Source organism: Platalea leucorodia (genome assembly GCF_965183815.1).
Source record: "Platalea leucorodia genome assembly, contig: HAP1_HAP1_SCAFFOLD_295, whole genome shotgun sequence".
NCBI classification, from domain to species: domain Eukaryota; kingdom Metazoa; phylum Chordata; class Aves; order Pelecaniformes; family Threskiornithidae; genus Platalea; species Platalea leucorodia.
The window spans coordinates 12,240-82,877 of NW_028121279.1; the positions used below are offsets into that span (position 1 = coordinate 12,240).

At 52.2% G+C, this 70,638-nt stretch overlaps 4 protein-coding genes across 4 annotated transcripts; 2 read left to right on the forward strand and 2 right to left on the reverse strand.

Annotated features, from left to right (window-relative positions):
- Window positions 1-8,773: 8,773 nt before the first annotated feature.
- Window positions 8,774-13,184, reverse strand: LOC309604001 (olfactory receptor 11L1-like; the record flags this gene model as incomplete). The annotated part of the gene is made up of 3 exons (XM_082338866.1): window positions 8,774-8,839; window positions 12,573-12,710; window positions 13,122-13,184. The coding sequence occupies 3 exons, from the start codon at window positions 13,182-13,184 to the stop codon at window positions 8,774-8,776; spliced, it is 267 nt and encodes an 88-aa protein (XP_082194992.1).
- Window positions 13,185-34,610: 21,426 nt separating this feature from the next.
- On the forward strand, window positions 34,611-35,576 carry LOC309604002 (olfactory receptor 14A16-like; the record flags this gene model as incomplete). The annotated part of the gene is made up of 1 exon (XM_082338867.1): window positions 34,611-35,576. The coding sequence occupies one exon, from the start codon at window positions 34,611-34,613 to the stop codon at window positions 35,574-35,576; it is 966 nt and encodes a 321-aa protein (XP_082194993.1).
- A 17,914-nt stretch (window positions 35,577-53,490) lies between these two features.
- On the reverse strand, window positions 53,491-54,437 carry LOC309604000 (olfactory receptor 6E1-like; the record flags this gene model as incomplete). The annotated part of the gene is given in 2 exon segments (XM_082338865.1): window positions 53,491-54,395; window positions 54,398-54,437. Coding segments are annotated over 2 exon segments (945 nt in total).
- A 2,577-nt stretch (window positions 54,438-57,014) lies between these two features.
- LOC309604003 (olfactory receptor 11L1-like) lies at window positions 57,015-58,103 on the forward strand (the record flags this gene model as incomplete). The annotated part of the gene is made up of 3 exons (XM_082338868.1): window positions 57,015-57,095; window positions 57,507-57,644; window positions 58,095-58,103. 3 exons carry the CDS (start codon window positions 57,015-57,017, stop codon window positions 58,101-58,103), a joined length of 228 nt encoding a protein of 75 aa, XP_082194994.1.
- Window positions 58,104-70,638: the final 12,535 nt, after the last annotated feature.

Below are 70,638 nucleotides of genomic sequence, written 5' to 3' on the forward strand. Positions count from 1 at the left end.
GCTAGATGGGGTGGGACCCTGGTGACAGAGAACACAGAGAGGGCCAAGGTATTCCATGCCTTCTTCCTCTCTGCGTTTACTGGTAAGACCAACCTTCAGGAATCCCAGGCCCCCAAGACCAGAGGCAAGGAGCAAGGAAGACTTCCCCTTGGTGCAGGAGTCTCAGCTTAGGTAACATTGAAACAAACGGCACATGCATAAGTCCTTGGGACCTGAGGGGATGCACTCATGAGTGCTGAGGAAGATGGCGATGTCCTTGTAAGGCCACCTGAAATCATGTTTGAAAGGTCAAGGGGATTTGGTGAGGTTCCTGATGATGTGAAGACAGCAAATGTCTTGTCTTGAAGCGCGGCAAGAAGGAGGATGCAGGGACTTAGCAACAATTTAGCAACACCACTTGGCAACAACTAAAACATCAGTGTGTTATCAACATTACTCTCATACTAAATCCAAAACAGAGCACTATAGCAGCTACTAGGAAAAAATTTAACTCTTTCCTAGCTGAAACCAGGACAGCTGGTATTTTTGTCTCTGAGGCAATTTCCAGCCCAGGTCATCTCTGCTCTGAGCTCTCCCTAACCCTCCTCTCATCTACCTGGCCGTTCCTCGCCCCCTCCCCACCACCCCCGCAGGGCCCCGAGCTGGCGATGCTGCTCTGCAGGGTGATTTGGCTGTGGTGCCTGCGGTCACAGGGTGACTCCGCACTGGCCTTGCTGCTCAGGGTGTGGGGCAGCTCCAGCTGGATGGGGATGGCTGCTGCTCATCTCCCCACTGCACAGGGGAGATCCCGTTTTATTACAGAGAGGCTATGGGGCAGTCAGCTCCGCCCCGGTGTTAGACACACTCTTACCCAGGCTCCAGGTGAGACAGAGCAGGTTCATGCCTCTGGAGAAGCGAGACAAATCCAAACATTTCTCTAGGAACATCATAACCACGAGTAACAATATTGGGAAAGTTAAATGATAATGACAAAAATAATGATAATACACCAAAGCACCAGGTTTGGATGGGATATGCTGGGAGTCGTTTCTTCTTCTATGCAAGCCCTTTCCTAATTCCACCCTTGAGCTCGTGGTTCCTCATGCTGTAGATGAGGGGGTCACTGCTGGAGGCACCACTGAGTACAGAGCTGCCATCACCAGACCCAGGGGTGGGGAGGAGATGGAGGGGGCCTTCAGGTGCTGATAAAGAGGGAGACCACGGCCAGGGGAGGAGGCACGCGGAAAAGGCTTTGTGCTGTCCCTGCTCCCAGGGGATCCTCAGTACAGTCGTGCACATTTTCCCATGAGACCCAGGAGGTTCCCGCAGCGTTTTTTTGGGAAGGGTTGTGCAGCCTGGAAGCACAGGGAGGCGGGAAAGTTCTCACGTCAGGCACAGACACTGAAGCTCTGACACCGCAGTGACCCGTTCTCTGACAGCGGTTCAAAGGAGCATTTTTACCTCACCACGGGCCTTCCTTGTGCTCGTTTGGGTCATGGCCCTGGAACACGCCAGGAGCACAGGCACCACCGCCACCGGAGGGCAGACACGTGCCATGCCCCGCCCACCAGCTGCCAGCAGAAGTCCCGCCCCTTCCCAGCTGCCTCAGGGGCCATTTGCCCCGGAAGGCACTCCCCTCTACTGGTCACGTGCTTGGTTGTGATTGGCTGGAAGGAGCAGTCACCCCTTCTGGTTGACCTGGAAGTACATCTGACCTAGAAGTCTCTTCCCCTGCATACACCAGGGCTGCCATTTTGTTTTGGCCACCATTTTGTTTAGGCTGCCATTTGGGGCGTGGTGGTGCCATTTTATGACGTGGTGCCACCATTTGACGACAGTGAGCTGCCATGATCTTAAACATCACACTGCTCTGTGATTGGCTGACAGCAATTGCTTGAGAGCATCAAACCCACGTCTTCTCAGGAAATCCTGTGATTGGCTGGCAAGAGGAGCCTCCCCTCCCGCTGCGCCCAGAAGCAGTCGGCAAGGGAAGCCCCCTGTCATTACGTACAGGGAGGCCACCACTTGTGACAGCCTCATTCCCCACAGGTTCTCATACTGCACTGTGGTTGGCTGGCAGCCATTTCTTTGACACTGTCAGACCCATGTGTTCCCATGCATCCCTTTGATTGGCTGCCTGCCTCCTTTGGACAAGGATGTGCTCAGATAGAAATATATGTGCATTTTTATACAATATAAACATTTTTAGAAAGATATCTAAAAGTGAGTGTACAAATAAGTATAACTATATTTTTATTTATTTATGACTAGATACAATATTTTAAATACATATACCTCTATAAACATATACATGTGTATGCATTTATATAGATATATGTAAACATTTATAAAGGCAGAGAAATTGAGTCTATATAGCCATTGCAACATAGGTATAAAATGGATAAAACCTTCTTTGATAAGAGCTACCGGAAGGAACAATCAGAGTTTAGATGTGAATAGAAAGCAAAGTACAAGGGTGGGTCGAGGTCCCCCACTTTACCAGGCTGCAGAAGCAGCCCAGACATGGGCTGGGGTGGGGGGAACTTCAGGAGCATGGTGAGGACACAGCCAAGCTGGAACATTCCTGAGGGCTATGGCCCCCTCCCAGGAGGCCACCAAGGGGCCCTTGGCACAAATCCTGTCAGCACACAAAGAAGAGCCCAGTCCTGTGAACCAGCCTAGGAGGCTCCCGCATTCCAGCCCAGCCCAGCAGGATGGCCACACAGGGTGAACTGGGGAAGACTCTCAGCTTTTCTCTCTGCTGCAAGACACAGGCAACGCTGTCTGCGAACATAATAAAAAAAAAGGACAAAATGCCAACTTCAGAAGAATATGTGCATGGGGACCATATGGAAAAGACCCACAGAGGATCTGAGCAAAGACCATGTGAACGAGAGGAACTAGCCAATGAGCCCATGAACAGCAAACTGGATTTTGAGGTGCCAAAGAGAGGGGAAGGGTGCTGGTGGGGAACTCCCTTTCCCCAGGGTTGTGGGGGATCTGACAGCTACCTGTAAGACCAGTGTGGGGTGTGGGCTCGTGATACATGTGATTCCTTGTCCTGAGGTTGATAATCTGACTGAATGCTTCAAAAAGCCTTGGCTGACTGAGTGAGGGGAGAAGTCAGGAGTGTGCTGGGACTTGTCCAGGTCCACCTGAGCCAGACCAGGCAAACCCAGTATGCTGTGTCTATGTCCTGTCAAAGGATGGGGAAGGGAGTGGTGCTGGTGGATGGAAATGTATTGAATACTGTAGGAGCTGAGCGGGATGCACACGGTATGGAATAAGGGGTAGAGATTTTACTGGGTCTGGCTGGGATGAAGTTAATTTTCTTCTTAGCAGCCCCTGTGGTGCTGTGCTTTGCCTTGGTGGCCAAAACAGCTTTGACAGCACACCGACATTGTAGCTATTGCTGAGCAGTGCGTGCACAGCATCAAGGCCTTCTCTGTTTCTCGCTCTGCCCTGACAATGAGGACGAAAGCCAGGATAGCTGACCCCAGCTGACCAAATCAATATTCCATGCCATATGATGTCATGGTCAGCAATAAAACTGGGGAGGAGGGTGTGTTCTCCAAAATATCCTTTGCTCAGAGACAGGCCGGGCATCGATCTCCTGCTGTGAGATCCACTCCTCCACATATTAAACTGTCTTGCCCTGAACGAGGCTGCATTTGGGATGGGGCAAGGCCCCATCTGGCTGGAGCAGGTGGAGTGCCGGGGGACGGAGCTGTCCCTGCAGGACTGCTGGGCCCGGCCCGGGGATGGCGGTGCTTGCCGGCATAAGGAAGACGCTGCTGTGCGCTGCTCAGGTGAGTGGCAGGGCTGGGACCTCATGTTCAGGTGTTGGCAGGGAGCTAGAGAAGGCCGTTCACCCACTTGGTCCTGGCATGGGCCCTGACCTCCCAAGAGCGAGACCATTCCTGCAGAGTGCAGGAGCCTGGCGCCAGGTGGGGAGCAGCCTCAGTGGAGCTGGGTGTCCTCAGGCCACTGCCTGGGGGGCCCTGCAGCCCCAGGGCTGTCCCCTGGGCTGCCTGTGCCATCCTGCCTGCCGCCCAGAGCAGAGGCCGCGGGCCCTGTCCCGGCCTCCCTTTCTAGCACTACTGGAGGGGCAGTTTGGGTGGGGTGTGTCAAGGAAATCTCCAGACACACCCAGGGCGTGTTGGGAAGGAGGCTCCCCAGTACCCGCACACCCGTCCTCTCAGCCCAGCTCTCCTTTTCCTCCTCTGCAGCTCCAGCCAGGACAGCAGCATCCCCACCCCGAGCAGGTAACTCCTCCTCCCGCCTGAGGCTGGGTATCCCCAGCACCAGGCTGTGACCCACAGCTGGATGGAAGGGGCTCCTTGCTGGGGTGTGAAACTGCCAGGAGGAGGCACTGGGGTGGTGGTGGGAGAGTTGGGGAGGTCTGTAATTTCCTCAGCAGGGTGGAAGCTTCCCCATTACTCAGCCCTGGGGTCTTCCACCCTCTGCGGCCTTGAGTGATGGGAGTCAGGACTGGTGCTGCCCCCACCTCTCCCAGGCCTGGTGTTGCCCCTTCCGTGTTCTTGCCCATGCAGATCCTACCCGAGGTCGTTTGACCAGCAGCGGGAGAGTCTCAGTGCCCGTCATCATCTGCATCATCCTGGGGGCCCTTCTCTGCCTGCTCCTGGCCCTCCTGCCTGGGCAAGTGCTAAGCGCCAGGGCTGGGCGCAGAGGTGGGTCCTTCCGTAGCTGTCCCAGGGACCATGCCTCCTGGAAGGGCTGTGGGGTGCTGCGGGGTGTCACTGAGGGGCACAGGCAGAGCTGGGGGGATGAGACTGTGTGCTACCACCTGTCCCATGCACCACCCCATTGACTGCCTGGCCATGGGGCACCAGCAGCAAGGGGTGGAGAGAGCCCAGAGGAGGGGGGAGGTAGTGATGGGGCAAGGAGAGAAATGGCAGAATGGAGATGGCCAAGGCTGGCAGTGCTCTGGGTAGTGCTGGAGGGGGCTCTGGGGCAAGGGAGTTGGCAGAAGGAGCATGGGGCAGTAGAGTCCATCTCCATGGTGTCAGGCCCCCAAGCTGTCCCTCTGCCCAGCCCTGCCCATCCTTGTCCATCCCCCGGCAGGGCAGGGGCCCTGCTATAGGCCCATGGGGCAGATAAGGGGCAGCTCCAGGTGGCGAGGAAACATGGGAGCTGCTCCAAGGTCAGACAAGGGGGGAATGACGCAGGGGCCAGAGGGGCATGAGTGCTGTCTCCAAAAGGATGATGTGAGGGTGGCGCTGCCCCAGATAATCTCCACAGCAATGTTGCCCTCACTGGGGATGTGGCAGCCGTGCCTGGACAGAGCAGTGGGGCTGTGCTGTCGGACCAGTCCTGGGCTGGCCAAAGGAACAGGTTTGGGGGAGCACAGTGGGGTCCCATCGCCCCTCTGCCTGTCCTTCTGCCAGCCCTGCCTCTGTCCCCAGGCTCCAGGAGGGCTCAGGAGCTCTTCCCCGAGGCCGTGTATGAGGAGATTGGTTACAGCCCAGTGTGGGAGAAGCAGGCAAGGTTTGGTCGCTCAGGTGGGTGTGGGTCCTCCCTGCAGGCCCATCTGCAGGACCCTTTCCCCTGGCCCCAACACAGGGCTGATCCCCTGAAGCCTCCCAGCCCATGGTCCCTGCAGCGCTGGGGCTGTGTGGTCTGTGGGGAGAGCATCCAGGTCCTGGGCCCGGGAGAGGAGCTTCCTCCCAACCAGCTTTGCCCATCTCAGCTGGACAGCCCCTCTCTTCCTGCCCCTGCACCTCATGTGACACCCGAGGAGTGAGGGAAGGGGCTACGATAGGGCAGCTCTGGGAGCACCTTTGAGACGGTGTTTGTCCCGGGGGAGCAGGGTGATTCCCAGCCCTCCTCCCCATGCAGCCCCGCCTCTGTGGGTCCCCATTCCCCAGCAGCGCTGACCATGAGACAGGTCCGTGGAGCTCGCTCCCTAACACCCGCTGTGCATCTCGCCAGGCTCCTATTCAGAGGAGTCCCTGACCCAGCTGCAGCCCTCCCCTGGGGACAGCGAGGAGGAGGACGGTGTGGAATCAGCACCAGGTAACGGAGGCAGGAAGGGGCTGAGGTCCCTGCAGCCATGTGATGGACAGAGGTGTCACTGAGTGTCACCATCACAGATGGGGAGGACATGGGGGTCTCCTGTGGTGCTGCCAATACCAGTGTGTCAGCCCTGTGTCCCTGCGCATCCTCCCATCCTCTGCTCTGCAGGACGTATCTCCTCGCTGTCACCAGCACCCCTCTCCTTTCAGATGTTCTTGTCCTGCCCGGAGGTGACCCAGGGGATGGCTATGATGATGCCAGGGAGGTTTCTGCCCCTGGGGATGATGCTGCCCCTGGGCAGGGAGCTTGGGAAATGCCCAGGGCACCAGCGGAGGGAGCGGGGCCCAGGGATGCACTCGGAGGTGAGAGGGAAAGATAGCGCTGCCGGTTCCTGGGGGACCATCCCTGGTGCCACCCAAGTTGCTACCGTATTGACACCCAGACCTCCTGGGAAGGGGGAACCTGACCCAGGAGTTTTCCTTGGAGGGACTGGGGGTGGGAGAAGGAGCTGAATGTGGTGAGGAGTGGGGAGGAAGGTGATGCACAGACCCCATGCGGCAAACTGCAATGTCCCGCCTTGCTGCTTGCAGGGAGCAGCCTGCGCTCCCGGAGAAGTGCTGGGGTCCCTGGAGCTGAAGGAGACACCTCGTCCGTGTCCCTGGGGAGCATGGGCTATGATGATGCTGAAGAGGTGTCTCTGGCACATCCCCGTGAGGACTCAAAGGCTGTGACAGCGGAGCTTGGTGCCCAACAGTCCCTGAGCCCCAGGCCAGGAGAGCCCATCCCTGCTGCGCAGCTGGGTGCAGGCAGGAGGGAGGAGAGGCCTGTGCAGCTGGGAGAGCCGTGAGCACCAGGGAACCGTCTCCCTTTACCATGGGCTGCAGAAATGGCTGGGAGTTTCCTCTATTTTTATTCCCATTTTCACACTGTGCATCCATATTGGTTCCTATTAAAAGTCTCTGGGGGCTTTGACCCAGAGCTGCTGCTTGCCTGCCCAGGTGTCGGGTCATCTCCCTGAGGCTGATCAGGGGAGCAGAGAACAAAGGCACAGTGGTAGGGAAGGGGCGCATCTCAGGGACAGCAGGCTCGTGGTCAGGCTGTGGGGCTGCGAGAGGCCCTGGTGCCTGGGGAATAATCCTGCTGACAGAGCCATTTCCATCCTGGTGGCCACAGGCAGTTTCTAGTCAAAACAGCTCTCTGAAAGGTGCCGTGATGCACCCCAGTGGGAGCACCCATTTCCTCACCCTGGGGTTTCCAGCTGCTCTTTCCCCCATGCCCTGCCTGGGCCACACTGGCCCCACAGTGCAGAGGCCATGACAGAGCTGCCATGTCAGGGTAAGCCCTGGGTTGTTGCCCCACAGAAGTGAGCCCTAAGGTGGCCGCAGTGCCCTGAACACCCCAGCCAGCCCCAGCGGGGATCATGGCCCGTGGATTACCTCCCATAAAGGTTAGGAGGCAGCTGTGCTCCACACTGCCCCAGCACAGGGTGCAGAGCCACTTTCTGGGACACACAGGGCTGGAATTCCCTCTCCTCATGCTCTGCCAGGACCCCAGTCTCCATGGGCTGTTCCTGCTGCCTTGGGCCCTCACAGACCCCCGAGCACTCTTGTCACAGGCACAGAGCTGCCTTCTTCCTGAGCAGGGGCTGTAAGGCCCTATGGCAGCCCTGGGACCCCCTCCTCCTGCTCCCCTCCAACCCCCACCCCTGCCCTCCTGCTGCCTTACCAGGGGTGTCAGTTTGGATTTGTGTTGGGGCAGTACTTGTGTGCAGGTACAGGAGGGATGGGAGCAGGGGGGATGGGGGCATCTTTCCCTCAGCGCTGTTGGAGGGCCAGGGGATGGAGAAAGGATCCCCATGAGATGTGTGCTGCAGCCAAAAGCCGTGGTCTAGGCCCTGGCCTGGAGAAGGGCCCATGCAGGAGGATGCTCATGTGGGCACATTCCCATGGCAGAGGAGATTTTGTGTCCCTCCCCTAAAACAGGTGGTGCCGGGAGCTGAGCCCGGGTCCCTCTCCCTTGGCTGGGGCTTTCACCAGCCCCTGCGCCCATGGACAGAAAAAGCACAGAAGCCAGGAGGGGAGAAGAGTTTAATACTTGAGCAGGACCTGGAGCCTAGACTGCCCTCCCTGCTCCCACTGGTGGGTGTGCACACCCCTCCAGCGCTTCCCTGAAAGGCTCCTCTGCTGCAGGCTGGAAGGTGGGTTGGCTCCCTGTGGGGAGTTGCTGCAGCTCAGTACTGCTGCCAACAGCAGGATCTGGCCCTAGAGGAGAAGAGGACAGGAGGCGGTTGTCACCAACATCCTCTCCCACTTCCACATTGCCCCATTCCCTGCTGGGAGCTCCTCCACCCCTGGGGGGACCCTGGGGGATCTGGAGGAATCCCAGGCTCACACATCCCTCTGCTCCATACCCTGGAGCCTTCCTGCTGGCAGCCCCCCACGGGAGAGCAGTGTTCCCAGGGCAAGACTCCAATGGTGATGGGTGACATAACATGGGCACTGCAAGCACAGCCTCTATCCCCTGGAAAACTCCCACTGGGATAAGCTCCAGCCTTGCATCTCAGAGAAATAAGGTATACAAGTGAAGTAAAGAGGGAAGTGTTATCTTCTGAACACAGGATGGTGGGTCCTATGAGCCGTATGGAGACCGACCTGCAGACTCAAGGTGCCCCAAGTGGGGATCAGGGAGATGAGCCCAGTGCCTGTCCCATAGCACCTCCCCACCACCTCTGCCCTCCCACAGGTATCATATTTCTCCCTTACTCTGGCACCTGGTACAGGTTTGCCTCCTCTTCCTCAGGGAGGTAAGCTACAGGCCTGGTGTGCTTGAGGGAGCAGCAGAGCTGAGCAGAAAGGTCTCATTTCATGGCATTTTGGGACCTGAACAGTCTGGCCCTGTGGGCGGGGTCCGTTCTCTACTGCAAAGCAGGATTGTCACTGTGCCCCAGATCTGTGCTTGCTCCTGCAGCTCCTGAGGACCTACCTGAGGGGGGTCACAGTGAGACCCCCAACTCTCAGCACTGCTGCCCCACACTGGGCAGAGCACGGCTGTGAAAAGCCAACAGGAGAGCAGCCTTATTTCTCTTAGTTTGGGCTCACTGTTCCCAGGGGCTGAGCACCCTGCAGGGAAAGGCCATGTCTCACACACCAGTTTGGTTGCAGGTGCTTTAGCTGGCGGAGCAGCCAAGGCACCATCTGGCCCTTCCCGCCTGTGCATGGCTGTGGACAGGCCTGTGCCTCCCTGATCCCACCAGCACAGCATCGACAGAGACACCAAACACCCCAGGAACAAGAGGTGGGCACTGGCCCCACCAACCCCAGCTCTGCAGGGCTGTGCCTGACCTCAGCAGTTGCAGGTGCCCTGAGCTGAGGCTCTGCTTAAGCCAGTGGTGATGGTGGAAGGAGAAGGACTTGGAGACAGGGTCAGGATAAGAAATGTCATTCCTCCAGCTGGGAGTCCCACAGCCCTGCCCAGGCTCGTCCAACTCAGACAGCCCTACCTGCAGGCACAGAGGAGTGCTTCCCATGTGGTATGGGATCTCCAGCTGGAGACAGGACAATGTCAGACCCTTATCCCTGGAGAGCCACCAGGGCAGTGCGGCCCTGATCCCAAAGGACGCCTGGGCTGGACCAGCACCCTCACACCACATCTCTCAGTGCAGCCAGAAATGATTCCTAGTGTGCTGCTGACACCTCTCCCCTCCCTGAGGTCTCCCCACACTCTGCTGCCAAGCATTGTCCCTGGGCGGTGGGGTGGGTCTGTGGTGCAGGGCAGTGACCTGAGCTCAGGTCCAGCACAGCTGCCTGCTTCTCCTCCAAGAGGGGGCTCAGCAGAGCCAGCACCCACAGCCCTCCTCACTTCACAGGCAAGCCCTGGGTGGGCAGGGCAGGTCCACAGGGCCTGGAGAGGACCAGTGCCCGAGCTCCAGCCCGCACCTGCCTGAGGCTGGGGAGTCAGGGCAAAAGTACCCCTGGAGATGCTGGGGATTGAACCCAGGACCTCCCACATGCAAAGCAGGTGCTCTGCCACTGAGCTACATCCCCTTGACACCTGCCAGCAGGAGAGGCACTCTCCTCCTGTGATGTGCCCGTGATAAGTCCTGTATTCCCCTGGGTGCCCAGGGACCCTCTGCAGCAAACAGCACTTGAATCCCTGTGATGTGGGGCAAGTTGGGACTGCCTCTCTGCTGGGGCCTGATCCTGGCACAGGGCTGCACTGCAGAGCACTGCCCCTTCAAAGTCTCTGCAGGGCAATGGGGCAGAAGGAGGCTCTGGCTGCAGGTGCTGCTCCCACACTCTGGCCCACTCCAGGATGGGTCAATGGAGAGGAGCCTCCTCTGCCACCCAGAGCAATAGCTGTCTGTGCCACATCTGTCCCCTGCTCCACAGCAGCAGCAGTGCAACAGGGTGAGGGAAATGCCCTCCCTGGACTGATGTGCCCCCAGGCTCCAATGGCATCCCAGGGCATGCTGTGGAGGGCACATGGAGGCAGAAATCTTATACCCCCTCCTCCAGACACCGGGCCTCCCCCTGCACCCCTCTGTTCCCCAGCAGCCCTGCAGGTGAGGTGAACATCAGGCTTCCATCTCCATGGGGCTGGGGATGGGCGTTGGGCTCAGGAACCTTCCCATTCCTTCAGCACTGATGTCTGTCCTGACAGCAAAGCAGTGCCCGGGGACAGCCCTGGCTGGGGTCCCTGTGGCAGGGTGGGTGAGCGTGCTCGGCTGTTAACCCAAAGGCTTGACCACATGCAGGGATGGTGTCCTCACGCTGGTACAGCTGGGGCAATTGTGTTGCCCAGTGCCATAGATTTTTCCCTGCTGAGCCCCTGCCTAGCAGAGAGGGTTAAACGGGGAATCAAAACCAGAGCACAGTCACTGTGACCTTCTGGAGTGGTTGAGTGGAGTTAAGGGGATGGGCTGCTCATCCATTGTGCTTTGCACACATGGCCCCAAAACCCATCCTCAGCAATGACTCTCCCGTTCTTGCTCAAGAAAGACCTGGAAGGACTGCTCTTTTGGAGCACTGATAATCCCACAGGCACTACCCCTGCAGCCAAGCATTTTCAAGCTCGCGCTCAAAGCTGACAAGACAGTAACTGTGCTTGGACAGACAGTCTCTGCCAGGTGGCATGGACACTGCTGATTCCCCACTCCAGAGTGGCAGAGGCTGGATCCCCTTCTCAGGACAGACTTCTTGCCAGGAAGCCACAGCCGGGGGGGTGCCTCACCTGGTTCTTACTGGCACTTCACTCAGCATCCGTTTTGGTGGCTATTTCTTTCTTTTCTGTGTCTACTCTTTCCACACACAGGAATGACGGAAAAACAAACATTTCATAAAAGCTTGTCAGAAAGCCCTTGTTATAGACAGGAAGTCCATCAAATCTGGAGGGAGCCAGGAACATTGCCATAAGCACCAAGAAGATTCAAGAAGCTCAAGGCCTCCTCTGAAGTGCATCAAATTCTTGCAACCATGATTTGAGCCTGGAAGTGGGAAGGGATTTATGTCTGTGGGTGGAGGAGGAATAAGTGTGTTGTGGGAGTATGTCAGGGCTGAAGGCCCTTGCGCAAATCAGGGGTGATGGAGACATTTCCATCCTGTGTGCATGCCTCAGGCTAGGAAATGGGGAAAGCCCGCTGCTGGGGGTGGATGTTCTCAGTCAGGGCCCATGAGCATGACCTCACTCTCTTTTGCAAGAAAGAAGAAAACAGGAGGACTCAGGTTGCAATATTGAAGTCAGCCAGTGGGAAACAAATACGTAATTACATTGGGGGAGGGGTGCTGGAGGGGGGTCAGATTAAGAGAAGGAAAGAAATGGAAAGTAATGATTACTGTGTTAAAAAATTTGGGAAGGTGAGACCCAGCTCAGGTACCCTTCTTCTGGAGAACAATCTACTTTTTCTTTTTTTTCCGGAGGGGCTGGCCCTATCAGACTAGCTTTCACAGTTCTCTGCTAGACAGCCCAGAGAACAGGAAGGATGGGATTCATCTACTCAGATTTAGACATGTCCTGTGGAAGGGCTTGATTCAACTCCCCCCCTTCTCACTGTCAATATGAAGATGTCCTGAGAAATCCCAGACACGCAGGAACCCCACCCCTCAGCTTGGCTGGGTAACGGAAGAGAAAACAGCATGTTTAGAGTAAGCTTTCTGCCAGTCCTGGGCAGGTGTGGCATTTCAACAGCTCCCACTTGCAGGATCACAACTGTGGTTACTTTAAAGACAGAGGAAAGCCAGGGAAGTTTTTTACACTCTTCAACACCAGACCTGTATGTCTTTAAGACACAAATTTTCCCACTTCTCATTCCCCAAACAGTCCCCAGATTCTGCACTTCTAAAGATATACCTGGTACACAAAATATGCACTTCTGAGTTGTCCACACTTGACACAACCACAACCTGTTTATTCCTGGTGGGTCACAACTAGTAGGAGCTCTCGATGCAGGCCACAGTCTTTCTGAGGGCATTTCCAAGAGCCCCCTTGACTTGCCTGTTCTGCAGGCTGTAGAGGAGTGGATTGGCCATGGGCGTGAGGGTGGTGTAGAAAAAGGATGGCACTGTATTGAGCTGCCTCAGTGAGGCTGTTCTGGGTATCATATAGACAACGATGAGGGTACCATAGAAAGCAGTGACCACGCTGAGGTGAGAGGAGCAGGTGGAGAAGGCCTTCTGCCTCCCCGTGGTGGCTGGGATCCTCAGGATCGCAGCTATGGTACAGATATAGGATACCAAGGTGAACACAAAGGGGAAGACCACATCCAGAAAGCAGGTGATGAAAGTAACCAGTCTAAGCACCGTGGTGTCACTGCAGGTGAGCTCCAGCAGTGGGGCAAAATCACAGAAGAAGTGATCAATTGCATTGGGACCACAGAAGTGTAACTTGGAAAGTAGCCCAGTGACTCTGGTAGACATTAGTAATCCTGCTAGCCAAGACCCAGCCACCAGCTGGAGACAGAGCTTCTGCTTCATGGGGCTGGCATAGAGCAGGGGGTGGCATATGGCCAAGTACTGATCCTAGGACATGGTGGCCAGCAGATGACACTCGCTACCTGCACAACAGGCAAAGAAAAAGAATTGTGTCATGCAGCCTTGAGCAGAAACGGTTCTGTCCCTGGTTAGGAAGCTGGCCAGCAGCCTGGGCAGGATAGTGGAAGTATAGCAGATTGCCATGCTGGAGAAATTAGGCATCTGATCTGAGGCCCACGAAAGAAGGAGGAGGAAACCTAAGAAAAGGGAAGGGAATGTTGACAAAGGTAACAAGATGAATTTCACCAAGCACAATATTAGTTACCCTTGCCATACCTTCAACTGACTGGGTACCAAAATGGATCCTCACAACCATACCAGAGCAAGAATATTTTTCTTGAAGGCCTTTTCAGTCCTTCACAAGTTAAAAACCCTCCTTTTCACAATGCTGCTGGTGATTTCTCTGCTCGCTGTCATGGGGAATGCAGTCACCATTGCCATCCTTTGGCTGCACCACTAGTGCCACACCCCCAGGCATCCCTTCCACAGAACCTTGTCCTTCTTGGATATTTGGTTCACTCTGGTCATTCCCCCTGACATGTTTGTCAGTCTCATGCTGGAGATTAAGATATCTCTGTGGCTGGAAGGTGTGGAAGGAAGCAGGGGATTACAAAAGAGATACTGGATTTTGCTTATTTTGAAAACAAGAGACTCTCAGGGATTCCTAGTGCAAAAAGGCGAGTACCTCTGAAAAGTAGAAAGAATAGCTTTCAACATACACATTTGATTTGATTTGATGGTTTAGCATTTGTGCAATAGAAGAGATGAGTTTGGCACATAGGTGTGACAGATGTTTGCAATAGGTCTGAGTGAACGTGGAATTTGCCAGGAATGGGGTGAAATAGCTCGCAGCCTCTTTAAAATCTTCTGCTCTGGAGAAAGAATCCTTTAGGAGTGTTTGAGAAAGGTAGAAAGACGACAACAAATTCTCTGAGGACTCAAACTGAAACGTAAACCAGAAAAATCAGGGGGTGAGAAAGGCTTGAAGGGCTCTCTCTCTCTCTGTGCTCTATAGGAGGAAGACTGCAAGAAAGGAAAGAAGCAGAGAAGGAAGGATTCCTTTCATCCAGATGGTGAAATAATCACACTTGGGTTTTGCCATCTTCCTGTCTCGGCAGGATGAACTGAAATTCAGCATGGGAGCAGAAAATGAAACTGCAGTTACTGAGTTCATCCTAGAGGGTTTCTCAGGACTTGATCAAAGCCTACAGCTATTTCTCTCTCTGCTCCTTCTGGCTCATATACCTGACAACAGTGATGGGGATCGCAACCATCATTTTCCTCGTGTGTGTGGATCACCGCCTGCAAACCCCCATGTACTTTTTCATCAGCAATCTGGCCTTCCTGGAAATCTGGTTTACAACCTCCACAAGCATCAAATTGTTTGTGATCCTGAGTTCTGGTAGGAGAACGATCTCACTAAGCAGCTGCTTTGCCCAGTCCTGTTTCTATTTTGCCCTGGGCTGTACAGAGATGGTTCTACTTGCTGTCATGTCCTTTGACCGCTACGTTGCCATCTGCCAGCCTTTGCGTTATGCTGCCATCGTGAAGCCTCAGCTCTGCATCCACCTGGTTGCTGCTGCTTGGGTCATAGGCATCACAGTCTTGAGTTACCGTCTGGTCCTCCTCTACAAGCTGACTTTCTGTGGCTCGAACAAGATCCACCATTTTTTTTGTGACAACTCCCCCTTGTTCAAATTGTCCTGCTCTGACCCCAGCCTGCTTTGGAAAACAGACTCTGTTTTGTTATCGTTTATCCTACTGGGTTCCTTATGTTTAACTCTGGCATTTTACATGGGCATCCTTTTCTGTATTCTGCACCTGCCAGCAGCCGCTGGGAGGAAAAAAGCTTTTACTACATGTTCTTCCCACCTCACCACCTTGGCCATTGCATATGGGAGCTGCATTGCTTCTATGTGCGTCCTTCCAGAGATGCTTCCTTGGAGACAAACAGAATTGTGGCTTTGCTGAACACTGTCCTGTACCCACTCTTAAATCCATTCATCTCCAGTCTTAGAAACAAGACTGTGCTACTGGCCCTGAATGAAGCCATTGCCCGTGCAACAGCACAGCTTTTCCCCCAATCCTGATGCATTTCTGGACAGCAATTCCAATGAGCTGCTATGTTAAATATGCTAAATAATACCAGTGCATAGGTATGTAACCTGCAAATACAGCTGCCTCAGGAGATGCATGTTCTTGTTGGGTTGTGTTAGGTTAAGTGAGAAGAAGCTCATGTGCACACACAAAGAAGGCACTACCGATGGCAGGAGGAGTAACTCAGTTAACACCCTGCCCCAGCTGCTCCCAGACCTGTCACAGGAGAGCCACCAGCTCATCAAGAGCCCATCTCCACAAAGCGAGAAGAGCACAGAGGCACAGTGGCAGGTGGGAACCCAAATGACGGGCTCCTGAGGAAGGAACATCTTGTCCCAGCTCCTTCCAGGGCTGCCCTGGGAGAGCCATCAGCCCCGTTGTCCAGGTGTGAAACCCACCAAGAGGAGTCACTGCGAGCAGCTCTCTGGATCACCATTTGGACTAAGGGAGTTGTTGCCTAGTGGCGTAGGACACATTATGGGATGCAGGGGAAGAGAATTTTTGGGTTGCACAGGACTTATTATGGGAAGTGTAGGGGAGGACCCCGACCAGTGCAGTCTGTCCTGTCTCCTCATTAAACTTAATTTCTAGCTCATTCCTGTGAGGGGGAATCTCTCTTCTGCGTGAACACGAGAGCACGGGGGGATGAGTGCAGCAACTGGAGAAGGACCATGGGGTCAGACAGCCCGTATGTCATTAGTGCCAGCAACTGAGAGACCAGAGTGACTGGACTTAAGAGTTTGTGCGTGTGCGTGCGTGCATGCGTGCGTGCGTGTGTGTGTGAGCGGGGTGGTCTGTAGCAGCATCTGGAATGGGGTTGCAGCCTCAGGGGGCTCATATGTCCAGGTGCGTGCACCTGGGGAGGCTGGTATCCAGGGCAGCTACTGAGGAGACTGAGCGTCTGAGTCCAGCTGCTGGAGGGATCCACCCTGTACGGGTATGCATAGAGAATAGAATCAAACAGAACAGAACAGAATAGAATAGAATAGAACAGAATAGCATAGAATAGAATAGAATAGTTCAGTTGGAAGGGACCTACAAGGATCATCTTGTCCAAATACCTGGCCACTTCAGGTCTGACCAAAAGATAAATCATGTTATTAAGGGCATTGTCCAAATGCCTCTTAAACACTGACACGCATGGGGCATCGACCACCTCTCTAGGAAGCCTGTTCCAGTGTTTGACCACCCTCTTGGTAAAGAAATGCTTCCTAATGTCCAGTCTAAACCTCCCCTGGTGCAGCTTTGAACCATTTCCCCACGTCCTGTCGCTGGATTTAAGAGAGAAGAGATCAACACCTCCCTCTCCACTTCCCCTCCTCAGGAAGCTGTAGAGAGCAATGAGGTCACCCCTCCGCCTCCTTTTCTCCAAACTAGACAAGCCCAGTGTCCTCAGCCGCTCCTCAGAGGACATTTCTTCCAGCCCTTTCACCAGCTTTTTTGCCCTCCTCTGGATGCATTCAAGTACCTTACATCCTTCTTCAGTTGTGGGGCCCAGAACTGCACACAGTACTCCAAGTGAGTCTGCACCACTGCTAAATACAGCGGGATAATCCCCTGTCCTGGTTTCAGCTGGGATAGAATTAATTTTCTTCCTAGTACTTGGTATAGTGCTGTGGTTTGGATTTAGGATGAGAATAATGTTGATAACACACTGATGGTTTACTTGTTGCTAAGCAGTCAAGTCCTAGTCAAGGATTTTACAGCTTCCCATGCTCTGCCAGGTGCACAAGAATCCGGGAGGGAGCACAGCCAGGACAGCTGATCCAGACTGGCCAAAGGGATATTCCATACCGTATGACATTATGCTCAGTATATGTACTGGAGAGTTTGCTATTACTACTATTACTACTATTACTACTATTACTACTATTACTACTATTACTCTCATTACTCTCATTACTCTCATTACTCTCATTACTATTATTATTATTTCCCCTTCCTCTGCGGTCATATTAAACTGTCTTTATCTCAACCCACGGGTTTTACTTTCTTTTTCTGATTCTCTCCCCCATCCCACTGTGGGAGGGAGGGTGAGCAAGCGGCTGGGTGGTGCTTAGTTGCCGACTGGGGTTAAACCACAACATCCCCTCTTTTGAGCCCCTCGTTATACTGCACCCCAGGGTGCGGTTTGCCCTCTTGGCTGCCAGGGCACACTGCTGACTCCTGTTGAGCCCCCTGCCAGCCAGCACCCCCAGATCCCTCTCTGCAGGGCTGCTCTCCAGCCACTCCTCTCCCAGTGTATACTTGTGCCCGGCATTATTTCATCCGAGGTGCAGAATCCGGCATTTGTTCTTGCTGAACATGGTGAGAGTTGCCTCCTCTGGGTCATGGATACAGCTGTTAGACTGCACAGGGCCCAAGAACGTTCTCTGTGCTGCCCCATGATGCCCCAGTATGTCCCACTGGCCTTCAGGTAGGGTATGACCCCTTCACCACTGCTTTCTCAGCCCGATCATCCAACTGGTGTTTCACCCATCTGTTTGTCTGCCCTTCCAGGACATAATGTCCTAACTTGGGTACAAGAATAGTGAGGGAGAACACGTCACAAATCTTGCTGAAGTTGAGGTGAACAGCATCCACTATTGTCCCCTTATGAACAAATGCAGTTACTTCATCATGAAGGCAGTCAGCCTGGTGAGGCATGCTTTACCCTTTGAAAGTCCATGCTGACTGCTTTTGCACACATTCTTCTCTTTAAAGATCCCAGAAATACCACCCAAGAGATATTGATGGCTTACTCCTCACCAAAGTGAGCTTGTACAGCCTGGGGTTCCCTGGGTTGCTCCTTTGGCTTCTTTCAGAGATGGGTGCAACATTGCTTTGTCCTCACTCACAAGAGACCTCTACCAATGCCATGACCTTTCCAAAGGGATATTCCACAGAAATATCAGTGTTCCCCTGTAACTTCATTACCACTATTCTGCTTGTTATATGCTGTATTTACTTTCTCTAATTGTTCATGTATTTTCACCTGTCCTGATAAAATAAGTCATCTTATTTACAATTTCCTGATACAATAAAGTCATCTTACCAGTAGACTGTCTAGACAAAGGCCCTTTCCATTATTCTCCAGTTTTCTCCTGCCCTTACTCATTGTTCATTCAGATGCCTTTCAGCTATGCTGCTGCTTTGGGTTTCAGGGAGTTAAAGCTTTCATGTCTTTCAGTAGGACAAGTGTCTGTTTAGCCAATTCTTTAATTATGTTTATCTCTACCTTTCTGTAGCTATCTTTGTAAAACATTTCTCATAAGATTATCCCTTGTCGAAAGGCAACTTCATTACAGGTAGCTTGTAAGTAGCTTATGCTTGAGGAGTGTATTGTATTGTTTCTGAAACTTTATCATGCTTTACTTTGCTTGCAAATAGGAAAAATCCTTCTCTGCCTGTGTGCGGCCAGTTGTCGAAGGAGATCAGGTGGGAGATGGTACAATGGAGCTGTAACACCCAGTTGCAGACTTCAGTGGAGAAGTCTGATGTAAGGAAAAGTGATGTTCTTGCAGCCTTTCAGTACTTAAAGGTAAAGTACCAAAGCTCAAAGCTCAAGGACAATAAAAAGGGCTTTTTTAAGCATCTAAATAGCAAAAGGCAGGCAGGAAATAACATTGGCCCATTACTTGATGAGCAGGGTCACCTCACAAACAGGGACATAGACAAAGCAGAGACGTTTCATGCTTTCTTTGCCTCCATCTTCAACACCGATGAAGTGTTCTCTGGGCTAGAGAACCATGACTGCAAGAACGACAAACTCCCAACCAACCCCGAACTTGTGCAGGATTTGCTGCTCCAGCTGGATAAGTCAATGGGGCCGGACGGGATTCATCCGAGGGTACTTAAAGAGCTGGCTGATGTCATAGCGAGACCTCTCTAATGATTTATCAATGCTCTTGGGAATGTGGGGAGGTCCCAGTTGACTGGAAGCTGGCAAACGTTGTCCCAGTCTTCAAGACGGGCAACAGGGATGACCCTGGTAGCTACAGGCCTGTCAGTCTCACCTCTGTGCCTGGCAAAATGAGGGAGACAATTCTTCTGGGAGTTATTGAAAAACACCTGAAAGACAACGCAGTCATTGGTCCCAGCCAGCATGGGTTCACGAGGAGAAAGCCCTGCTTGACAAACTTGATTTCCTTCCATGACAAGGTTACCCACCTAGCTGACCAAGGAAAGCCAGTCGATGTCATCTTTTTGGACCTCACAGTATCCTCCTGGACAAAATGTCCAGCACACAGCTGGATAAACACCTAATGCAATGGGTGAGCAATTGGCTGATGGGTCGGGCTCAAAGGATTATAGTAAATGGGGTTACATTGGGCTGGTGATCAGTCACTAGTGGGGTTCCCCAGGGATCCATGTTGGGCCAGTGCTCTTCACTATCTTCATAAATGACTTGGATGCAGGACTCAAAGGTTTGTTATCAAAGTTTGCCAATGACACAAAATTGGGAGGAGCCGTTGATATTCTTGAGGGCAGAGAGGCCCTGCAGAGGGATCTAGACAAATTAAAGAGCTGGGCAATCACCAACAGTATGAAGTTTAACAAGGGCAAGTGCTGGATTTTGCACCTGGGACATGGCAACCCTGGATGTACCTACAGACTGGGGAATGAGAGACTGGAGAGCAGCCCCGTGGAGAGGGATCTGGGGGTTCTGGTCAATGGCAAGGTGAACATGAGCCAATAGTGTGCCCTGGCAGCCAGGAGGGCCAACCGTGTCCTGGGGTGCATCAAGCACTGCATTGCGAGCTGGTTGAGGGAGGTGATTGTCCTGCTCTGCTCTGCACTGGTGCGGCCTCGCCTTGAGTACTGTGTGCAGTGTTGGGTGCCACAGTACAAAAACAACCCCCAAAGCTACTGAAGAGTGTCCAGAGGAGAGCCACAAAGATGGTAAAGGGTTTAGAGGGGAAGCCGTATGAGGAGCGGCTGAAGTCACTTGGCCTGTTCAGCCTGGAGAAGAGGAGACTGAGGGGAGACCTCACCACGGTCTGCAGCTTCCTTAAGAGGGGAAGAGGAGGGGCAGGTGCTGATCTCTTCTCCCTGACGACCAATGATAGGACCGAAGGGAACGGCAGGAAGATATCCAGGGGAGGTTTAGGTTGGACATTAGGAAAAGGTTCTTCACCCAGAGAGGGGTGGAGCACTGGAACCGGCTGACCCTGGAGGCAGTCACGTCGCCAAGCCTGACAACATTCAAGAAGCATTTGGACAAGCCCTCAGACATAGGGTGTGAATTTTGGAGTTGTCCTATGCAGGGACAGGAGTTGGACTCAATGATCCTTGTGGGTCCCTTCCAACTCAGGACATTCTATGATTCTATGATTCTATGATTCTTATAAGATAGATGAGGACAGACTTTTTAGCAGAGCCTTTTGCAATAGGACAAGGGGTAATGGTTTTAAACTAAACGAGGCTAGATTTAGACTAGATATAAGGAAGAAATTTTTTACAATGAGCATGGTGAGACACTGGAACAAGTTGCCCAGGCGGTAGATGCCCCATCTCTGGAAACATTCAAGGACAGGTTGGACGGGGCTCTAAGCAACCTGATCTAGTTGAAGATGTCCCTGCTCAGTGCAGGGGGGTTGGACTAGATGACCTTTAAAGGTCCCTTCCAACCCAAAGCATTCTAGGACTCTATGATTCTATGAGAAGGTGAATCGAGTCAATTTGCAGAGGTGAAAGCCATCCATCTGGCTTTGGATATTGCTGAAGGAAAAAAATGGCCAATGCTCTATCTCTATACTGACTCATGCATGGTGGCAAATGGCCTGTGGGGGTGGTTACAGCAATGGAAGCAGAGTAACTAATAGTGGAGAGGCGAACCCATCTGGGCTGCTGCATTGTGGCAAGATACTGCTGCCTGGATAGAAAACCTGGCTGTAAAAGCACGTCACGTAGATGCTCAAATAGCCAAGAGTCGGGCCACTGAAGAACATCAAAACAACCAGCAGGTGGATCAGGCTGCTAAGATTGAAGTGGATCTGGACTGGCAACAGAAGGGTGAATTATTTCTAGCTGGGTGGACCCATGACACCTCAGGCCGTCAAGGAAGAGATGCAACATATAGATGGGCCCATGACTGAGGGGTGAACTTGACCATGGACACTACTGCACAGGTTATCCATGAATGTGAAACATGTGCTGCAATCAAGCAAGCAAAGCGGTTCAAGCCTCCCTGGGATGGAGGACCATGGCTGAAATATAAATATTAGGGAGGCCTGGCAGATTGATGATATCACACTCCCACAAACCCGCCAAGGCAAGTGCCATGTGCTTACAATGGTGGAAGCAACCACCGGATGGCTGGAGACATATCCTGTGCCCCACGCCACTGCCCGGAACACTGTCCTGGGCCTTGAAAAGCAAGTCCTATGGTGACATGGCACCCCAGAAAGAATGGAGTCAGACAACGGGACTCATTTCCGAAACAACCTCACAGACACCTGGGCCCAAGGGCACGGCATTGAGTGGATATATCTCATCCCCTATCATGCACCAGCCTCTGGGAAAATCAAACAGTACAATGGAGTGTTAAAGACTACACCGAGAGCAATGGGTGCTGGGACGTTCAAACATTGGGACACACATTTAGCAAAGGCCACCTGGTTAGTCAACACTAGGGGATGTGGTGATCGAGCTGGCCCTGCCCAGGCAAAACTTTTACGTACCGTAGAGGGGGATAAAGTCCCTCTAGCGCACATAAAAAATATGCTGAGGAAGACAGTCTGGGTTATTCCTGCCTTGGGTAAAGGCAAACCCATTCATGGGATTGCTTCTGCTCAAGGACCTGGGTGCACTTGGTGGGTGATGCAGGAGGATGGGGAAGTCCAATGCGTACCTCAAGGGGATTTGATTTTGGGTGAGAACAGCCAATGGTTTGAATTGGATGATGTTAATTGCTACGTAATACTTCTCACACTGCCCCACCAGCGAGTACATTGGGAGGGGCACAGAAGTTGGGAGGGGACACAGCTGGGACAGCTGACCTCAGCTGACCAAAGGGATATTCTGTACCATGTGATGTCATGCTCAGCATATAAAGCTGGCGGAAAAGCTGGCCGAGGGTCCGCTGCTCAGGAACTGGCTGGGCATTGGACAGCATCACTTCTTTTGTATATTCTTTTATCATTGTTATTCTTTTCCCTTTCTTTTAAGTCCTACTAAATTGCCTTTATCTCAACCCATGAGTTTTACCTTTTGTTTTCGATTCTCTCCCTCATCCCACTGCGGGGGAGTGAGCGAACGGCTGTGCGGGGTTTAGCTGCCTCTCAGGTTTAACCAGAGAAGGCCTTGACGCTGTGCAAACACGGTTCAGCAATAGCCAGAACACGGGTGTGTTATCAACGCTGGTTTAGGCACAAATGCAAAACATAGCACCATATGGGCTGCTCTGAAGGAAGCTAACCCCATCCCAGCCAGACCCAGTCCACTTGAAATGGGGGCCCCAAAATGGACGCAGTTGCTTACAGGTGGCCTAACGAGTGACGAGCAGGGGGAGACAATCTCTTCCCTCGCACTTTTGGCGAGGGTTCCCTTTATGCACTTCAGGACACTGCTGGCCACTTTTGCTGCCAGGTCGCACTGGATCAAGCGGATAAATGCTGGATGGTGTTCTGTATTTAATTTCTCTAATCTTTCCTGTATTTTCACCTGTCCGGGTACGATGAGCATTTCTAAAGTCATCTTTTCAGCAGGTTGTGCAGACAACAGCCCTTTTCCAGTATTCTGCAGTTTTCTCCTGCCCTTACTCTTTGTTCATTCAGATCCTTCTCACCTGTGCTGCTGCTTTGAGCTTCAGGGACTAAAAGCTTGCCTGTCCTTCAGTAGGACAAGTGTCTGTTTAGCCAATTCTTTAATTATGTTTATCTCTACCTTTCTGTAGCTATGTATCTAAAACATTTCTCATAAGATTATCCCTTGTAGAAAGGCAACCTCATTAGAGGTAGCTTGTAGAGTAGCATATGCTCGAGGAGTGTATTTTATTGTTTATGAAACTTTATCAAGTTTAATTTTCTTTGCTTGCCAACAGGAAGGATCCTTCTGTGCCTGTGTGCAGCCAGTTGTCTAAGGAGATCAGGTGGGAGATGGTGCAATGGAGCTGTAACATTCAGCTCCCAGAGGTCAGTGAAGCCTGATGTCAGGAAACTGATGTAAATCCCAGGTGGCCAATGAGAGAAATGGTGAGGTTGAGGAAGGGAGGAAGCAAGGGGCAAGGTTGTCACTACAGTGCCAGACCTCAAGGGACTGCTTTTCCTAGCTGTCCAGACCTCCCAAGGAGACCCTCTGCAGCCATATCAATTGGAGAATGCTGCCATCACCTCTGCTCTCAACTGAAATGAATAAAATATAACCTTTAAAAAAAGGATTTTGATTAAGTGCACTTGGAAATCTTCCTCCTTAACTACACTGTGAAATGACTCTACAATTAGCTGGACAAGTCTTGAAGAGTTGAAGAAAATTACAGGAAGAGAAATAGCTCGTTAGGGCTTTCTGTATTTTAATGAGCCCCCATGCTGTAGTTGGCCCTGTGTCTGTGAACCTCAGATACTGAGAGGAGACTGAACAAACCTCTCAAGAAGTCAAAGGCAGAAGCAAAACCTTGAAGCATTGATTGGCCCCCCTGAGGGCCATTACTGACAAAGCCTCCCCAAGGGCTCGTTAGAGCAGCTAACTGGAGGCTGTGATTGCAGGTAGGCAAAGGCACTGTGCAGGGGGCTGTAATGCTGAGAAAACCCTTGGTTTGTCTGATGAAGCACCAAGGCCAAGTCCTAACCTGCAGGCCCTGGGAAGGCAGATCCTGTCCCTCACGTCTGGCTCAGGGCTCTTCCTGGGGCAGTGGGATGTGAGGATGAGCAATGCCAAGTGCAGAAAAACTGTGCAACACCTCCCGGCCCCCCCAAGCAGGGATGAGGAAGAAACAAAGTCCAGAGCCTCAAAATGAAGTTTTGCAGCAGGCGTCAGTGGCAGAGGCTGCTGCCATAGTCAAGAGGACAAAGACCTCAGTCCTGTTGGGCTCAGGGGGAGGGTGTCTGGTTAGTGTCAGGGCATGGGCTCGCTTTGTGGATTAGGGTTTTGTGTAGGGCTGTTGTGAGGGTTAGGGTCAAGGCTAGCATTTTAGTGTTTGGGATAAAGGCTAGGAATTAGAGTGAGTAATAGGATGAGAGTAAGCGTTTATGGTTTGGGGCTTTGGTTTAGAGGTAAGGTTTGAGGTTAGGGATTGGAATAGTGGATTCCTGTCAGGGGGAAGGGTGCCATTTAGGGGTAGGGTTAGGGCTTAAGCTTACTGGTTAGAAATAAGGTAGATGCCTAACTTGAATGTTTTCTCAGTCAGTATCATGGTGTCATCAAAATTATGCAAACACATCTTTCCTCTTCAAAATCTTTCATCTCTATTGGCCAAAGCTCTCTTCCCTCCACCAAATCTTGTCCCAGCTACCCCTGACCTCCCCATATCTTTCATCTTGTTGGGGGGAGCATTGTGATGGCTTTCAAGACCTCAGAGTATCTCTCTCCCCACTGCTGGCTGGTCAGAAGTGACCTCACAGCCAGCATCCAAGGGGACACAGTGTGCTGCTGTGCCGGAGAGGCCTCTTCACAGCCTACCCAGCAGCGCTGAAGGCAGGTGATGCCTTCCACCACCCCAAGTACCCGCTTGCCTACCAGCTCGTGCTGCAGAAGCCTCCTATATGTCCTGTGACATATTTTCCATATGGGTCCTTCAGCTACATAGGGCAGTGGCCACCTCTTTGTGGACGACTTAATCGAGCCCTGAATGTAATTTTTTAGGAAAAAGTTGAAACCTCTGCAGAAAAGAACTCAATGTAATAGCTGAGAAAGTCTTCGTTTCCAGCATGGCTAGCTTGTTATGAATTTTCAATATTTTTTTCATCCATTTTTATTAACAGCAGGAAGGGCACGTACTGGCAAGCTGATTATGCTCCCTTGCTGTGTGCGGATAGTTTTATGCAGCCACTTATCAAAATAAATTTTCTTACCAATCATTCACATGGAGAAACATTGCTCAGAAGAACTACTCTATTTCTGTTGGAACCCTCTATGTCTCTGCTTCTGCATCTTTGTCTTTTCTCCTTCCTCTGCTTATTCTGTCGTCAAAAAGCTCTCCAAGCGGAAGACTGATTGAATTGTAGAATAACTCAGGTTGGAAGATATTTGAATGTCATCTTTCCCAACACTCCTGCTCGAGGCAAGGTGAACTAGATGAGGTAGCTCCAGAGCTCCTCTCAGCTTGCCAAGGGAGCTGAAGGTGAGCTCCATCCCATCATACAGGGAGATAATAAAGATGTTCAACAGTGTTGGCCCAAGTGCTGGTAACAGAGAGGTGCTGATAATGACTGGCTGCAAGGAGGAATCTGTGCCAGTGGTGACATCTGAGACGGATCGTGCAGTCATCCTCCCGTCCACCTCATCGTCTACTTCTTTAGTCCAGATATCACCAATCTGGCTAGAAGGAGACTATGGGAGGCCATGTTAAGGCCTTGCTAAAGTCCAGCTATGCAACCTCTCTGATGCCTCTTGCCTTTACAAGGCGTTTTACAGAGGTCTCACAATGAAACCAGCCAGCCCCACTTGCACCTCTCTGCACCAGAAACCTTCTCCACATCTCACACTTCCACGAGAGTGCCCAGGACACAGCACACACCTGCCTGGGTTTTCTGGGCCTGTTCAGAAGAGAACCAGAAGTCATTGCTCCCAGCAGGCCCACAACTCCAATTGACTCTTCGTGCAGCCCACAGCTTTTCTGAGCACTTCTCTCCGTGTCCCACTCCCCTCCAAACTTTCTGATCCTCGGGCTGCAGATGAGGGGATTGAGCAGGGGCCTGAGGATGGTGTAGCAAAAGGGCTTTGTCCAACTGTCTCAGGAGGGCTTTTCTGGGCATCTCACAGACAAGGATGAGGATGCTGTAGAAAACAGTTTCACGAGTGAGGTGAGAGCAGCAGGTGGAGAAGGCCTCCCACCTGTCCATGCTGGGTGGGAGAGCTGCCCCAGGGTGGCAGCTCTGATGCACGCACAGGATGCCCCTGTGAAGAGAAAGGGGAAGCCTAGATCTAAAAATCAGGTTATGAGAGCAAAGAGTGTAAATGTCATGGTGTCACTGCAGGAGAGCTCCAGTGAAATCACAGAGGAAGTGGTGCACTGCACTGGGGCCACAGACCTGCATCTGGGACAAGAATGAAGTGACTATTGTAGATGAGAGAAACCCCCCTAGCCAAGGTGTAGCTGCCTTCCCAAAAGAGACCTTCCAGGTCATGAGTCTTGCAGAGAGAAGCAGGTGGCACACAGCCCAGTACTGATCGTAGGATGTGGCCACCAGCAGGAAACACTCAGTACATGCAAAAGGTGCAGCAAGTACTACTAACACCGCTGTCAGCAGAGGTGGTGGTGTGTCCAGTCCGGTCAGCAGTGTGGTCAGGTCAGGGGCATGGTGGTGGAGCTATAGCAAGTCTTCAAGCTGTCCACCACCAGCACAATGATGAGGGTGTTCCCAACACCAGTCACAGGGCAGGTCATGAGAGAGAGGAGTGTTGCGGACATTCCCTATTCGCACCTAAGCGCTGCAGTGTATCACCCTGCTTTGCACGCCTTAGAGATGCCCCAGGGCATGAGGAATGGACACAGGAACCTTGGGCCAAGGAAGTGCATCCCAGTGCTGCATTCAGGTGGTTTCCAGGGGACATTCCTCTCAATGTGAAGTGACCTCAAGACACTGTCTTTCCCACAGGCCTTCACAGCAATCCCAAGAATAGCTGATGACATTTGTGCTCTCTCAGGTTCATCTGTGCCACGCACACCATGTCTTTAGTCTCATCTCATAGAATCATAGAACGGTTTGCGTTAGAAGGCACCTTTAAAGATCATCTCGTCCAACCCCCATTCCCATGGGCAGAGACATCTTCCACTAGATCAGATAGCTCAAAGCCTCATCCAGCCTGACTTTGAACACTTCCAGGGATGGGGCAGCCACAACCTCTCTGGACAACCTCTTTCAATGTCTCACCACTGTCATCATAAATACATTTCTTCCCCATGTCCAATCTAAATCTAACATACTTCAGTTTAAAACCATTGCCCCGTGGCCTGTCACTACAGGCCTTCATATAAATTCTCTCTCCATTTTTCCTATAGGCCCCTTTTATATATCGAAAGGCCACAAGGAGGTCTTCCCGAACCCTTCTCTTCTCCAGGCTGAACAACCCCAACTCTCTCAGACTCTGTTCATAGGAGAGGTGTTTCAGCCCTCAGATTGTTTTCGTGGCTCTGTAGAGAACTGCTAATGTAAAAGAACAAGATGTCTCAAACAGCCTGGTGCTAAAACCACAATGCAGAGCGACGGTCGCTAGGACCCAGGACCGGACAGTACCCTGGAGTGAGGGTGAGGGAGGGAGTCCTGTGGAGACAGGGCGGCCTTGCCTCGGCCCCATTCCCCATGGTCTGTGAAGCGTCTTATCCCCCCCCCCACCTACTGCCTGGGGGACAGTCCTGGTATCGCTCCTCTTGGTTTGACTGGTCGCTGATGTAATCTTCCAGGCCTTCACAGCAATCCCAAGAATAGCTGATGACATTTGTGCTCGCTCAGGTTCATCTGTGCCATGCGCACCATGTCTTTAGTCTCAGTACGGACCCTTGAGGGACCGTTATTGGTTTCCACTTGGGCATCAGCCATTGACTGTAACTATTTGCATGCGGTCATCTAGCCATTTCCTTATCCATCTAACAGTCCATCCATCAAACCCATACCTCTCCAATGTAGCAGCAAGAATGTTGTGGGGGACCATATCAAAGGACCTAGAGAAGTCTAGGTAGATGACATCCATAGCTCTTCCCTTCTCCACGGAGGCAGTTACTCCATGGCAGAAGGACACGAGATTAGTCAGGCCCAATTTGCCTTTTGTGAAGCCATGTTGCATGTCTCTAATCACCTCCCTCTCTTCCATATGCTTTGACATGTCTTCCAGGAGGATCTGCTCCATGATCTTACATCTGTACAACGCAAACATGGACTTCCAAACTAGTCATTTCGTGTCGCACTATGGAGTGATAAACAACCTGTATGAGCAGGGGTGAGAGTCCGGTGCTGGAAATGGTGATTGTTATTGGCTGGTCTGTGGCGGTTGCCTTGGGGCAGCTTCCCTGGGGTGTCCAGTGAACACGGGCACAGACCAGAGCCTGCTCTGCTGGTCCTTCCTGTCTCCCCAGGAGGTCTGCATGTGCAAGGACACTGCCACATGCTCCCACCCTGAATACTCAAACCATTTAGCTGTTCAATCGTGTTTTCCTCTTGAGGGCACTTTCCTGGGCTTGTTCTTGAGAGAAACTTTGGAAGAAAACCTGAGCTTTCAGGCACTGCCATCAGGAGATCCCCTTGTATGGTGGAAGCTCGATTATGGAGGTCAGCTCTGCCAAAGAAGTGCCCATTGCCTGTCACTGCATGCAATCACAGGACTGCCACACAAAAGGCCTGTGACCAAGCTGCAAGAGCAATCCTTCCTTACAGCAATGCAGGGGCTCAGAGAGAGTGTGGAATTTAAAAGAGAACGGCTCCAGAAAGACCAAGTCCTGGTGCTCCCTGGCAGTGCTGCTGTGCCAGAACTCTTTTCCCCTCCACCTCTGCACAGAGGCACTGCCACTGCGGCACCAGAAGAAGTCTCAGAAAAAGGATCTCAGATAAAGAAGTCACTTCAGGGTCCTTCATTTTTTTTCAATGCACAGAGAACAAAACAAACAAACAAACAAAAAAGGCTTCTCATGGCTTGGACATGCATACTCTTCTCTGGGTGAAAAACTGGCTGGATGACCAGGCCCAAAGAGTTGTGGTGAATGGAGTCAAATCCAGTTGGCGGCTGGTCTTAAGTGGTGTTCCCCAGGGCTCAGTACTGGGACAAGTTCTGTTCAATATCTTTATCAACGACCTGGATGAGGGGATTGAGTGCACCCTCAGTAAGTTTGAAAATGACACCAAGTTGGGCAGGAGTGTTGATCTGCTGGAGGGTAGGAAGGGACTACAAAGGGATCTGGACAGGCTGGATCATTCGGCCGAGGCCAACTGTATGAGGTTTATCAAGGCTCAGTGCCAAGTCCTGCACTTGGGTCACAACAGCCCCCATGCAATGCTACAGGCTGGGGGAAGAGTGGCTGGAGAGCTGCCTAGCAGAAAAGGACCTGGGGGTGTTGGTCGACAGCTGGCTGCAGATGAGCCAGCAGTGTGCCCAGCTGGCCAAGAAGGCCACTAGCACCCTGGCTTGTATCAGGAATAGTGTGGCCAGCAGGACCAGGGAAGTGATCATTCCCCTGTACTCAGCACTGGTGAGGCCACACCTCAAGTACTGTGTTCAGTTTTGGGCGCCTCACAAAAAGAAGGACATAGAGGTACTAGAGCATGTCCAAAGAAGGGCAACAAAGTTGGTGAAGGGTCTAGAGCACAAGTCTTATGAGGAACGGCTGAGGGAACTGGGGTTGTTTAGTCTGGAGAAGAGGAGGCTGAGGGGAGACCTTATTGCTCTCTACAACTACCTGAAAGGAGGTTGTGGAGAGGTGGGGATCGGTCTCTTCTCCCACGTAACAAGTGATAGGACGAGAGGAAATGACCTCAAGTTGAGCCAGGGGACGTTTAGTTTGGATATTCGGAAGAACTTCTTCACCGGAACGGTAGTCAGGCACTGGCACAGGCTGCCCAGGGAAGTGGTTGAGTCTCCATCCCTGGACATGGCTTAGGGACATGGTTTAGTGGTGGACTTGGCAGTGTTAGGTTAACGGCTGGACTTGATGATCTTAAAGGTGTTTTCCAATCTCAATTTTTCTATGATTCTGTGATTCTATGATTCCATGATTTCAGGGTGATGAGAGCCAAGACTTACAATGATCTTCACGTCTCTGACAAGCTCTTGCTTGCTGGCAAGTATCAGATCCAGGTTTGCGTTACCTTTGTTGGTCCATCTGGCAGCTGTGCTCAGAAGTTGTCCCAAGAAACTCCAGAATCTGCCTGGACTGTTTGCATGTTGCTTTGTTCCCCTTCCAGAAAATGACAGAGTCATCAAAATCCCCAGTGAGGCCCAGGCTTCTACATCCAGAGACTTCCTGAGCCATGAAGATGGTGAAAGGTTTAGAGGGGAAACTGTATGAGGAGCGGCTGAAGTCTGTTCAGCCTAGAGAAGAGGAGACTGAGGGGAGACCTCATCACGGTCTACAGCTTCCTCACAAGGGAAGGAGGAGGGGCAGGTACTGATCTCTTCTCCCTGACGACCAATGATAGGACCCGAGGGAACGGCAGGAAGATATGCCAGGGGAGGTTTAGGTTGGACATTAGGAAAAGGTTCTTCACCCAAAGGGTAGTGGAGCATTGGAACAAGCTCCCCCAGGAGGTAGTCACAGCACCAAGCCTGACAATATTCAAGAAGCATTTGGACAACGCCCTCAGACATAGGGTGTGAATTTTGGGGTTGTCCTATGCAGGGACAGGAGTTGGATTCGATGATCCTTGTGGGTCCCTTCCAACCCAGGACATTCTATGATTCTATGATTCCTTGGGATGCTTAGAAAAGACTATGCCCACTTCTCCACCCTGACTGTGGGTTCCTCATCTCCCACCACAATGTCACTTTTACTGGCCCCTCCTCTGATCCTCACTCACAAGGCCTCACCAGAGTTTTCATTGGCCCCACAGAGGATCCCCATACATCCAAGTAGCTTCTTCACTTTGAGAGAAACCCCACTCCTGATCCTTTCATCCTGTCTGTCCTAAAAAGCCTGTACCCTTCCATTGCAGCACGCCAAGCTGCGTGACTTGTTCTACCACGCCTTGGCAGTTACTCCATCAATGTCAAAAAGCACAGGCTCCAGCTTGTCCTGGCTATGCCCCTGGCTGGGGGCATCGGTGCACCTTTGGGCTGTAGCACCTCAGGTGCAGCATCAGGCCAAGCTCTGACTTGTCTTAGGGAAACCTGGTACCAAGCCTCCAAGACCACATGTGTGCATCAGAGCAGAGACATGCCAGAGTGGAGAGCAGATGGAAAAATAAAGCTGAAACTGGATGCCAAGAGAGTGAGCAAACCCTGCTGTTGCAGGGACAGAGAGAAACAGGGCTGGGAAATGCAACCCTGGAAAGAAACGGGTTTACTTCAGTGGTGTCTCTGCTGCCCCTGAGGGCCTTCAGTGGACGTGAAATTGATCTCTGTGAATGACAAGGTGCTGCTGACAGGCCCACTGTGAAAACTGTTGGTCTGTTCCTTGGCTGTATCATCAAGGGGGTGAGTAAAGGTTGATGCAGAGCAAAACCAGCAGCCTGAGAATGTAGGCACCCAAGTGGAGAGCCCAGTGTGATGTGCCTTGTGCTCCTGGACTGCCCTACATCTGCTGGATAGAGAAGGGACAGACCTTGCCACACTGCAGTGGTGGCTGTCACTGGCTTGCACAAAGGCTCCGAACCTGTCTGCAGTGCTGTCCAGAATGTGATTGGGCAACGTGGGGATGAAAACCATCATTATAGTCAATGGAGATCTAGTCAAGCCAGCTGATGGAAAAGACAGAGAAACGTAGCTCTCCCTGTGATACAGGACAGTATTTGGTCAGATGGCAGCACAGGCTGCCAAGGAAATAGTAAATAGGGACAGGTGCAGCTGTGTTGCACATGCCTCGGACAACCTCTGGTACCTCAAACATCACCAGCTATTTCACCTGAACAGCCAACTCCTGACCTACATCTTCAGCAATTACCATGGGAGCTGAGACAAGGAACTCACATGCAGGTGCCTATTTAACCCTATTGCCTGAACTGAGGCAAGAGGAATCCCACGTCCTGTGGGTTTGTGACAGGCAAGGGAGGGAGCTCAGTCCCCTTCCAGCGCTAACAATAGAAACGCAGGATGAGATGCCTCGATTGACTCAGCTGAATCCCTTCCCTCAGCAGGAGTAAAGAAGATCCCTGCCTGTCTTTGTCTGGGTGTCCTGCCTAATAATAAGACAACAAAGGTGATTTTTAGACCTAACTCTGCCTCAGATAGGAGAAATGACACTGCAGGAAAGAAGTGTCTCTCCCCAGCTGAGGGAGGGAATATTCAGCTTGTTTCACAGTAGGTTGCCCTGGAGCCCCAGGGACACCTGCAGGGAGCCCAGAGCGTTGAGACAAAGTGCTGCCTTGGGGTGGTCCTCTGTTGCTCAGGTGGCCCAGGCTCCTGGGATGCAGGGAGCTCATGGCAAGTGGGCAGCAGTGCTGAGAGACAGCTCTGCCCAGGAGTGGCTCCTCTGCAAAGTGCAGCAGGGCTGAGGGCACTGCCAGCAGGCACCAAGAGGAGATGAGTGAGGCGGAGAGAGGTTCAAGGCAGTCTGGGGTGGGAGGACAGAGCTGAGCTTGTTCCCAGAGAAATCTTCACAGCATTTGACACGGTAAGTCTCTGGCAGCAGGGCAATGCCGATGAGTATCCTGGACAGGTCTTCCAGAGCTGGCACATCCCATGACTGCTAGGACCTGTCAGGATGTCTGTCTTGGCTTCCCTGGTGTGAAGAAGGAGGACGTACTCCAGGGCAGGGCTTCCCTGCTGCATGGTCAGAAGGACAGGGCATCATGGCTGCCTTCTCCTGGGGATGGCTGCAGGGCTGTCAAGCCAGTTGTGCAGCCAGGGTGCCCAGGTCTGTCGTTCAGAGGAGGGTCCCTGCATCCCAGGGAGCTGTGTGCCAGGGCAGGGACTCTGCCGCCTGCCAGGGTCAGCACTCAGCCTGCCCAGGGAGCTCCCCATGTTGCTGTGGGGGGAAGCTCTGTGTGGAAGGAGCGACTCCTGGCAGGGCAGGCAGGGTCCTGCTGTTGAGAGGGTGCTGCATGGACCAGGGCTGCTCACAGCTCCAGGTTCCCCCACGGCTTTTCCAAGGGGACTTTTCAAGAGGAAGGTCAAAATGGGGATTTCATTAAATGGAAGGAGTCAGTGCTTTGAATTTTCTCCTCTTGGGTGGGTGGGTGGGCAGTAGGAGATGGAAATTTATGTCTCCACTCTGGAGAAGACACTCAGACCCCAGTTCTAATGAGGACTTCCCTGAGTTTCTCCTGAGCCCCTGCACATACAGAGATGCCCCTGGGCAGTGCCTTGCTGCCAGGAGGTGTCTGCGGGGCAGAGAGGAGAACATGGCGAGTGGGATGGGGTCTGTGAGCACAGACAGGGAGGACACATGGGGACAGAGAAGCAGCTCCCAGCAGAGCCAGCTCCAGGCAGCAGAGCCATGGGCAGGGAGGGAGAGGGAGCTGCTGTCAGAAATGTTGTGGGAGGGGGGATTTGGGCACTTCCCTGACCTCTGCTGTGCACAAACACTTTCCCGGAGCAATCCCCTGGTTTCCTCTCCCATCCAGCACAGCCTCTGCCCCAGGAGCTGAGTCTTCTTCTTGGCAGCCTGACCCCCAATAGGGAGAAAGGCCTGAGGGCCTGTCTGTCCCTGTCCGTCCTCTCTTGGCAGGCGCATTGGGGCATTTCCCTGTGTTTCCTCTCCTGTCCTTGCTGCCTTTGTCCCCGCCTTATCTGGGGGCTCTGGGCACTGCAACGTGTGGGGCTGGCGATGAGCTGACCCTCACTTCAGGACACCCATCTTTAGGATTTTCAACTGTTTCCCAGGGGGTCCTGCTGGGCTGCAGGCTGCCTCCCACAAGGGCACAGCTCTCTCCTGGCATCTCTGATGGCCCCAGAGAGGATCTCCATGGAGAAGAAAATTTGGCGCTAAGGCCATGGCAATGCTGCTCATTATCTCTGTGTGGGCAGCTGCAATGAGCCCCGCATGTCCCTGGCTGGGAGGGGGTAGCTGAGATCCTCCTCTGGTACGATGAGATGGCAGGGAGGGGTTTGGAAATCTGCACTTGGAAACTGGATTCCTCTGCTCTCAGCAGTGTCCAGTTTCCTCTCAGGGGAACATGGGGGTGTGATCATGCTCCAGCTCAAAGAGCTGCAAGGAAAGGGCAGCTGAGACCAGTGCTTATGGACGGACCAGCTCTCCATCCCCTGCACTGAGGGACAGGCCCTTTGCCTGTCAGCACCCACAAGGTTTCACCTGGAGTGCAACAGGAATGCCAAAGCTTTCTGCCTAAAAACACTCCTCAGTTGCGGTGAGGCAACTAGAACAAAATACACAAACCAAAATCCCCACAGCTCTGCTCTGCTGTCGAGTGAAATGGGAGCAACAATGCTGAAAAGCTCACTGGCATCAAAAGTGGATTTAATCTGAGATCACCCTGTGTTCCTGTTTACCGGTTGCTGTAGGGCAGGAGTGACACTTCAAGAGTCCACAGCAGAGCTCCCTGCTCCCAGTGGCACCCTCTGCCAACACCATGCAGAGCTCATAAAAGCAACATGACAAAGGTCTACCTGAAAGGGGCAAGGAAGCCTGGGGGGTTTCCATGAGAACTGGAGTAGGTTTTGCTCAAAGAACTCTGCCTTAACTTCTCACTGCATTTTGCTCCTTGGACAGGTTCCCATGCCCAGAAGCAGCAAATGTCCAACGCCAGCTCCATCACCTACTTCCTCCTCCTGGCATTTGCAGATATGCGGGAGCTGCAGCTCATGTGCTTCTGGCTCTTCCTGGGCATCTACCTGGCTGCCCTCCTGGGCAATGGCCTCATCATCACCACCGTGGCCTGCAACCACCATCTCCATACCCCCATGTACTTCTTCCTCCTCAACCTGTCCCTCCTCGACCTGGTCTCCATCTCCATCATTCTCCCCAAAGCCATGGCCAATTCCCTGTGGGACACCAGGGCCATCTCCTACCTGGGATGTGCTGCACAGGTTTTTCTGTTTGTCTTTTTCATTTCAGCAGAGTATTTTCTCCTCACTGTCATGGCCTATGACCGCTATGTTGCCATCTGCAAACCCCTGCACTACGGAACCCTTTTGAGCAGCAGAGCTTGTGTCCACATGGCAGCAGCTGCCTGGGGCACTGGGTTTCTCAGTGCTGTGCTGCACACTGCCAATACATTCTCACTGCCACTCTGCCAAGGCAACGTCCTGAACCAGTTCTTCTGTGAAATCCCCCAGATCCTCAAGCTCTCCTGCTCCGACTCCTACCTCAGGGAAGTTGGGCTTATTGTGGTTAGTCTCTTAGCAGCATTTGCATGTTTTGTTTTCATTGTGGTGTCCTATGTGCAGATCTTCAGGGCCGTGCTGAGGATCCCCTCTGAGCAGGGACGGCACAAAGCCTTTTCCATGTGCCTCCCTCACCTGGCCGTGGTCTCGCTTTTTCTAAGCACTGCCATGTTTGCCTACCTGAAGCCCCTCTCTATCTCCTCCCTATCCCTTGATCTGGTGATGGCAGTGCTGTACTCAGTGGTGCCTCCAGCAGTGAATCCCCTCATCTACAGCATGAGGAACAAGGAGCTCAAGGATGCAGTTTGGAAACTGATGACTGGATGTTTTTCTGAAGCAGTAAACTGTCCATTTTCTTATGCATATCACTCATAGTGTAGCTCATTACAGGCTCAGCCTGTCTTCTAGAGGTTTTGGTGGTGGAGGTTTTTTTGCTCTGTTTTACATGTGATAATGTTGTGCACAAAGAAATGTCATTCTTCATACCATTTCTAATTCCTTATCTACCTTTCTAGTGTTACCCAGAGAGTGTTGAAAAGACTGTTGAAATAAGAGCCATGTTCTCTGTGCAATAAAAAAAAAAAAAAAAAAAAGCCTGCAGTGACTTCTTTATCTGAGATCCTTTTTCTGAGACTTCTTCTGGTGCCGCAGTGGCAGTGCCTGTGTGCAGAGGTGGAGGGGAAAAGAGTCCTGGGCACAGCAGCACTGCCAGGGAGCACCAGGACTTGGTCTTTCTGGAGCCGTTCTCTTTTAAATTCCACACTCTCTCTCTGAGCCCCTGCATTGCTGTAAGGAAGGATTGCTCTTGCAGCTTGGTCACAGGCCTTTTGTGTGGCAGTCCTGTGATTGCATGCAGTGACAGGCAAGGGGACTTCTTTGGCAGAGCTAACCTAAGTCATTTGATATGGTCCCCGACAACATTCTTACTGCTGCATTGGAGAGGTGTGGGTTTGATGGATGGACTGTTAGATGCATAAGGAAATGGCTAGATGACCGCATGCAAATAGTTACAGTCAATGGCTCAATGCCCAAGTCGAAAACAATAACGAGGGGTGTCCCTCAAGGGTCCGTACTGGGACCAGTACTATTTAGTATCTTCATCAATGACAGAGAGAGTGGGATTGAGTGCACCCTCAGCAAGTTTGCAGAGGGCACCAAGCTGAGTGGGACAGCTGATTCACTTGAGGGGAGGGATGCCATCCAGAGGGACCTGGACAGGCTTGAGTAGGAGGTCCATCCAAACCTCATGAAGTTCAACAAGGCCAAGTGCAAGGCCACTCACCTGGGTCAGGACAATCCCTGCTGTCAGTAAGGCCTGGGAGGTGAATGGATTGAGAGCAGCCCTGCAGAGAAAGACTTTGGGATATTGGTGGGTGAAAAGTTGGACACGGGCCGGTAATGTGCTCTTGCAGCCCAGAAAGCCAGCCGTATGCTGGGCAGCCTAAATAAAAGCATGGCCAGCAGGTTGAGGGAGGTGATTCTCCCCCTCTACTCTACTCTTCTGAGACCCCACCTGGAGAACTGCGTCCAGCTCTGTATTCCCAAGGACAAGACAGACATGGACCTGTTGGAGCGGGTCCAGAGGAGAGCCTGTCACGTCCCACCTGGGGAGGAGGGGGGAGGAGTGACAAAGATTCGCAAATCCTCTCGGTGTGGATTAAGGTGGGCCAACACTCAAGGTCCGTACACAAACACCAGCTTTAATAGAAAGCTTCTATAGAGACAAATATTGAGTACAAATATTCGATACCCGCCAACCCTCACAGTTATATTCACCCCAGCTATGCAGTTTTACAGAAAATCAAGGTAGGCTATGCAGTACTTGACTTCAATTTAACAACTTTAACAACTTAATCGCCTTAGGAAAAGTGAAAAAGAGAGAGAGAGAGAGAGAGAGAGAGAAAAGAATCACCAGTCCTGGATCCAGCGTTGGTCCTGCCAACAAGGGTATTCGGTGAGGGAACGAAAAGAGTGAGGAGAAGTGAAGGTTCTTATAGAGATGTTGATTCTGCGCAGGATGCTCGGTGATAATAATTCCACAAATCGCGCACGCACGAGCACGAGCACGAACGTAAACACGAGTACCGGTACACACACGAGCACACACACACACACAAACTGTAGCACATTTATCGGGCTACATTATTAGTATAAACCCGCCTAAATTTACACTTATTGGTTAGTGATTAACATTTCGTATACTATTGGTTTACTGTATTTAAATTAGCCTCGCTTGCTATGTAAATTAGCACGCATGCTCCTTTCAGGTGTGGGGGGGCAAGTCTTTTCGGTCCTGAATTGAGTCGGTGGTCGTGATCTCCCCTCGCCACATTTACCTTTCACCTACTTTCTGCAGTTTTATCTTCTTTGGCCACTGTCCAGTCTTTGGTGCCAAGATGTTCACTTTTGTCGGCTTGTTAGCTCTTCTTCAAGGTTAGAGCTGTTAGTTTTCCACAGTTTGTTATCTTTTTAGCTCCCTCCCAAATTCCTTTCCCAAGGCACAAATGGTTAGTAGTTTTGCTAATTGGAAGATTACATCAGCGACATCATCAAGTCCAGCCGTTAACCTAACACTGCCAAGTCCACCACTAAACCATGTCCCTAAGCCATGTCCAGGGATGGAGACTCAACCACTTCCCTGGGCAGCCTGTGCCAGTGCCTGACTACCGTTCCGGTGAAGAAGTTCTTCCGAATATCCAAACTAAACGTCCCCTGGCTCAACTTGAGGTCATTTCCTCTCGTCCTATCACTTGTTACGTGGGAGAAGAGACCGATCCCCACCTCTCCACAACCTCCTTTCAGGTAGTTGTAGAGAGCAATAAGGTCTCCCCTCAGCCTCCTCTTCTCCAGACTAAACAACCCCAGTTCCCTCAGCCATTCCTCATAAGACTTGTGCTCTAGACCCTTCACCAACTTTGTTGCCCTTCTTTGGACATGCTCTAGTACCTCTATGTCCTTCTTTTTGTGAGGCGCCCAAAACTGAACACAGTACTTGAGGTGTGGCCTCACCAGTGCTGAGTACAGGGGAATGATCACTTCCCTGGTCCTGCTGGCCACACTATTCCTGATACAAGCCAGGGTGCTAGTGGCCTTCTTGGCCAGCTGGGCACACTGCTGGCTCATCTGCAGCCAGCTGTCGACCAACACCCCCAGGTCCTTTTCTGCTAGGCAGCTCTCCAGCCACTCTTCCCCCAGCCTGTAGCATTGCATGGGGGCTGTTGTGACCCAAGTGCAGGACTTGGCACTGAGCCTTGATAAACCTCATACAGTTGGCCTCGGCCGAATGATCCAGCCTGTCCAGATCCCTTTGTAGTCCCTTCCTACCCTCCAGCAGATCAACACTCCTGCCCAACTTGGTGTCATTTTCAAACTTACTGAGGGTGCACTCAATCCCCTCATCCAGGTCGTTGATAAAGATATTGAACAGAACTTGTCCCAGTACTGAGCCCTGGGGAACACCACTTAAGACCAGCCGCCAACTGGATTTGACTCCATTCACCACAACTCTTTGGGCCTGGTCATCCAGCCAGTTTTTCACCCAGAGAAGAGTATGCATGTCCAAGCCATGAGAAGCCTTTTTTGTTTGTTTGTTTGTTTTGTTCTCTGTGCATTGAAAAAAAATGAAGGACCCTGAAGTGACTTCTTTATCTGAGATCCTTTTTCTGAGACTTCTTCTGGTGCCGCAGTGGCAGTGCCTCTGTGCAGAGGTGGAGGGGAAAAGAGTTCTGGCACAGCAGCACTGCCAGGGAGCACCAGGACTTGGTCTTTCTGGAGCCGTTCTCTTTTAAATTCCACACTCTCTCTGAGCCCCTGCATTGCTGTAAGGAAGGATTGCTCTTGCAGCTTGGTCACAGGCCTTTTGTGTGGCAGTCCTGTGATTGCATGCAGTGACAGGCAATGGGCACTTCTTTGGCAGAGCTGACCTCCATAATCGAGCTTCCACCATACAAGGGGATCTCCTGATGGCAGTGCCTGAAAGCTCAGGTTTTCTTCCAAAGTTTCTCTCAAGAACAAGCCCAGGAAAGTGCCCTCAAGAGGAAAACACGATTGAACAGCTAAATGGTTTGAGTATTCAGGGTGGGAGCATGTGGCAGTGTCCTTGCACATGCAGACCTCCTGGGGAGACAGGAAGGACCAGCAGAGCAGGCTCTGGTCTGTGCCCGTGTTCACTGGACACCCCAGGGAAGCTGCCCCAAGGCAACCGCCACAGACCAGCCAATAACAATCACCATTTCCAGCACCGGACTCTCACCCCTGCTCATACAGGTTGTTTATCACTCCATAGTGCGACACGAAATGACTAGTTTGGAAGTCCATGTTTGCGTTGTACAGATGTAAGATCATGGAGCAGATCCTCCTGGAAGACATGTCAAAGCATATGGAAGAGAGGGAGGTGATTAGAGACATGCAACATGGCTTCACAAAAGGCAAATTGGGCCTGACTAATCTCGTGTCCTTCTGCCATGGAGTAACTGCCTCCGTGGAGAAGGGAAGAGCTATGGATGTCATCTACCTAGACTTCTCTAGGTCCTTTGATATGGTCCCCCACAACATTCTTGCTGCTACATTGGAGAGGTATGGGTTTGATGGATGGACTGTTAGATGGATAAGGAAATGGCTAGATGACCGCATGCAAATAGTTACAGTCAATGGCTGATGCCCAAGTGGAAACCAATAACGGTCCCTCAAGGGTCCGTACTGAGACTAAAGACATGGTGCGCATGGCACAGATGAACCTGAGCGAGCACAAATGTCATCAGCTATTCTTGGGATTGCTGTGAAGGCCTGGAAGATTACATCAGCGACCAGTCAAACCAAGAGGAGCGATACCAGGACTGTCCCCCAGGCAGTAGGTGGGGGGGGGATAAGACGCTTCACAGACCATGGGGAATGGGGCCGAGGCAAGGCCGCCCTGTCTCCACAGGACTCCCTCCCTCACCCTCACTCCAGGGTACTGTCCGGTCCTGGGTCCTAGCGACCGTCGCTCTGCATTGTGGTTTTAGCACCAGGCTGTTTGAGACATCTTGTTCTTTTACATTAGCAGTTCTCTACAGAGCCACGAAAACAATCTGAGGGCTGAAACACCTCTCCTATGAACAGAGTCTGAGAGAGTTGGGGTTGTTCAGCCTGGAGAAGAGAAGGGTTCGGGAAGACCTCCTTGTGGCCTTTCGATATATAAAAGGGGCCTATAGGAAAAATGGAGAGAGAATTTATATGAAGGCCTGTAGTGACAGGCCACGGGGCAATGGTTTTAAACTGAAGTATGTTAGATTTAGATTGGACATGGGGAAGAAATGTATTTATGATGACAGTGGTGAGACATTGAAAGAGGTTGTCCAGAGAGGTTGTGGCTGCCCCATCCCTGGAAGTGTTCAAAGTCAGGCTGGATGAGGCTTTGAGCTATCTGATCTAGTGGAAGATGTCTCTGCCCATGGGAATGGGGGTTGGACGAGATGATCTTTAAAGGTGCCTTCTAACGCAAACCGTTCTATGATTCTATGAGATGAGACTAAAGACATGGTGTGCGTGGCACAGATGAACCTGAGAGAGCACAAATGTCATCAGCTATTCTTGGGATTGCTGTGAAGGCCTGTGGGAAAGACAGTGTCTTGAGGTCACTTCACATTGAGAGGAATGTCCCCTGGAAACCACCTGAATGCAGCACTGGGATGCACTTCCTTGGCCCAAGGTTCCTGTGTCCATTCCTCATGCCCTGGGGCATCTCTAAGGCGTGCAAAGCAGGGTGATACACTGCAGCGCTTAGGTGCGAATAGGGAATGTCCGCAACACTCCTCTCTCTCATGACCTGCCCTGTGACTGGTGTTGGGAACACCCTCATCATTGTGCTGGTGGTGGACAGCTTGAAGACTTGCTATAGCTCCACCACCATGCCCCTGACCTGACCACACTGCTGACCGGACTGGACACACCACCACCTCTGCTGACAGCGGTGTTAGTAGTACTTGCTGCACCTTTTGCATGTACTGAGTGTTTCCTGCTGGTGGCCACATCCTACGATCAGTACTGGGCTGTGTGCCACCTGCTTCTCTCTGCAAGACTCATGACCTGGAAGGTCTCTTTTGGGAAGGCAGCTACACCTTGGCTAGGGGGGTTTCTCTCATCTACAATAGTCACTTCATTCTTGTCCCAGATGCAGGTCTGTGGCCCCAGTGCAGTGCACCACTTCCTCTGTGATTTCACTGGAGCTCTCCTGCAGTGACACCATGACATTTACACTCTTTGCTCTCATAACCTGATTTTTAGATCTAGGCTTCCCCTTTCTCTTCACAGGGGCATCCTGTGCGTGCATCAGAGCTGCCACCCTGGGGCAGCTCTCCCACCCAGCATGGACAGGTGGGAGGCCTTCTCCACCTGCTGCTCTCACCTCACTCGTGAAACTGTTTTCTACAGCATCCTCATCCTTGTCTGTGAGATGCCCAGAAAAGCCCTCCTGAGACAGTTGGACAAAGCCCTTTTGCTACACCATCCTCAGGCCCCTGCTCAATCCCCTCATCTGCAGCCCGAGGATCAGAAAGTTTGGAGGGGAGTGGGACACGGAGAGAAGTGCTCAGAAAAGCTGTGGGCTGCACGAAGAGTCAATTGGAGTTGTGGGCCTGCTGGGAGCAATGACTTCTGGTTCTCTTCTGAACAGGCCCAGAAAACCCAGGCAGGTGTGTGCTGTGTCCTGGGCACTCTCGTGGAAGTGTGAGATGTGGAGAAGGTTTCTGGTGCAGAGAGGTGCAAGTGGGGCTGGCTGGTTTCATTGTGAGACCTCTGTAAAACGCCTTGTAAAGGCAAGAGGCATCAGAGAGGTTGCATAGCTGGACTTTAGCAAGGCCTTAACATGGCCTCCCATAGTCTCCTTCTAGCCAGATTGGTGATATCTGGACTAAAGAAGTAGACGATGAGGTGGACGGGAGGATGACTGCACGATCCGTCTCAGATGTCACCACTGGCACAGATTCCTCCTTGCAGCCAGTCATTATCAGCACCTCTCTGTTACCAGCACTTGGGCCAACACTGTTGAACATCTTTATTATCTCCCTGTATGATGGGATGGAGCTCACCTTCAGCTCCCTTGGCAAGCTGAGAGGAGCTCTGGAGCTACCTCATCTAGTTCACCTTGCCTCGAGCAGGAGTGTTGGGAAAGATGACATTCAAATATCTTCCAACCTGAGTTATTCTACAATTCAATCAGTCTTCCGCTTGGAGAGCTTTTTGACGACAGAATAAGCAGAGGAAGGAGAAAAGACAAAGATGCAGAAGCAGAGACATAGAGGGTTCCAACAGAAATAGAGTAGTTCTTCTGAGCAATGTTTCTCCATGTGAATGATTGGTAAGAAAATTTATTTTGATAAGTGGCTGCATAAAACTATCCGCACACAGCAAGGGAGCATAATCAGCTTGCCAGTACGTGCCCTTCCTGCTGTTAATAAAAATGGATGAAAAAAATATTGAAAATTCATAAAAAGTCAGCCATGCTGGAAATGAAGACTTTCTCAGCTATTACACTGAGTTCTTTTCTGCAGAGGTTTCAACTTTTTCCTAAAAAATCACATTCAGGACTCGATTAAGTTGTCCACAAAGAGGTGGCCACTGCCCTATGTAGCTGAAGGACCCATATGGAAAATGTGTCACAGGACATATGGGAGCCCTTCTGCAGCATGAGCTGGTAGGCAGGCAGGGTACCTCGGGGTGGTGGAAGACATCACCTGCCTTCCAGGCTGCTGGGTAGGCTGTGAAGAGGCCTCTCCAGCACAGCAGCACACTGTGTCCCTTTGGATGCTGGCTGTGAGGTCATTTCTGACCAGGCAGCAGTGGGGAGAGAGATACTCTGAGGTCTTGAAAGCCATCACAATGCTCCCCCCAACAAGATGAAAGATGTGGGGAGGTCAGGGGTAGCTGGGACAAGATTTGGTGGAGGGAAGAGAGGTTTGGCCAATAGAGATGAAAGATTTTGAAGAGGAAAGATGTGTTTGCATAATTTTGATGACACCGTGATACTAAGAAAACATTCATGTTAGGCATCTACCCTATTTCTAACCAGTAACCTTAAGCCCTAACCCTACCCCTACATGGCACCCTTCCCCCTGACAGGAATCCCCTACTCCAATCCCTAACCTCAAACCTTACCTCTAAACCAAAGCCCCAAACCATAAACGCTTACTCTCATCCTATTACTCACTCTAATTCCTAGCCTTTATCCCAAACACTAAAATGCTAGCCTTGACCCTAACCCTCACAACAGCCCTACACAAAACCCTAATCCACAAAGTGAGCCCATGCCCTGACACTAACTAGACACCCTCCCCCTGAGCCCAACAGGACTGAGGTCTTTGTCCTCTTGACTATGGCAGCAGCCTCTGCCACTGACGCCTGCTGCAAAACTTCATTTTGAGGCTCTGGACTTTGTTTCTTCCTCATCCCTGCTTGGGGGGGCCGGGAGGTGTTGCACAGTTTTTCTGCACTTGGCATTGCTCATCCTCACATCCCACTGCCCCAGGAAGAGCCCTGAGCCAGACGTGAGGGACAGGATCTGCCTTCCCAGGGCCTGCAGGTTAGGACTTGGCCTTGGTGCTTCATCAGACAAACCAAGGGTTTTCTCAGCATTACAGCCCCCTGCACAGTGCCTTTGCCTACCTGCAATCACAGCCTCCAGTTAGCTGCTCTAACGAGCCCTTGGGGAGGCTTTGTCAGTAATGGCCCTCAGGGGGGCCAATCAATGCTTCAAGGTTTTGCTTCTGCCTTTGACTTCTTGAGAGGTTTGTTCAGTCTCCTCTCAGTATCTGAGGTTCACAGACACAGGGCCAACTACAGCATGGGGGCTCATTAAAATACAGAAAGCCCTAACGAGCTATTTCTCTTCCTGTAATTTTCTTCAACTCTTCAAGACTTGTCCAGCTAATTGTAGAGTCATTTCACAGTGTAGTTAAGGAGGAAGATTTCCAAGTGCACTTAATCAAAATCCTTTTTTTAAAGGTTATATTTTATTCATTTCAGTTGAGAGCAGAGGTGATGGCAGCATTCTCCAATTGATATGGCTGCAGAGGGTCTCCTTGGGAGGTCTGGACAGCTAGGAAAAGCAGTCCCTTGAGGTCTGGCACTGTAGTGACAACCTTGCCCCTTGCTTCCTCCCTTCCTCAACCTCACCATTTCTCTCATTGGCCACCTGGGATTTACATCAGTTTCCTGACATCAGGCTTCACTGACCTCTGGGAGCTGAATGTTACAGCTCCATTGCACCATCTCCCACCTGATCTCCTTAGACAACTGGCTGCACACAGGCACAGAAGGATCCTTCCTGTTGGCAAGCAAAGAAAATTAAACTTGATAAAGTTTCATAAACAATAAAATACACTCCTCGAGCATATGCTACTCTACAAGCTACCTCTAATGAGGTTGCCTTTCTACAAGGGATAATCTTATGAGAAATGTTTTAGATACATAGCTACAGAAAGGTAGAGATAAACATAATTAAAGAATTGGCTAAACAGACACTTGTCCTACTGAAGGACAGGCAAGCTTTTAGTCCCTGAAGCTCAAAGCAGCAGCACAGGTGAGAAGGATCTGAATGAACAAAGAGTAAGGGCAGGAGAAAACTGCAGAATACTGGAAAAGGGCTGTTGTCTGCACAACCTGCTGAAAAGATGACTTTAGAAATGCTCATCGTACCCGGACAGGTGAAAATACAGGAAAGATTAGAGAAATTAAATACAGAACACCATCCAGCATTTATCCGCTTGATCCAGTGCGACCTGGCAGCAAAAGTGGCCAGCAGTGTCCTGAAGTGCATAAAGGGAACCCTCGCCAAAAGTGCGAGGGAAGAGATTGTCTCCCCCTGCTCGTCACTCGTTAGGCCACCTGTAAGCAACTGCGTCCATTTTGGGGCCCCCATTTCAAGTGGACTGGGTCTGGCTGGGATGGGGTTAGCTTCCTTCAGAGCAGCCCATATGGTGCTATGTTTTGCATTTGTGCCTAAACCAGCGTTGATAACACACCCGTGTTTTGGCTGTTACCGAACCGTGTTTTCACAGTGTCAAAGCCTTCTCTGGTTTAACCCGAGAGGCAGCTAAACCCCGCACAGCCGTTCGCTCACTCCCTCGCAGTGGGATGGGGGAGAGAATCGAAAACAAAAGGTAAAACTCATGGGTTGAGATAAAGGCAATTTAATGGGACAGAAAAGAAAGGGAAAAGAATAACAATGATAAAAGAATATACAAAAGAAGTGATGCTGTCCAATGCCCAGCCAGTTCCTGAGCAGCGGACCCTCAGCCAGCTTTTCCGCCAGCTTTATATGCTGAGCATGACATCACATGGTACAGAATATCCCTTTGGTCAGCTGGGGTCAGCTGTCCCAGCTGTGTCCTCTCCCAACTTCTTGTGCATCCCCAGTGTACTTGCTGGTGGGGCAGTGTGAGAAGCAGGAAAGGCCTTGACTCAGTGTAAGCACTGCTCAGCAGTAATGAAAACAACCCTGTGTCATCAACATTACTCTCATCCTAAATCCAAAACACAGTACGATACCAGCTACTAGAAAGAAAATTAACTCTATCCCAGCTGAAATCAGGACAATATTCATCCCTTATTCTATACCATCTATGCCATGCCCAGGTCTCACACTTTCCAATACATCCCAATTAATTACCACCATCTTTCCTGTATTTTGATATAGACACACAGGTATCATCCCCTCAGTCTATGGGCCATCCCTCTAAAATGTCCGTTGAGTTCATTCAGTCCATGACTTTAGACTCCACCTGTCATAACAGTCCTTCAGGGCAGGAGAGATGATGGGTGGTGTTGGATTGTTGCATGCTGAAGCCAGTTCTGGTTCCATCACCACTGCACTTCTCCGGTTCTGTCATCACTGCACTTTGCTTGGTCTCATCAAAATTCATTCTTCACTAATCTGGGTGATTCTTACTGTAATAGCCTTGATATGGCATATAGCAACCACAGCAGTGATGACATACAGTATTATGTAGCAATTAACGTCATCCAATTCAAACCGTTGGCTATTCTCACCCAAAATCAAATCCCCTGGAGCTACACACTGGACTGCCCCATCCTCCTGCATCACCCACCAAGTGCACCCAGGTCCTTGAGTAAAAGCAATCCCATGAATGGGTTTGCCTTTGCCCGAGGCAGGAATAACCCAGACTTTCTTCCCCAGCATAATTTTTATGTGGACTAGAGGGACTTTATCCCCCTCTACAGTAGGTAAAAGGTTTGATTGGGCAGGGCCAACTCAATCGGCAGATCCCCTAGTGTTGACTAACCGGGTGGCCTTTGCTAAATGTGTGTCCCAATGTTTGAACGTCCCAGCACCCATTGCTCTCGGTGTAGTCTTTAACACTCCATTGTACTGTTTGATTTTCCCGGAGGCTGGTGCATGATAGGGGATGTGATATATCCACTCAATGCCATGCTCTTGGGCCCAGGTGTCTGTGAGGTTGTTTCGGAAATGAGTCCCGTTGTCTGACTCCATTCTTTCTGGGGTGCCATGTCGCCATAGGACTTGCTTTTCAAGGCCCACGATAGTGTTCCGGGCAGTGGCATGGGGCACAGGATATGTCTCCAGCCATCCGGTGGTTGCTTCCATCATTGTAAGCACATGGCACTTGCCTTGGCGGGTTTGTGGGAGTGTGATATAATCAATCTGCCAGGCCTCCCCATATTTATATTTCAGCCATCGTCCTCCATCCCAGAGAGGCTTGAAGTGCTCGGCTTGCTTGATTGCAGCGCATGTTTCACATCCATGGATAACCTGTGCAATAGCGTCCATGGTCAAGTTCACCCCTCGATGACGGGCCCATCTATATGTTGCATCTCTTCCTTCATGGCCTGAGGTGTCATGGGCCCACCCAGCTAGAAGTAATTCACCCTTCTGTTGCCAGTCCAGATCCACCTGAGCCACTTCAATCTTAGCAGCCTGATCCACCTGCTGGTTGTTTTGATGTTCTTCAGTGGCCAAAATCTTGGCTACATGAGCATCTATGTGACGTACTTTTACAGCCAGGTTTTCTACCCAGGCAGCAATATCTTGCCAAAATGTGGCAGCCCAGATGGGTTCGCCTCTCTGCTATTAGTTACTCTGCTTCCATTGCTGTAACCACCCCCACAGGCCATTTGCCACCATCCACGAGTCACTATAGAGATCAAGTACCAGCCATTTTTCTCCTTCAGCAATATCTAAAGCCAGCTGGATGGCTTTCACCTCTGCAGACTGACTCGATTCACCTTTTCATAGAATCATAGAGTCATAGAATCCTGGAATGCTTTGGGTTGGAAGTGACCTTTAAAGGTCATCTAGTGCAACTCCGCTGCAAGGAGCAGGGACATCTTCAACTAGATCAGGTTGCTCAGAGCCCTGTCCAACCTAACCTTGAATGTTTCCAGAGATGGGGCATCTACCGCCTCTCTGGGCAACCTGTTCCAGTGTCTCACCATGCTCATTGTTAAAAATTTCTTCCTTACAGCGTTGTCCAAATGCTTCTTGAATGTTGTCAGGCTTGGCACCGTGACTACCTCCTGGGGGAGCTTCTTCCAATGCTCCACTACCCTTTGGGTGAAGAACCTTTTCCTAATGTCCAACCTAAACCTCCCCTGGCATATCTTCCTGCCATTCCCTTGGGTTCTATCATTGGTCATCAGGGACAAGTGATCAGCACCTGCCCCTCCTCCTTCCCTTGTGAGGAAGCTGTAGACCGTGATGAGGTCTCCCCTCAGTCTCCTCTTCTCCAGGCTCAACAGACCAAGTGACTTCAGCCACTCCTCATACACTGAACTGAATTGAATTCTCTCAGTGCCAGGAGGCACACAAGGCGCGAACATCGTTCTTCCACTTCGATCGGTCTGCGGCTGCGTGCCGTGCCGCTTCCCAAGAGTTCCAGTCTGCACCATTCCTCTCAACCTCCACCATCCGACGCCAGGTTGTTTTTGGACGACCCCACTTTCTTCTTCCCTCTGGAGTCCACCCAAGGGCCACAGCGCAGTCTTCTGTCTGTTTTTTCCTCAGGACGTGACCGATCCAGTTCCATCTCCTCCTCCTCACTTCATTACTGATTTTCTCCATCCCCGCCATTTCTGATGCTCGTCGTTTCTGCAACTTTTTATTTTTTTCCAGGAGGAGGTAGTTGGCCTCCTGCCCAACCCCCATGACTTGGAGGGCCAGTGGTATTTCTGTCAGGGTGGCCTTCCCTTAGGCTGTGTTGGTTCGCGGCACCTTCTTCAATTTTATCCGGTGCACCCTCCAGAGAGGGATCCCCTCTCCACCACCCAGGGGACGCGCCTTCTAGCCGTGTAGCCCCAGCCGAAGGACTCCTCATACACCTTCCCCTCTAAACCCTTTACCATCTTCGTGGCTCTCCTCTGGACACTCTCCAGTAGCTTTGTATCCTTTTTGTCCTGTGGCACCCAACACTGCACACAGTACTCAAGGTGAGGCCGCACCAGTGCAGAGTAGAGCGGGACAATCACCTCCCTCGCCCGGCTGGCAATGCAGTGCTTGATGCACCCCAGGACACGGTTGGCCCTCCTTGGCTGCCAGGGCACACTGTTGGCTCATGTTCAACTTCCCATTGACCAGAACCCCCAGATCCCTCTCCATGGGGCTGCTCTCCAGCCTCTCGTTCCCCAGTCTGTATGTACATCCAGGGTCGCCATGTCCCAGGTGCAAAATCCAGCACTTGCCCTTGTTAAACCTCATACAGTTGGGGATTGCCCAGCTCTCTAATTTGTCTAGATCCCTCTGCAGGGCCTCTCTGCCCTCAAGAGTGTCAACGGCTCCTCCCAATCTTTTGTCATCAGCAAACTTTGATAACAAACCTTTGAGTCCTGCATCCAAGTCATTTATGAAGATAGTGAAGAGCACTGGCCCCAACATGGATCCCCATGGAACCCCGCTAGTGACTGGTCACCAGCCCGATGTAACTCCATTTACTATAACCCTTTGAGCCCGACCCATCAGCCAATTGCTCACCCGTTGCATTAGGTGTTTATCCAGCTGTATGCTGGACATTTTGTCCAGGAGGCTACTGAGACAGTACTGAAGGCTGTACTGAAGTCCAAAAAGATGACATTGCCTGGCTTCCCTTGGTCAGCTAGGTGGGTAACCTTGTCATGGAAGGAAATCAAGTTTGTCAAGCAGGGCTTTCTCCTCGTGAACCCATGCTGGCTGGGACCAATGACTGCGTTGTCTTTCAGGTGTTTTTCAATAACTCCCAGAAGAATTGTCTCCCTCATTTTGCCAGGCACAGAGGTGAGACTGACAGGCCTGTAGCTACCAGGGTCATCCCTGTTGCCCGTCTTGAAGACTGGGACAACGTTTGCCAGCTTCCAGTCAACTGGGACCTCCCCACATTCCCAAGAGCATTGATAAATCATTAGAGAGGTCTCGCTATGACATCAGCCAGCTCTTTAAGTACCCTCGGATGAATCCCGTCCGGCCCCATTGACTTATCCAGCTGGAGCAGCAAATCCTGCACAAGTTCGGGGTTGGTTGGGAGTTTGTCGTTCTTGCAGTCATGGTTCTCTAGCCCAGAGAACACTTCATCGGTGTTGAAGATGGAGGCAAAGAAAGCATGAAACGTCTCTGCTTTGTCTATGTCCCTGTTTGTGAGGTGACCCTGCTCATCAAGTAATGGGCCAATGTTATTTCCTGCCTGCCTTTTGCTATTTAGATGCTTAAAAAAGCCCTTTTTATTGTCCTTGAGCTTTGAGCTTTGGTACTTTACCTTTAAGTACTGAAAGGCTGCAAGAACATCACTTTTCCTTACATCAGACTTCTCCACTGAAGTCTGCAACTGGGTGTTACAGCTCCATTGTACCATCTCCCACCTGATCTCCTTCGACAACTGGCCGCACACAGGCAGAGAAGGATTTTTCCTATTTGCAAGCAAAGTAAAGCATGATAAAGTTTCAGAAACAATACAATACACTCCTCAAGCATAAGCTACTTACAAGCTACCTGTAATGAAGTTGCCTTTCGACAAGGGATAATCTTATGAGAAATGTTTTACAAAGATAGCTACAGAAAGGTAGAGATAAACATAATTAAAGAATTGGCTAAACAGACACTTGTCCTACTGAAAGACATGAAAGCTTTAACTCCCTGAAACCCAAAGCAGCAGCATAGCTGAAAGGCATCTGAATGAACAATGAGTAAGGGCAGGAGAAAACTGGAGAATAATGGAAAGGGCCTTTGTCTAGACAGTCTACTGGTAAGATGACTTTATTGTATCAGGAAATTGTAAATAAGATGACTTATTTTATCAGGACAGGTGAAAATACATGAACAATTAGAGAAAGTAAATACAGCATATAACAAGCAGAATAGTGGTAATGAAGTTACAGGGGAACACTGATATTTCTGTGGAATATCCCTTTGGAAAGGTCATGGCATTGGTAGAGGTCTCTTGTGAGTGAGGACAAAGCAATGTTGCACCCATCTCTGAAAGAAGCCAAAGGAGCAACCCAGGGAACCCCAGGCTGTACAAGCTCACTTTGGTGAGGAGTAAGCCATCAATATCTCTTGGGTGGTATTTCTGGGATCTTTAAAGAGAAGAATGTGTGCAAAAGCAGTCAGCATGGACTTTCAAAGGGTAAAGCATGCCTCACCAGGCTGACTGCCTTCATGATGAAGTAACTGCATTTGTTCATAAGGGGACAATAGTGGATGCTGTTCACCTCAACTTCAGCAAGATTTGTGACGTGTTCTCCCTCACTATTCTTGTACCCAAGTTAGGACATTATGTCCTGGAAGGGCAGACAAACAGATGGGTGAAACACCAGTTGGATGATCGGGCTGAGAAAGCAGTGGTGAAGGGGTCATACCCTACCTGAAGGCCAGTGGGACATACTGGGGCATCATGGGGCAGCACAGAGAACGTTCTTGGGCCCTGTGCAGTCTAACAGCTGTATCCATGACCCAGAGGAGGCAACTCTCACCATGTTCAGCAAGAACAAATGCCGGATTCTGCACCTCGGATGAAATAATGCCGGGCACAAGTATACACTGGGAGAGGAGTGGCTGGAGAGCAGCCCTGCAGAGAGGGATCTGGGGGTGCTGGCTGGCAGGGGGCTCAACAGGAGTCAGCAGTGTGCCCTGGCAGCCAAGAGGGCAAACCGCACCCTGGGGTGCAGTATAACGAGGGGCTCAAAAGAGGGGATGTTGTGGTTTAACCCCAGTCGGCAACTAAGCACCACCCAGCCGCTTGCTCACCCTCCCTCCCACAGTGGGATGGGGAAGAGAATCAGAAAAAGAAAGTAAAACCCGTGGGTTGAGATAAAGACAGTTTAGTATGACCGCAAAGGAAGGGGAAATAATAATAATAATAATAATAATAGAAATAATAATAATAATAATAATAATAATAATACACAAAACAAGTGATTCACAATCACCACCTGCTGACCGATGCCCAGACCATCCCCGAGCAGCGATCGCTTTCCCCCGGCCAACTCCCTCCAGCTTATATACTGAGCATGACGTCACATGGTATGGAATAGCCCTGTGGCCAGCCTGGGTCAGCTGTCCTGGCTGTGCCCCGTCCCAGCTTCTTGTGCACCTGGCAGAGCATGGGAAGCTGAAAATGACTTGACTAGGATAACCACTGCTTAGCAACAAGTAAACCATCAGTGTGTTATCATCAACATTATTCTCATCCTAAATCCAAACCACAGCACTGTACCAGCTGCTAGGAAGAAAATTAATTCTATCCCAGCTGAAACCAGGACAAGGGATTATCCCGCTGTATTTAGCACTGGTGCAGACTCACTTGGAGTACTGTGTGCAGTTCCTGGCCCCACAACTGAAGAAGGATGTAAGGTACTTGAATGCATCCAGAGGATGGCAACAAAGCTGGTGAAAGGGCTGGAAGAAATGTCCTCTGAGGAGTGGCTGAGGACACTGGGCTTGTCTAGTTTGGAGAAAAGGAGGCGGAGGGGTGACCTCATTGCTCTCTACAGCTTCCTGAGGAGGGGAAGTGGAGAGGGAGGTGTTGATCTCTTCTCTCTTAAATCCAGCGACAGGACGTGGGGAAATGGTTCAAAGCTGCACCAGGGGAGGTTTAGACTGGACATTAGGAAGCATTGCTTTACCAAGAGGGTGGTCAAACACTGGAACAGACTTCCTAGAGAAGTGGTCGATGCCCCATGCGTGTCAGTGTTTAAGAGGCATTTGGACAATGCCCTTAATAACATGATTTATCTTTTGGTCAGACCTGAAGTGGCCAGGTATTTGGACAAGATGATCCTTGTAGGTCCCTTCCAACTGAACTATTCTGTTCTATTCTGTTCTATTCTATTCTATTCTGTTCTGTTCTGTTCTGTTCTACATATATATACCTTTTACAGGGTGGATCCCTCCAGCAGCTGGACTCAGACGCTCAGTCTCCTCAGTAGCTGCACTGGATACCAGCCTCCCCAGGTGCACGCACCTGGACATATGAGCCCCCTGAGGCTGCAGCCCCATTCCAGATGCTGCTACAGACCACCCCAGTCACACACGCACACACACACACACACACACACACAGACTCTTAAGTCCAGTCACTCTGGTCTCTCAGTTGCTGGCACTAATGACATACGGGCTGTCTGACCCCATGGTCCTTCTCCAGTTGCTGCACTCATCCCCCTGCGCTCACGTGTTCACGCAGAAGAGAGATTCCCCCTCACAGGAATGAGCTAGAAATTAAGTTTAATGAGGAGACAGGACAGACTGCACTGGTCGGGGTCCTCCCCTACACTTCCCATAATAAATCCTGTGCAATCCAAAAATGCTCTTCCCCTGCATCCCATAATGTGTCCTACACCCCTAGGCAACAATTCCCTTAGTCCAAATGGTGATCCAGAGAGCTGCTCGCAGTGACTCCTCTTGGTGGGTTTCACACCTGGACAACGGGGCTGATGGCTCTCCCAGGGCAGCCCTGGAAGGAGCTGGGACAAGATGTTCCTTCCTCAGGAGCCCGTCATCTGGGTTCCCACCTGCCACGGTGCCTCTGTGCTCTTCTCGCTTTGTGGAGATGGGCTCTTGATGAGCTGGTGGCTCTCCTGTGACAGGTCTGGGAGCAGCTGGGGCAGGGTGTTAACTGAGTTACTCCTCCTGCCATCGGTAGTGCCTTCTTTGTGTGTGCACATGAGCTTCTTCTCACTTAACCTAACACAACCCAGCAAGAACATGCATCTCCTGAGGCAGCTGTATTTGCAGGTTACATACCTATGCACTGGTATTATTTAGCATATTTAACATAGCAGCTCATTGGAATTGCTGTCCAGAAATGCATCAGGATTACGGGAAAAGCTGTGCTGTTGCACGGGCAATGGCTTTGTTCAGGGCCAGTAGCACAGTCTTGTTTCTAAGACTGGAGATGAATGGATTTAAGAGTGGGTACAGGACAGTGTTCAGCAAAGCCACAATTCTGTTTGTCTCCAAGGAAACATCTCTGGAAGGACGCACATAGAGAGCAATGCAGCTCCCATATGCAATGGCCAAGGTGGTGAGGTGGGAAGAACATGTAGTAAAAGCTTTTTTCCTCCCAGCGGCTGCTGGCAGGTGCAGAATACAGAAAAGGATGCCCATGTAAAATGCCAGAGTTAAACATAAGGAACCCAGTAGGATAAACGATAACAAAACAGAGTCTGTTTTCCAAAGCAGGCTGGGGTCAGAGCAGGACAATGTGAACAAGGGGGAGTTGTCACAAAAAAAATGGTGGATCTTGTTCGAGCCACAGAAAGTCAGCTTGTAGAGGAGGACCAGACGGTAACTGAAGGCTGTGATGCCAATGACCCAAGCAGAAGCAACCAGGTGGATGCAGAGCTGAGGCTTCATGATGGCAGCGTAACGCAAAGGCTGGCAGATGGCAATGTAGCAGTCAAAGGACATGACGACAAGTAGAACCAACTCTGTACAGCCCAGGGCAAAATAGAAACAGGACTGGGCAAAGCAGCTGCTTAGTGAGATCGTTCTCCTACCAGAACTCAGGATCACAAACAATTTGATGCTTGTGGAGGATGTGAACCAGATTTCCAGGAAGGCCAGATTGCTGATGAAAAAGTACATGGGGGTTTGCAGGCGGTGATCCACACACACGAGGAAAATGATGGTTGCGTTCCCCATCACTGTTGTCAGGTATATGAGCAGAAGGAGCAGAGAGAGAAATAGCTGTAGGCATTGATCAAGCCCTGAGAAACCTCTAGGATGAACTCAGTAACTGCAGTTTCATTTTCTGCTGCCATGCTGAATTTCAGTTCATCCTGCTGAGACAGGAAGATGGCAAAACCCAAGTGTGATTATTTCACCGTCTGGATGAAAGGAATCCTTCCTTCTCTGCTTCTTTCCTTGCTTGCAGCCTTCCTCCTATAGAGCACAGAGAGAGAGAGAGAGCCCTTCAAGCCTTTCTCACCCCCTGATTTTTCTGGTTTACATTTCAGTTCGAGTCCTCAGAGAATTTGTTGTCATCTTTCTACCTTTCTCAAACACTCCCAAAGGATTCTTTCTCCAGAGCAGAAGATTTTAAAGAGGCTGCGAGCTATTTCACCCCATTCCTGGCAAATTCCACGTTCACTCAGACCTATTGCAAACATCTGTCACACCTATGTGCCAAACTCATCTCTTCTATTGCACAAATGCTAAACCATGAAATGAAATCAAATGTGTATGTTGAAAGCTATTCTTTCTGCTTTTCAGAGGTACTTGCCTTTTTGTGCTAGGAATCCCTGAGAGTCTCTTGTTTTCAAAATAAGCAAAATCCAGTATCTCTTTTGTAATCCCCTGCTTCCTTCCACACCTTCTTGCTCTCTGTTTCTTCAGGAAAGGGGGTGGGGGTGGAATAGGGACCAAGTATAACTTGTCTTTTTTCGTACTCTAAATAATGACTGAAAGGTATGATGACTCCACACAGTCTGTCACACAATCTCATCTGACATCCGTCTGCACTGAAACACGCTTGTTTCCAAAGAGTTGCTCATTGCTATTGCTATCAAATGTCCTGACCTAAACGCAGAGCAAGAGAAGAGCATCTGGAAGAGATTTGTAACCTTTCTTTTGCATGCCAGTTATAGGTTGGGAGGAACCAGCCTCTAGCGTTTTCTCTTGTTTCCATTGACTCTAGAGGGAGCCTGGGGAAAACCAGTTCGCACAGGCACCTGCAGTGAAGCAGATGAAACTCACTATTCAAGTCTCAAATCACTCATTTATTAAGTTACTTTTTTTAAAATCAAAATACATATCTAAGAGAAGGAAGCACAAGAAAACTATATGCAATGAAGACTGACATTTTTCCCTTCATCTTTATATTTGTTTTTAGACATGGAAAGGAGCAGAGCAGATGACTGCAAAAGCAGGATGATTCCAAGTGCAAGGGGAGGAGAGGGAGGGGAGGAGAAGGTGGGTTTGAAGCAGTGAAACTGATCTTCTCCACAGGCTGTGTTGTCCCCTTAGGCTCTGTCCCAGGCCAGAATGGGTAGCACTTGCACAAGGAGTAAAATGGGAAGATCAGTACAGGGCAGTGCTCCATGTTTGCACTGACATTTTAGCTTGGGGCTCAGGCTAGTCTTAGATCCCAAATGCCCGGCTTGTTCTTTGCCTCTAGTCTGGCATAGGGGAAACTCTGCACTGGGTTCGTGTGGAACATTTTCCGAGATTAAACCCCTGGCTGTATTTGAGCAAAAGCTCAAGCTCAGTCACCTACAGCAGTATGAGCGTAGTGAATCAGTGAATGAGAGGGGACAGTCCCAGCATCCATTTTCTGGGTCAGTTCAAACACTCAAAGGGTTGTGTCTTCTTACTCTCCTGGGTGACACCTCAGTTCTCTAAAATTGTTCTTCTCCTGAATGCACTTTCCTAGGGGAACCTGCAAATTTGCAGGCAGCTTACAACAAAGCAGCTTCTCTTCAGGCCCCGCATCGTCAAGCATGCAGCCAGCATATGCCATAGTGAGTGAAGAAATATAGAGTATGCAGGGGAAGGATATCCAGGTGAAGAAGGCCTTAGTGTGCCTTTGCACAGAGGTTATCCTCAGGACGGTGCATATAACGTAGGCATAAACCACAGTAGTCAGTGTGAAGGAGCTCAGCAACACAGTGGAGAAGAGAGCAACGCTCATGTTTCATAGTAGCTGGTGCCCATGTGGGCTGCTCTCAGCAAAGGGATGATGCTGCAGAAGCAGCAGTCTCTACAGTGGGCATAGAGGGTCTAATGGCATACAGGATGGTGGGGCTGAGCGTGGAGAGAGATGCCGTTCCCCAGCAGCTAAAGATGAGCATGGGGCACAGCCAGGAGTTGGTAAGGACAGAGTCGTGTGAGGGGCTGCAAATGGCCCTGCAGCAATCGAAACACATCACAACACATAGGTTAAACTCAGCTGTGCTGACGGAGAAGGAGGGACTTGTAAGCAGCTGCAGAGATATCTTAATCTCCAGCATGAGACTGACAAACATGTTAGGGGGAATGACCAGAGTGAACCAAATATCCAAGAAGGACAAGGTGCTGCGGAAGGGATGCCTGGGGGTGTGGCACTAGTGGTGCAGCCAAAGGATGGCAATGGTGACTGCATTCCCCATGACAGCGAGCAGAGAAATCACCAGCAGCAGTGTGAAAAGGAGGGTTTTAACTCATGAAGGACTGAAAAGGCCTTCAGGAAAAATATTCTTGCTCTGGTGTGGTTGTGAGGATCCATTTTGGTACCCAGTCAGTTGAAGGTGTGACAAGATTAACTAATATCGTGCTTGGTGAAATTCATCTTGTTACCTTTGTCAGCATTCCCTTCTCTTTTCTTAGGTTTCCTCCTCCTTCTTTCGTGGGCCTCAGATCAGATGCCTAATTTCTCCAGTGTGGCAATCTGCTATACCTCCACTATCCTGCCCAGGCTGCTGGCCAGCTTCCTAACCAGGGACAGAACCGTTTCTGCTCAAGGCTGCATGACACAATTCTTTTTCTTTGCCTGTTGTGCAGGTAGCGAGTGTCATCTGCTGGCCACCATGTCCTAGGATCAGTACTTGGCCATATGCCACCCCCTGCTCTATGCCAGCCTCATGCAGCAGAAGCTCTGTCTCCAGCTGGTGGCTGGGTCTTGGCTAGCAGGATTACTAATGTCTACCAGAGTCACTGGGCTACTTTCCAAGTTACACTTCTGTGGTCCCAATGCAATTGATCACTTCTTCTGTGATTTTGCCCCACTGCTGGAGCTCGCCTGCAGTGACACCGCGGTGCTTAGACTGGTTACTTTCATCATCTGCTTTCTGGATGTGGTCTTCCCCTTTGTGTTCACCTTGGTATCCTATATCTGTACCATAGCTGCGATCCTGAGGATCCCAGCCACCACGGGGAGGCAGAAGGCCTTCTCCACCTGCTCCTCTCACCTCAGCGTGGTCACTGCTTTCTATGGTACCCTCATCGTTGCCTATATGATACCCAGAACAGCCTCACTGAGGCAGCTCAATACAGTGCCATCCTTTTTCTACACCATCCTCACGCCCATGGCCAATCCACTCCTCTACAGCCTGCAGAACAGGCAAGTCAAGAGGGCTCTTGGAAATGCCCTCAGAAAGACTGTGGCCTGCATCGAGAGCTCCTACTAGTTGTGACCCACCAGGAATAAACAGGTTGTGATTGTGTCAAGTGTAGACAACTCAGAAGTGCATATTTTGTGTACCAGGTATATCTTTAGAAGTGCAGAATCTGGGGACTGTTTGGGGAATGAGAAGTGGGAAAATTTGTGTCTTAAAGACATACAGGTCTGGTGTTGAAGAGTGTAAAAAACTTCCCTGGCTTTCTTCTTGCTTTAAAGAAACCACAATTGTGATCCTGCAAGTGGGAGCTGTTGAAATGCCACACCTGCCCAGGAGTGGCAGAAAACTTTCTCTAAACATGCTGTTTTCTCTTCTGTTACCCAGCCAAGCTGAGGGGTGGGGTTCCTGCCTGTCTGGGATTTCTCAGGACATCTTCATATTGACAGTGAGAAGGGGGGGAGTTGAATCAAGCCCTTCCACAGGACATGTCTAAATCTGAGTAGATGAATCCCATCCTTCCTGTTCTCTGGGCTGTCTAGCAGAGAACTGTGAAAGCTAGTCTGATAGGGCCAGCCCCTCCGGAAAAAAAAGAAAAAGTAGATTGTTCTCCAGAAGAAGGGTACCTGAGCTGGGCCTCACCTTCCCAAATTTTTTAAAACAGAAATCATTACTTTCCATTTCTTTCCTTCTCCTAATCTGACCCCCCTCCAGCCCCCCTCCCCCAATGTAATTACGTATTTGTTTCCCACTGGCTGACTTCAATATTGCAACCTGAGTCCTCCTGTTTTCTTCTTTCTTGCAAAAGAGAGTGAGGTCATGCTCATGGGCCCTGACTGAGAACATCCACCCCCAGCAGCAGGTTTTCCCCATTTCCGAGGCTGAGGCATGCGCACAAGATGGAAATGTCTCCATCACCCCTGATTTGCGCAAGGGCCTTCAGCCCTGACATACTCCCACAACACACTTATTCCTCCTCCACCCACAGACGTAAATCCCTTCCCACTTCCAGGCTCAAATCATGGCTGCAATAATTTGATGCACTTCAGAAGAGGCCTTGAGCTTCCTGGATCTTCTTGGTGCTTATGGCAATGTTCCTGGCTCCCTCCAGATTTGATGGACTTCCTGTCTATAACAAGGGCTTTCTGACAAGCTTTTATGAAATGTTTGTTTTTCCGTCATTCCTGTGTGTGGAAAGAGTAGACACAGAAAAGAAAGAAATAGCCACCAAAACGGATGCTGAGTGAAGTGCCAGTAAGAACCAGGTGAGGCACCCCCCTGGCTGTGGCTTCCTGGCAAGAAGTCTGTCCTGAGAAGGGGATCCAGCCTCTGCCACTCTGGAGTGGGGAATCAGCAGTGTCCATGCCACCTGGCAGAGACTGTCTGTCCAAGCACAGTTACTGTCTTGTCAGCTTTGAGCGCGAGCTTGAAAATGCTTGGCTGCAGGGGTAGTGCCTGTGGGATTATCAGTGCTCCAAAAGAGCAGTCCTTCCAGGTCTTTCTTGAGCAAGAACGGGAGAGTCATTGCTGAGGATGGGTTTTGGGGCCATGTGTGCAAAGCACAATGGATGAGCAGCCCATCCCCTTAACTCCACTCAACCACTCCAGAAGGTCACAGTGACTGTGCTCTGGTTTTGATTCCCCGTTTAACCCTCTCTGCTAGGCAGGGGCTCAGCAGGGAAAAATCTATGGCACTGGGCAACACAATTGCCCCAGCTGTACCAGCGTGAGGACACCATCCCTGCATGTGGTCAAGCCTTTGGGTTAACAGCCGAGCACGCTCACCCACCCTGCCACAGGGACCCCAGCCAGGGCTGTCCCCGGGCACTGCTTTGCTGTCAGGACAGACATCAGTGCTGAAGGAATGGGAAGGTTCCTGAGCCCAACGCCCATCCCCAGCCCCATGGAGATGGAAGCCTGATGTTCACCTCACCTGCAGGGCTGCTGGGGAACAGAGGGGTGCAGGGGGAGGCCCGGTGTCTGGAGGAGGGGGTATAAGATTTCTGCCTCCATGTGCCCTCCACAGCATGCCCTGGGATGCCATTGGAGCCTGGGGGCACATCAGTCCAGGGAGGGCATTTCCCTCACCCTGTTGCACTGCTGCTGCTGTGGAGCAGGGGACAGATGTGGCACAGACAGCTATTGCTCTGGGTGGCAGAGGAGGCTCCTCTCCATTGACCCATCCTGGAGTGGGCCAGAGTGTGGGAGCAGCACCTGCAGCCAGAGCCTCCTTCTGCCCCATTGCCCTGCAGAGACTTTGAAGGGGCAGTGCTCTGCAGTGCAGCCCTGTGCCAGGATCAGGCCCCAGCAGAGAGGCAGTCCCAACTTGCCCCACATCACAAGGATTCAAGTGCTGTTTGCTGCAGAGGGTCCCTGGGCACCCAGGGGAATACAGGACTTATCACGGGCACATCACAGGAGGAGAGTGCCTCTCCTGCTGGCAGGTGTCAAGGGGATGTAGCTCAGTGGCAGAGCACCTGCTTTGCATGTGGGAGGTCCTGGGTTCAATCCCCAGCATCTCCAGGGGTACTTTTGCCCTGACTCCCCAGCCTCAGGCAGGTGCGGGCTGGAGCTCGGGCACTGGTCCTCTCCAGGCCCTGTGGACCTGCCCTGCCCACCCAGGGCTTGCCTGTGAAGTGAGGAGGGCTGTGGGTGCTGGCTCTGCTGAGCCCCCTCTTGGAGGAGAAGCAGGCAGCTGTGCTGGACCTGAGCTCAGGTCACTGCCCTGCACCACAGACCCACCCCACCGCCCAGGGACAATGCTTGGCAGCAGAGTGTGGGGAGACCTCAGGGAGGGGAGAGGTGTCAGCAGCACACTAGGAATCATTTCTGGCTGCACTGAGAGATGTGGTGTGAGGGTGCTGGTCCAGCCCAGGTGTCCTTTGGGACCAGGGCCGCACTGCCCTGGTGGCTCTCCAGGGATAAGGGTCTGACATTGTCCTGTCTCCAGCTGGAGATCCCATACCACATGGGAAGCACTCCTCTGTGCCTGCAGGTAGGGCTGTCTGAGTTGGACGAGCCTGGGCAGGGCTGTGGGACTCCCAGCTGGAGGAATGACATTTCTTATCCTGACCCTGTCTCCAAGTCCTTCTCCTTCCACCATCACCACTGGCTTAAGCAGAGCCTCAGCTCAGGGCACCTGCAACTGCTGAGGTCAGGCACAGCCCTGCAGAGCTGGGGTTGGTGGGGCCAGTGCCCACCTCTTGTTCCTGGGGTGTTTGGTGTCTCTCGATGCTGCGCTGGTGGGATCAGGGAGGCACAGGCCTGTCCACAGCCGTGCACAGGCGGGAAGGGCCAGATGGTGCCTTGGCTGCTCCGCCAGCTAAAGCACCTGCAACCAAACTGGTGTGTGAGACACAGCCTTTCACTGCAGGGTGCTCAGCCCCTGGGAACAGTGAGCCCAAACTAAGAGAAATAAGGCTGCTCTCCTGTTGGCTTTTCACAGCCGTGCTCTGCCCAGTGTGGGGCAGCAGTGCTGAGAGTTGGGGGTCTCACTGTGACCCCCCTCAGGTAGGTCCTCAGGAGCTGCAGGAGCAAGCACAGATCTGGGGCACAGTGACAATCCTACTTTGCAGTAGAGAACAGACCCCGCCCACAGGGCCAGACTGTTCAGGTCCCAAAATGCCATGAAATGAGACCTTTCTGCTCAGCTCTGCTGCTCCCTCAAGCACACCAGGCCTGTAGCTTACCTCCCTGAGGAAGAGGAGGCAAACCTGTACCAGGTGCCAGAGTAAGGGAGAAATATGATACCTGTGGGAGGGCAGAGGTGGTGGGGAGGTGCCATGGGACAGGCACTGGGCTCTTCTCCCTGGTCCCCACTTGGGGCACCTGGAGTCTGCAGGTCAATGTCCATACTGCCCATAGGACCCACCATCCTGTGTTCAGAAGATAACACTCCCCTCTTCTTCTTTACTTCACTTTTATACCTTATTTCTCTGAGATGCAAGGCTGGAGCTTATCGCAGTGGGAGTTTTCCAGGGGATGGAGGCTTTTTTTTCATGCCCATGCATATCACCCATCACCGTGGGAGTCTCACCCTGGGAACACTGCTCTCCCGTGGGGGGCTGCCAGCAGGAAGGCTCCAGGGTATGGAGCAGAGGGATGTGTGAGCCTGGGCTTCCTCCAGATCCCCCCAGGGTCCTCCCAGGGGTGGAGGAGCTCCCAGCAGGGAATGGGGCAATGTGGAAGTGGGAGAGGATGTTGGTGACAACCGCCTCCTGTCCTCTTCTCCTCTAGGGCCAGATCCTGCTGTTGGCAGCAGTACTGAGCTGCAGCAACTCCCCACAGGGAGCCAACCCACCTTCTAGCCTGCAGCAGAGGAGCCTTTCAGGGAAGAGCTGGAGGGGTGTGCACACCCACCAGTGGGAGCAGGGAAGGCAGTCTAGGCTCCAGGTCCTGCCCAAGTGTCAAACTCTTCTCCCCGCCTGTCTCCTGTGTAAGAGGTTATTCTGTCCATGGGCGCAGGGGCTGGTGAAAGCCCCAGCCAAGGGAGAGGGACCCGGGCTCAGCTCCCGGCACCACCTGTTTTAGGGGAGGGACACAAAATCTCCTCTGCCATGGGAATGTGCCCACATGAGCATCCTCCTGCATGGGCCCTTCTCCAGGCCAGGGCCTAGACCACGGCTTTTGGCTGCAGCACACATCTCATGGGGATCCTTTCTCCATCCCCTGGCCCTCCAACAGCGCTGAGGGAAAGATGCCCCCATCCCCCCTGCTCCCATCCCTCCTGTACCTGCACACAAGTACTGCCCCAACACAAATCCAAACTGACACCCCTGGTAAGGCAGCAGGAGGGCAGGGGTGGGGGTTGGAGGGGAGCAGGAGGAGGGGGTCCCAGGGCTGCCATAGGGCCTTACAGCCCCTGCTCAGGAAGAAGGCAGCTCTGTGCCTGTGACAAGAGTGCTCGGGGGTCTGTGAGGGCCCAAGGCAGCAGGAACAGCCCATGGAGACTGGGGTCCTGGCAGAGCATGAGGAGAGGGAATTCCAGCCCTGTGTGTCCCAGAAAGTGGCTCTGCACCCTGTGCTGGGGCAGTCTGGAGCAGAGCTGCCTCTTAACCATTGTTAGAGCCATTTTGACTAGAAACTGCCTGTGGCCAGCAGGATGGAAATGGCTCTGTCAGCAGGATTATTCCCCAGGCACCAGGGGCTCTCGCAGCCCCACAGCCTGACCACGAGCCTGCTGTCCCTGAGACGCGCCCCTTCCCTACCACTGTGTCTTTGTTCTCTGCTCCCCCTGATCAGCCTCAGGGAGATGACCCGACACCTGGGCAGGCAAGCAGCAGCTCTGGGTCAAAGCCCCCAGAGACTTTTAATAGGAACAAATATGGATGCACAGTGTGAAAATGGGAATAAAAATAGAGGAAACTCCCAGCCATTTCTGCAGCCCGTGGTAAAGGGAGACGGTTCCCTGGTGCTCACAGCTCTCCCAGCTGCACAGGCCTCTCCTCCCTCCTGCCTGCACCCAGCTGCGCAGCAGGGATGGGCTCTCCTGGCCTGGGGCTCAGGGACTGTTGGGCACCAAGCTCCGCTGTCACAGCCTTTGAGTCCTCACGGGGATGTGCCAGAGACACCTCTTCAGCATCATCATAGCCCATGCTCCCCAGGGACACGGACGAGGTGTCTCCTTCAGCTCCAGGGACCCCAGCACTTCTCCGGGAGCGCAGGCTGCTCCCTGCAAACAGCAAGGCAGGACATCGCAGTTTGCCCCATGGGGTCTGTACATCACCTTCCTCCCCACTCCTCACCACATTCAGCTCCTTCTCCCACCCCAAGTCCCTCCAAGGAAAACTCCTGGGTCAGGTTCCCCCTTCCCAGGAGCTTTGGGTGTCAGTTCGGTAGTGGCTTGGGTGGCACCAGGGATGGTACCCCAGGAACCAGCAGCGCTATGTTTCCCTCTCACCTCTGAATGCATCCCTGGGCCCTGCTCTCTCCTCTGGTGCCCCGGGCATTTCCCAAGCTCCCTGCCCAGGGGCAGCATCATCCCCAGGGTCAGAAACCTCCCTGGCATCATCATAGCCATCCCCTGGGTCACCTCCGGGCAGGACAAGAACATCTGAAAGGAGAGGGGTGCTGGTGACAGCGAGAAGACACATCCTGCAGAGCAGAGGACGGGAGGATGCACAGGGACACAGGGCTCACACACTGGTGTTGGCAGCACCACAGGAGACCCCCATGTCCTCCCCATCTGTGATGGTGACACTCTGTGACACCTCTATCCACCACATGGCTTCAGGGAGATCAGCCCCTTCCTGCCTCCATTACCTGGTGCTGATCCCACACCATCCTCCTCCTCGCTGTCCCCAGGGGAGGGCTGCAGCTGGGTCAGGGACTCCTCTGAATAGGAGCCTGGCGAGATGCACAGCGGGTGTTAGGGAGCGAGCCCCACGGACCTGTCTCATGGTCAGCGCTGCTGGGGAAGGGGGACCCACAGAGCTGGGGCTGCATGGGGAGGAGGGCTGGGAATCACCCTGCTCCCCCAGGACAAACACCATCTCAAAGGTGCTCCCAGAGCTGCCCTAGCGCAGCCCTTCCCTCACTCCTCGGGTGTCACATGGGGTGCAGGGGCAGGAAGAGAGGGGCTGTCCAGCTGGGATGGGCAAAGCTGGTTGGGAGGAAGCTCCTCTCCCGGGCCCAGGACCTGGATGCTCTCCCCACAGACCACACAGCCCCAGCGCTGCAGGGACCATGGGCTGGGAGGCTTCAGGGGATCAGCCCTGTGTTGGGGCCAGGGGAAAGGGTCCTGCAGATGGGCCTGCAGGGAGGACCCACACCCACCTGAGCGACCAAACCTTGCCTGCTTCTCCCACACTGGGCTGTAACCAATCTCCTCATACACGGCCTCGGGGAAGAGCTCCTGAGCCCTCCTGGAGCCTGGGGACAGAGGCAGGGCTGGCAGAAGGACAGGCAGAGGGGCGATGGGACCCCACTGTGCTCCCCCAAACCTGTTCCTTTGGCCAGCCCAGGACTGGTCCGACAGCACAGCCCCACTGCTCTGTCCAGGCACGGCTGCCACATCCCCAGTGAGGGCAACATTGCTGTGGAGATTATCTGGGGCAGCGCCACCCTCACATCATCCTTTTGGAGACAGCACTCATGCCCCTCTGGCCCCTGCGTCATTCCCCCCTTGTCTGACCTTGGAGCAGCTCCCATGTTTCCTCGCCACCTGGAGCTGCCCCTTATCTGCCCCATGGGCCTATAGCAGGGCCCCTGCCCTGCCGGGGGATGGACAAGGATGGGCAGGGCTGGGCAGAGGGACAGCTTGGGGGCCTGACACCATGGAGATGGACTCTACTGCCCCATGCTCCTTCTGCCAACTCCCTTGCCCCAGAGCCCCCTCCAGCACTACCCAGAGCACTGCCAGCCTTGGCCATCTCCATTCTGCCATTTCTCTCCTTGCCCCATCACTACCTCCCCCCTCCTCTGGGCTCTCTCCACCCCTTGCTGCTGGTGCCCCATGGCCAGGCAGTCAATGGGGTGGTGCATGGGACAGGTGGTAGCACACAGTCTCATCCCCCCAGCTCTGCCTGTGCCCCTCAGTGACACCCCGCAGCACCCCACAGCCCTTCCAGGAGGCATGGTCCCTGGGACAGCTACGGAAGGACCCACCTCTGCGCCCAGCCCTGGCGCTTAGCACTTGCCCAGGCAGGAGGGCCAGGAGCAGGCAGAGAAGGGCCCCCAGGATGATGCAGATGATGACGGGCACTGAGACTCTCCTGCTTCTTGTCAAACGATTTCGGGTAGGATCTGCATGGGCAAGAACATGGAAGGGGCAACACCAGGCCTGGGAGAGGTGGGGGCAGCACCAGTCCTGACTCCCATCACTCAAGGCAGCAGAGGGTGGAGGACCCCAGGGCTGAGTAATGGGGAAGCTTCCACCCTGCTGAGGAAATTACAGCCCTCCCCAACTCTCCCACCACCACCCCAGTGCCTCCTCCTGGCAGTTTCACACCCCAGCAAGGAGCCCCTTCCATCCAGCTGTGGGTCACAGCCTGGTGCTGGAGATACCCAGCCTCGGGCGGGAGGACAAGTTACCTGCTCGGGGTGGGGATGCTGCTGTCCTGGCTGGAGCTGCAGAGGAGGAAAAGGAGAGCTGGGCTGAGAGGACGGGTGTGCGGGTACTGGGGAGCCTCCTTCCCAACACGCCCTGGGTGTGTCTGGAGATGTCCCCGACACATCCCACCCAAACTGCCCCTCCAGTAGTGCTAGAAAGGGAGGCCGGGACAGGGCCCGCGGCCTCTGCTCTGGGCGGCAGGCAGGATGGCACAGGCAGCCCAGGGGACAGCCCTGGGGCTGCAGGGCCCCCCAGGCAGTGGCCTGAGGACACCCAGCTCCACTGAGGCTGCTCCCCACCTGGCGCCAGGCTCCTGCACTCTGCAGGAATGGTCTCGCTCTTGGGAGGTCAGGGGTCATGCCAGGACCAAGTGGGTGAACGGCCTTCTCTAGCTCCCTGCCAACACCTGAACATGAGGTCCCAGCCCTGCCACTCACCTGAGCAGCGCACAGCAGCGTCTTCCTTATGCCGGCAAGCACCGCCATCCCCGGGCCGGGCCCAGCAGTCCTGCAGGGACAGCTCCGTCCCCCGGCACTCCACCTGCTCCAGCCAGATGGGGTCTTGCCCCATCCCAAATGCAGCCTCATTCAGGGCAAGACAGTTTAATAAGTGGAGGAGTGGATCTCACAGCAGGAGATCGATGCCCAGCCTGTCTCTGAGCAAAGGATATTTTGGAGAACACACCCTCCTCCCCAGTTTTATTGCTGACCGTGACATCATATGGCATGGAATATTGATTTGGTCAGCTGGGGTCAGCTATCCTGGCTTTCGTCCTCATTGTCAGGGCAGAGCGAGAAACAGAGAAGGCCTTGATGCTGTGCACGCACTGCTCAGCAATAGCTACAATGTCGGTGTGCTGTCAAAGCTGTTTTGGCCACCAAGGCAAAGCACAGCACCACAGGGGCTGCTAAGAAGAAAATTAACTTCATCCCAGCCAGACCCAGTAAAATCTCTACCCCTTATTCCATACTGTGTGCATCCTGCTCAGCTCCTACAGTATTCAATACATTTCCATCCACCAGCACCACTCCCTTCCCCATCCTTTGACAGGACATAGACACAGGATGCTGGGTTTGCCTGGTCTGGCTCAGGTGGACCTGGACAAGTCCCAGCACACTCCTGACTTCTCCCCTCACTCAGTCAGCCAAGGCTTTTTGAAGCATTCAGTCAGATTATCAACCTCAGGACAAGGAATCACATGTATCACGAGCCCACACCCCACACTGGTCTTACAGGTAGCTGTCAGATCCCCCACAACCCTGGGGAAAGGGAGTTCCCCACCAGCACCCTTCCCCTCTCTTTGGCACCTCAAAATCCAGTTTTCTGTTCATGGGCTCATTGGCTAGTTCCTCTCGCTCACATGGGCTTTGCTCAGATCCTCTGTGAGTCTTTTCCATATGGTCCCCATGCACATATTCTTCTGAAGTTGGCATTTTGTCCTTTTTTTTTATTAAGTTCGCAGACAGCGTTGCCTGTGTCTTGCAGCAGAGAGAAAAGCTGAGAGTCTTCCCCAGTTCACCCTGCGTGGCCATCCTGCTGGGCCGGGCTGGGATGCGGGAGCCTCCTAGGTTGGTTCACAGCACTGGGCTCTTCTTTGTATGCTGACAGGATTTGTGCCAAGGGCCCCTTGGTGGCCTCCTGGGAGGGGGCCATAGCCCTCGGGCATGTTCCAGCTTGGCTGTGTCCTCACCACGCTCCTGAAGTTCCCCCCACCCCAGACATCTCTGGGCTGCTTCTGCAGCCTGGCAAAGTGGGGGACCTCGACCCACCCTTGTACTTTGTTTTCTATTCACATTTAAACTCTGATTGTTCCTTCCGGTAGCTCTTATTAAAGAAGGTTTTATCCATTTTATAGCTATGTTGCAATGGCTATATAGATTCAATTTCTCTGCCTTTATAAATGTTTACATATATCTATATAAATGCATACACATGTATATTTTTATTGAGGTATATGTTTTTGAAATACTGTCTCTAATCATAAATAAATAAAAATATAGTTATACTTATTTGTACACTCAGTTTTAGATATATTTCTAAAAATGTATCTATTGTACATAAATGTACATTTTTTTCTATCCGAGCATGTCCTTGTCCAAAGGAGGCAGGCAGCCAATCAAAGGGCTGCATGGGAGCACATGGGTCTGATGGTGTCAAAGAAATGGCTGCCAGCCAACCACAGTGCAGTATGAGAACCCGTGGGGAATGAGGCTGTCACAAGTGGTGGCCTCCCTGTACGTAATGACAGGGGGCTTCCCTTGCCGACTGCTTCTGGGCGCAGCGGGAGGGGAGGCTCCTCTTGCCAGCCAATCACAGGATTTCCTGAGAAGATGTGGGTTTGATGCTCTCAAGCAATTGCTGTCAGCCAATCACAGAGCAGTGTGATGTTTAAGATCATGGCAGCTCACTGTCATAAAATGGTGGCACCACATCATAAAATGGCACCACCACGCCCCAAATGGCAGCCTAAACAAAATGGTGGCCAAAACAAAATGGCAGCCCTGGTGTATGCAGGGGAAGAGCCTTCTAGGTCAGATGTACTTCCAGGTCAACCAGAAGGGGTGGCTGCTCCTTCCAGCCAATCACAACCAAGCACGTGACCAGTAGAGGGGAGTGCCTTCCGGGGCAAATGGCCCCTGAGGCAGCTGGGAAGGGGCGGGACTTCTGCTGGCAGCTGGTGGGCGGGGCATGGCACGTGTCTGCCCTCCGGTGGCGGTGGTGCCTGTGCTCCTGGCGTGTTCCAGGGCCATGACCCAAACGAGCACAAGGAAGGCTCGTGGTGAGGTAAAAATGCTCCTTTGAACCGCTGTCAGAGAACGGGTCACTGCGGTGTCAGAGCTTCAGTGTCTGTGCCTGACGTGAGAACTTTCCCGCCTCCCTGTGCTTCCAGGCTGCACAACCCTTCTCCAAAAAACTGCTGCGGGACCCTCCTGGGTCTCGTGGGAAAATGTGCACGACTGTGCTGAGGATCCCCTGGGAGCAGGGACAGCACAAAGCCTTTTCCGTGTGCCTCCTCCCCTGGCCGTGGTCTCCCTCTTTATCAGCACCTGAAGGCCCCCTCCATCTCCTCCCCATCCCTGGGTCTGGTGGTGGCAGCTCTGTACTCAGTGGTGCCTCCAGCAGTGACCCCCTCATCTACAGCATGAGGAACCACGAGCTCAAGGGTGGAATCATCATTACATGAAAGTTTCTGCAATAGTGATCAACTCTCCATCTCTCTCCACAAACGACTCCCAGGATATCCCATCCAAACCTGGTGCTTTGGTGTATTATCATTATTTTTGTCATTATCATTTAACTTTACCATTATTGTTACTTGTGGTTATGGTGTTCCTAGAGAAATGTTTGGATTTGTCTCGCTTCTCCAGAGGCATGAACCTGCTCTGTCTCACCTGGAGCCTGGGTAAGAGTGTGTCTAACACCGGGGCGGAGCTGACTGCCCCATAGCCTCTCTGTAATAAAACGGGATCTCCCCCGTGCAGTGGGGAGATGAGCAGCAGTCATCCCCATCCAGCTGGAGCTGCCCCACACCCTGAGCAGCAAGGCCAGTGTGGAGTCGCCCTGTGACCCCAGGCACCACAGCCAAATCACCCTGCAGAGCAGCATCGCCAGCTCGGGGCCCTGCAGGGGTGGTGGGGAGGGGGCGAGGAACAGCCAGGTAGATGGGAGGAGGGTTAGGGAGAGATCAGAGCAGAGATGACCTGGGCTGGAAATTGCCTCAGAGACAAAAATACCAGCGTTCACCTAATCCAAGACAATGCCCAGGGTGTGGGTCCCCTAAAGCATGGTCATGGTGCAGAGCCAGAAGTCCTTGCTGTCCGGGAGCTCCACCAGGCCTGGGAAGCGGATGAAGAAGGACTGGTGCTCACGACTGCGCATCCCTTCATGCCATTGCCCCTCCTCAAGGGTGGCATCGAAAGGGAGGCTGGGACCTTGCATCAGGGCTTGCCCTGAAGGAAGCATGACTCAACCCAGAGTTCCCCTCAGTCCCTAGCCAGGCAGGGCTGTCACCCCAGTCAGTGCAATTGCTCCAGGCACCCAAGAGACAGGCTGGGTTTGGAGATGCAGGGCAGCCAGGATTGACCGCAGCACTCCCAGTAGCCTCTCTGCAGCCAGAGCAGCTCTCCACAGCTGGGAGGAGATGCGCTGCTGCTTTCTCCATGGTCAGGGCTCTTTGGGGGCTGTAGCCACTGGCACTGCCTGCTGGGAAGCCCAGACCTAGTTCTGAGCCCCGGTGCCCTGCACCACAGCTCTTAGTACCTCCCCTCCCATGCCACCATCCTCTCTCAGAAGCACCACCAAGTGCATTACTCCTTGGCAGGTATGCAGAGGAGCTGCTGGAGGTCTTCTCTGCTCCCCCATGCTGCCCCCAGCTCTCTCTCAGTGTCAGCCCACAGGCACTGCCACATTCCCTCCCTGTTAGGTGCTGGGTGTCTCCACATGCCCTCCTCTGAGCCCATGCAGGGATCCCCAGGGTGTCTCTCTCCTTGGAGCTGTCCACCAATGCCTGGCGGTGCAGTCGCAGGGGATCCCGGTGTTGCCACACTTGGAGAGAAGGTTGTGATTGTCCTTGGTCAGAGTAGGCATGAGGATCTGTCTAGCAGTCAGGAGGGAAAGAAGAGGACAAGAGACAAGGAGAACAAGAAGCAGGAGGGGGATTTTCAAATGAGGTTTAAGGAAAAAAACCCCACAGCTTTATAGTTGCTTAGTGTTGGGTCTGGGGCCCAGAGATTTCCAAAACTCAAGGGGAGAAAACACTGACCAGCCTGATCTAAGGGACAAGCTCTCCCTGCTCAGAGCAGATTGTGGCACTAGAGACCTCCATTGGTTCCTTCTGACTCTTCTTCGCGGTATCTGTGGAGATTGGTCTAGTCTGGTCTA